Genomic DNA, 72,089 nt, shown 5'->3' with positions numbered 1-72,089 from the left:
TTGGCAACTGCCAAGCTTGGGGGAGGTGCCCTGGTATCGTATCACCATCACAACTCCTATCTTTACCGTTTTTCTTAGTTCAATCTATTTAGTAGTATCTTGATTTAGTAGAATAAAGTCATGGCATGATCTAGTTTTGAGTTTTGCTTTATGATTCTTCTTTGTAATCGAGTCCATGAGCTATATAATAAAGATTAGTGTTGAGTCAAGGTCTTGATTATTTTGCCATGATCTTGGGTGAATAGAAGAAAAGAATAAAAAGAATCAAAGAGTTCATATTGATCTTATTGAAAGTAATGACTTCACATAGAAAGAGTATGATGATTAAAGGTTGTTGGGAGTTGGCAAATATAGCTTTGGTCATCGTTGCAATTAATAGGAAGTAATAAGGAAAGAGAGGTTTCACATATAGATATATTGTCATTGACATCTTTTATGATTGGGAGCACTCATTAAAATATGACATGCTAAAGAGTTGAGGTTGGACAAGGAAGACAACATAATGAGTTATGTTTTCTTATATCTGAGATAAAGTATGTTGTCATGGATCCTCTAATGTGTTGAGCTTGCCTTTCACCCTCATGCTAGCCAAATTCTCAGCACTAAGTAGAAATACTACTTGTGCTTCCAAATACCCTTAAACCAGTTTTGCCATGAGAGTCCACCATATCTACCTATGGATTGAGTAAGATCCTTCATGTAAGTTGTCATCGGTGCAAACAATAAAAATTGCTCTCTAAATATGCATGACTTATTGGTGCAGAGAAATAAACTTTGTATGAACTTGTTGTGGATGTAATAAAAGCGACGGACTGCATAATAAAGGTTCACATACAAGGGGCAATATAAAGTGACATTCTTTTGCATTAAGATTTTGTGCATCAACCCTAAATGCGCATGACAACCTCTGCTTCCCTCTGCGAAGAGCCTATCTTTTATTATTATCCTCTACCTTATGCAAGAGTCACGGTGATCTTCACCTTTCCTTTTTCATTTTATCCTTTGGCAAGCTCAGCATGTTGGAAAGAACATGATATATATATATATATATATATATATATATATATATATATATATATATATAATTGGATGTAGGGGAGCATGAATTATTATTGTTGACATTACCCTTGAGGTAAAAGGTTGTGGGACAAAACTATAAGCCCCTATCTTTCTCTGTGTCCAATTAAAACTCCGTAACCACAAGTATCGCATGAGTGTTAGCAGTTATGAAGGACTAAGTGATAGTTGAGTATGTGAACTTGCTTTTAAGCTCTGACATAGACTCTTTCCGATGTTATGATAAATTGCAATTGCTTCAATGACTGAGGTTATAATTTGTTGGTGCTCAATAAGGTTTCTGATTCATGCTTTTGGCTTTGTGAAAAGATCATCACTTGAACATAAGTAAGCATATGACAAAATCTTTATATGTTGCTGTTATGAAAATAATCATGATGCCTTCATGCCCGTATTTTATTTTTATCGACACCTCTACCTCTAAACATGAGGACATATTTATTGTTATCGGCTTTTCGCTTGAGGACAAGCAAGGTCTAAGCTTGGGGGAGTTGATACGTCCATTTTGCATCATGCTTTTACATCAATATTTATTGCATTATGGACTGTTATTTCATGTTATGCCACATTACTTATGGCTATTCTCTCTTATTTTACAAGGTTTACATGAAGAGGGAGAATGCCGGCAGCTGGAATTCTGGGCTGAAAAAGGAGCAAATATTGGAGGCCTATTCTGCGCAACTCCAAAAGTCCTGAAACTCCACAGAATATCTTAAAATAAATAAAGAAAAATCGTCGCCAAAGATGAAGGCCAGGGGGCCCAGACCCTGCTCACGAGGGTGGGGGGCGCCCCCCCCCCCTGGGACGCGCCCCCCTACCTTGTGGGCCACCTGGTGGCTCTCCGACGCCCATCTTCTCCTATATGAAGTCTTTCGATGAGCAAAAAAATAGAAGGAAACCTTTCGGGACGAAACTCTGCCGCCACGAGGCGAAACCTTGGCGGAACCAATCTAGGGCTCTGGCAGAGCTGTTCTGCTGGGGACACTTCCCTCCGGGAGGGGGAAATCATCACCATCGTCATCACCAACGCTCCTATCATCGGGAGAGGGCAATCTCCATCAACATCTTCACCAGCACCATCTCATCTCCAAACCCTAGTTCATCTCTTGTATCCAATTCTTGTCTCCAAGTCCAGGATTGGTACTAGTAGGTTGCTAGTAGTGTTGATTACTCCTTGTAGTTGATGCTAGTTGGTTTATTTGGTGGAAGATCATATGTTCAGATCCTTTATGCACATTATCACCCCTCTGATTATGAACATGAATATGCTTTGCGAGTAGTTACGTTTGTTCCTGAGGACAAGGGAGAAGTCTTGCTATTAGTAGTCATGTGAATTTGGTTTTCATTCGATATTTTGATAAGATGTATGTTGTCTAACCTCTAGTGGTGTTATGTGAACGTCAACTACATAACACTTCACCATTATTTGGGCCTAGAGGAAGGCATTGGGAAGCAATAAGTAGATGATGGGTTGCTAGAGTGACAGAAGATTAAACCCTAGTTTACGCGTTGCTTCGTGAGGGGCTGATTTGGATCCATATGTTTCATGCTATGGTTAGGTTTACCTTAATACTTTTGTTGTAGTTGCGGATGCTTGCAATAGATGTTAATCATAAGGGGGATGCTTGTTCAAGTAAGAACAGCACCCAAGCACCGGTCCACCCACATATCAAATTATCAAAGTACCGAACACGAATCATATGAGCGTGATGAAAACTAGCTTGACGATATTCCCATGTGTCCTCAGGAGCGCGTTTCCTATTATAAGAGTTTGTCCAGGCTTTTCCTTTGCTAACAAAAGGATTGGGCCACCTTGCTACACTTTATTTACTTTTGTTACTTGTTGCTCGTTACAATTTATCTTATCACAAAACTATCTGTTACCACTTATTTCAGTACTTGCAGAGAATACCTTGCTGAAAACTGCTTATCATTTCCTTCTTCTCCTCGTTGGGTTCGACACTCTTACTTATTGAAAGGACTACGATAGATCCCCTATACTTGTGGGTCATCACTCCTCCTCGCCGACCGCCCCCTTCCCCTTGATCCTTTATATACAGGGGCAGGGGGCACCTCTAGGAACAACAACAATTGATCCCTTGGATCTCTTAGCCGTGTGCGGTGCCCCCCTCCACCATAGTCCTCCTCGATAATATTGTAGCGGTGCTTAGGCGAAGCCCTGCCACGGTAGAACATCAAGATCGTCACCGCACCGTCGTGCTGACAGAACTCTCCCTCGACACTCGGCTGGATTGGAGTTCGAGGGACGTCATCGATCTGAAGGTGTGCTAGAACTCGGAGGTGCCGTAGTTTCGGTGCTTGATCAGTCGGGCCGTGAAGACGTACGACTACATCAACCGTGTTGTTCTAACGCTTCCGCTTTCGGTCTACGAGGGTACGTGGACAACACTCTCCCCTCTCGTTGCTATGCATCACCATGATCTTGCGTCTACATAGGAATTTTTTTGAAATTACTACGTTCCCCAACAGTGGCATCCGAGCCAGGTTGTATGCATAGATGTCATATGCACGAGTAGAACATAAGTGAGTTGTGGGCGATATAAGTCATACTACTTACCAGCATGTCATACTTTGGTTCAGCGGCATTGTGAGATGAAGCGGCCCGAACCGACATTACGCGTACGCTTACGCGAGACTGGTTTCACCGCTACGAGCACTTGTTGCTTAAAGGTGACCGGCGGGTGTCTGTCTCTCTCACTTTAGTTGAACCGAGTGTGGCTACGCCCGGTCCTTGCGAAGATTAAAACAACATCAACTTGACAAACTATCTCTGTGGTTTTGATGCGTAGGTAAGAACGGTTCTTTCTAAGCCCGTAGCAGCCACGTAAAATTTGCAACAACAAAGTAGAGGACATCTAACTTGTTTTTGCAGGGCATGTTGTGATGTGATATGGTCAAGACGTGATGCTATATTTTATTGTATGAGATGATCATGTTTTGTAACCGAGTTATCGACAACTGGCAGGAGCCATATTGTCAGGACCCCGACTCAATGTCACATCGATCTAGCCTGTAACACCTCATATCACTTTGCGGCCTCACGCACGGTATCCCCACGGGTGTCGTCTTACCTTTGCCCAGGACCGTTTGCGCCTTTTGGCTCACGTATATGATAGTGTCGCTAGCATCCATATGATAAGGAGCCCGGGCTGACATGGCTAGTCGTAAACCCAAAGTGGCACAGACTTATAGGGACAGGCATACATGACCCAGCATCGAACGTGTCGGTCATCAGCAGGTGAGCCCGGGGCCGTAGCACTGGGCTAGCAGGACTCCGGTAAACCGGGCTGTAGCGGGCTAACAGGACTCCAGTACTCAATGCGTGACATTTCCCCGAAGGGACAGACACAGGAACGAAGAAGGACACATGCCGGCCAGCCTAAGTGTTCCGGAAGTGGAAACACTAGGAGACATTTCCCGGTAAGAGAGGCTACTAAAGATAAACAACTAGATAGTCAGATCCCACACATACCAAGCATTTCAATCATGCACACAATATGCTCGATATGTGCAAATACAACAAGGCATCACAACATGACTCTACAACACAAGTACTTATTTAAAGGCTCAGAGAGCCATACATAGCATACACACAAGTAAGGGTCACACGACCCACATTCAAGTCATACAAGCATACAAGCCAACAGCGGAAGTAACTTGTCTGAGTACAGACAACTAGTAAAATAAAAGAGGCTTGGGTAAGCCTAGCTATACTACAAGGTCCGTCACAAGCTCAGGATCACCACCTGGGCCTCAGTCTACTCATCGATGTCAACGTCTACGAAGAACCCGTCAGAAGGGTTTGTAGCATCTTCTGAAAAATGTAAATTAAAGCAACATGAGTACAAAGGTACTCAGCAAGACTTACATCAGATCCTAAATACATGCATATTCTCAAGAAGGGATGGTGGGGTTATTGCAGCAAGCCAGCTTTGACTCTTGCCTAAGCTATCCTACGAGACTCCAACTTGAGATAGTTTTGCGCACACGAGTCCACTACTCACCACTTCAATACACTACCAAGGATCCACCTCCGTCTTCCTACGGAAGAGCCATCCTCGGCACTCACGCTTATCTTGAGGCTTTTAGTAGTTTCCAGTTTACTTGTCTATGAACTGTATAGGCAACCAAGTAGTCCTTTACCGTGGACGCGGCTATTCGAATAGATTATGTTAACCCTGCAGGGGTGTACTTCTTCATACATGTTTCCACCACTTAGCGTCTGCACACGACATGTGCTCGGCGGACTTCAAGCAAAAGCCGACGTGGGTGTAGACCACGACCTACCTAAACACTCAAGTCTCTAGTCCAGGTTTATCGCCTATTCGGGTTCCATCCGTGAGGAGATCCAGCCGGGGTGTCGCTCACAGCCCCAAACGATGTGAACAGGGTTCCCGAGACACCTAACGGGCATCCGGTACACCGTGCCACGTACCTACCGCATCACAGCCCACCCCTACGGTCAGCGATGTCCACGGCCTCCAGTAAGCTACAAACACCAGAAACTACTTGCAACTCCTGGACATAGGACTAGGGTGAATAAGAAGCCGAGAGGGTCCATTGGTTTCGGGCCCAATGCATGGTAGTAGCTGATTCTTAAATCACACATACAGATCTTAGTGCTTAAGGACGGCTTCAATGAAACAACCCACCATGTACTCCTACACGGCCTCTCATCGATACCTTTACCAAATCGTGTTCAACACATCACTCTCATATGGACACGATCATTTCACTCTAGCCCATCACCCAAATGAACCAGACCTGACACGACTCTAAGCATAGCAGGCATAGCAAGGTAGGAACAACACACACACATGGCTCAATCAACTCCTACACATGCTAGTGGGTTTCATCTAGTTACTGTGGCAATGACAGGTCATGCAGAGGAAATGGGTTCAACTACCGCAACACACAGCAGTTTGAAACGTGTTGTCTTAATGCAGTAAAAGAGAGCAGGAGCGAGAACATGGGTTTGTACCGATATGATCAAATGGTTGGTTGCTTGCCTGATGGGTCGGAACACTGGTATTGTTCTTCGTTGGGGTAATAACGATACTCCTCAGGGGCAGGACCTGCCGCAGAGAGCACCGATACACAATCATCACCAAACAATATGCAACAATATGATGCATGCATGAAACATGGCAATATGAGTGTGTTGGGCTAATGCAACTAAGACCAGATGGGTTTGAATCATTTTGAACAAAAGATTCAAATTTCAAACTCATAAATGGCCCTTTTAAGTGCTTTATCTATTTCTGCACAAAACAGCAGCTTAACTTGCTTAAACATGCATGAAACCAGTACAGATGGATAGATTGGATTTTTCTGATCATTTTTCATATATAACACTTTGCATTTGGAGCTACATATTAATTTCTATGATTTTTTTTAATGTTTGGGTTATTTTCTGGAATTTCCTGTGTAATAATAATTCCAGTAAATAATTTACTACATCAGCAATACGTCAGGATGACGTCAGTGGTCAACGGAGCTGGTCCAGGTCAAACTGACCAGTGGGTCCCGCATGTCAGTAGTTAATTAAACTAACTAAATTTAGTTAAAACTAATCTGGTTGATTAGCAGAGGGGGGCCCCACTTGTCATAGACTTAGGGGAGTCAACCTGGACCCACCCTAGTCAAAGTCAAGGTCAAACACGCCGGCGTTTAGCCGCCGGCGAGGCCAGACGCGGCGGAGAGAGTGCACTTGTGCTTTCCGGCGACCAAATGGGCGGCGGAGAGCATCTACATGTAGCTGGGATCGAGCCGCAGCTCTTGGTGGTGGTGGTTGGGCTTGGGGTGGCCGGAAACGTCGCCGGCAACTACTTTGGCGGTCGCCGGAGTCGGGTGAAGACGAATCCGAGGCTACGGGGCAAGGCGAGGCTCGTGGTGAGGTGCTACGGGTTACTACGAGTGCGGTGAGTGCATTGGACACGGTGGTTGGCCGGAGACACGTCGGCGACGAGCTCCGCGGAGGCGCGTGCGGGTGAGCTACGTGCACTCGCTGTGGTGCACGAGAGCGAGAGAGGAAAGGGGAAGGAGGTAGCTAGGCTCACGGAGGACTCGAAGAAGCAGATGGCGCGGTCGGGGACGAGCTGGTGCGGTGGTGACGGCGAAGGGGATCTCCGGCGATGGCGGACCGGACGAGGTCGGTGCAGTGGCTTCGGGGCGCGCGAGCGCTCGGGGCTCGGCTAGCTCGAAGGAGAGGAGGGTGCGGAGCTCCTGGACACGGTGGCGCGGCGCAGGGACGATGGAGAGCGCGACTACGGCGAGGGTGTGGCTGTGGTGGCGTCGGCCATGGTGCGGGAGAGCGAGGGAGAGGAGCTGGGGCCGAATGGGCGTGTCTACGGGGTTCGGGGCATGACGTGGAGCTCGTCCAGGCCAGCAGAGAGGCGAGGGGAGGAAGCAGGGCGACTGCCAGCTGCGTGGCGCGCGCTGGTGCCGCCGTCGAGCACCTGCCTGCCTGCCTGGTGAAGGCAAGCAGCTCGCTGGAGCGGCTGCTGGGCTGGGCCGGCAGATGGGCTTGCCAGGTGGGCGCCAGGTAAGCCTCTGCTCCTTTTTGATTTTCCTTTTCTATTTTTCTGCAAGTTTGTGGACTTTCTAAAAATACCTAGCCAACTCCAAAAATCACCAAACTGCTTATGGCCACTAACTGAAATATATCCAGCTTGGAACATTTTGGTTTGGGAATATTTGAGCATTTGGAATATTTTATATAATTTAAATGCCAAAACTCAAATATTTATGATTTAATTCAAAGACCTTAGGATGACCTAGATAATTGTGCACCACTTTTGGCAGAGGTTCTGAACCAAGACAAAAATGATGGACATTTAGAAGGGCATTTCAGGTTCATTGAAAATATTTTTAGTAAACCCTAGTTGGTTTCAGAGGGGCTGGGGGTTCTGTCATCCCATTTCAGGTTTCTGTTGAAAGGAATAAACATGATGCAACACTCTAATGCATGAACTAGCTAGGGTGTGACAACTCACCCCCACTCAAAAGAATCTCGTCCCGAGATTTAGGTTCCTCCGGGAAGAAGGCGGGATACTCAAGTCGAAGGCGATCCTCCCTTTCCCAAGTTGCTTCTTTCTCAGAATGGTGCGACCATTGAACCTTGAGAAACTTGATATTATGTCGTCGAGTGGTACGCTCGGCTTGATCGAGGATACGAATGGGGTACTCTCGATACGTGAGATTATCTTGAAGATCAAGCGTTTCGTGGTCCACTCCACGGATAGGATCCGAGAAGCAACACCTGAGTTGAGAAACGTGGAAGACATCGTGGACTCTGGAGAGATGCGGAGGTAGTTCCAATTGGTAGGCAACTTCTCTTCGTTTAGCAAGAATGCGAAAGGGTCCGATGTAACGAGGAGCCAATTTGCCTTTGATACCGAAACGATGGGTTCCCTTCAGAGGAGTAACCCGAAGGTAAGCCTTCTCGTCAACCTCAAAAGTCATAGCCTTATGTTTTCGGTCATATTGACTCTTTTGACGAGATTGGGCTGTTTTCAACTTTTCACGAACGATGCGAACTTGCTCTTCTGCTTCTTGGATCATATCCGGGCCAAAGAATTGTCTTTCCCCGGTTTCTGACCAGTTAAGAGGCGTTCGACACCTTCGTCCATAGAGAACTTCAAAAGGGGCTTTACCCAAGCTAGACTGATAGTTGTTGTTATACGCAAATTCGGCAAATGGAAGGCATTTCTCCCAATCCATTCCGAATGAGATAACAGAAGCTCGAAGTATGTCTTCTAGAATCTGGTTGACGCGTTCTACTTGACCACTTGATTGAGGGTGAAAGGCAGTGCTAAAGGAAAGGCGGGTTCCCATAGCATTTTGGAAACATTCCCAAAATTGAGAGGTGAAGAGACTTCCTCGATCCGAGTTAATTTCCAGTGGAACACCATGGAGAGACACTATTCAGGAGATGTACAAGTCTGCTAACTGGCTAGCGGTTATACTCTCACGAACAGGTAAGAAATGGGCCACTTTGGAAAGACGGTCGATAACGATGAAGATAGCATTATTCCCTCTCTTGGTCCTGGGAAAACCGGTAATGAAGTCCATACCAATTTTGTCCCATTTCCATTCAGGAATAGCTAAGGGTTGAAGGGTGCCAGCAGGCCGTTGATGCTCTGCTTTTACACGATGACAGACGTCGCAACTAGCAATATACTGAGCAATTTCTCTCTTCATCCTAGTCCACCAGAACCTCTGGCGTAGGTCCTGATACATCTTAGTGCTACCGGGATGAATGGTGAGAGGAGATTCATGAGCTTCCTTCAGGATCAATCGCCTCAGGTTTCGCACTTTGGGAACCACTAGATGGTTCCCGAAGTGAACGACCCCTTGATCATCAATGGAGAAACAATTCGCAACTCCTTTCTTGATGTTTCTTTTGATGCGGGAAATCCCTAGATCTACCTTCTGCGCTTTGATGATCTGATCCATAAGGGTAGGTTTCGCCACCAAGGTGGAAAGGAATCCTTGAGGAACAATGTGAAGGTTAAGCTTCCGAAATTCCTCATGGAGAAGTGATTGACTTTGTTGCAACATCAGATTGTTGCAATAAGATTTACGACTTAGCGCATTAGCCATGACGTTGGCTTTTCCTAGGGTGTAAGTTATCCCTAAGTCGAAATCTGTGATCAACTCGACCCAACGTCTTTGCCTGAGATTCAAATCCGGTTGGGTGAATATGTACTTCAGACTCTGGTGATCAGTGAAGATTTCACGATTACCGAGGAGGTAATGTCGCCATGTTTTGAGTGCATGGACTACAGCTGCAAGCTCTAGATCATGAGTAGGGTAGTTTTCCTCATGTGGGTGCAATTGCCGTGAAGCATAAGCAATTACGTGTTGATCTTGCATGAGAATGCAACCTAGTCCTTGTCGCGAGGCATTGCAATAGATAACAAAGTCCTTGGAGAAATCTGGTGGTACCAGTACGGGAGCAGAGGTCAGGCGTCTTTTCAGTTCCTGAAAATTGTGGAGTCCACTCGAACTTTTTATCTTTCTTGAGGAGTTCAGCTAGAGGTTTAGCAACCTTGGAGAAATTCTCGACAAAGCGACGACAATAGCTCGCTAAGCCAAGGAAACTCCGAACTTGCTTGACCGATTCAGGTGGAGTCCAATTAAGGACGGCTTGAACTCGCTCGGGATTAATAGCAATACCTTTACCAGAAATTACATGTCCTAGATAGGTCACTTCTGGCAACCAAAATTCGCATTTAGAAAATTTGGCATAAAGGCGATGCTCTCAAAGTTTCTTCAACACTAGCCTTAGATGTTCGGCATGTTCTTCCTCGTTCTTGGAGTAGATGAGTATATCATCTAGGTAAACCACAACGAATTTATCCAGATACTCCATGAAGATTGAGTTCATTAACCGAGAGAAGGTGGCTGGAGCGTTGGTTAAACCGAAGGACATGACGGTGTACTCGTATTGGCCGTAACGAGTAACAAAGGCCGTTTTAGGAATGTCCCCGTTCCTGATTTTGATTTGATGGTAACCCAACCTCAAATCCATTTTAGAGAAGACTACGGATCCAGCGAGCTGATCATACAGGTCGTTGATCCTGGGGAGCGAATACTTGTTCTTAATTGTGACCAAGTTGACGGGTCGATAATCTACAACCATCCGGTCCGTACCATCCTTCTTCTTAACGAAGAGGACGGGGCAAGCCCATGGCGACGAACTAGGTCGGATGAAACCCTTTTTCAAGGACTCATCGAGTTGTTTCTTAAGTTTGGCTAGTTAAAAAGGTGCCCTCTTATAGGGTCTTCTAGAAATTGGAACAGTTCCTGGAATGAGATCTATCACGAACTCGACATCTCGGTCAGGTGGGACACCTGGCAATTCTTCTGGGAAGACATCCGGGAAGTCACGGACTACCGGAACGTCTTCGAGGTCTGGCAAAGGACTGGCTTTAAGAGAATATAGTTGTCGTTTAGCTACTCGGGTCAAGACATTGACTATCTTTCCCGAAGGGTGTGTGAGTTGAACAGTCCTAGAGAAACAATCAATCTTGGCATGATGGGCTGACATCCAGTCCATACCCAAGATGATATTAATGTCCAAAGATTTGAGAGCTATCAATGATGCAAGGAAAACAAGTCTGTCAACTTGGATCTCATTCCCATGGCTTACTCTAGAGGTTTGCCATTTGGATCCCGGGGTTTGAATTACCATGGAGGTAGGCATCTCACAGAATGTGGTGTTATGCAGTCGAGCATAGCTCTCGGATATAAATGAATGAGATGCTCCAGTATCGAAAAGAACAGATGCCGGGTGGCAGTTAACAAGGAGCATACCGAGAACGACGTTGGGATCCTCCTGAGCCTCTTCCGCAGAGACACAATTCACATGGCCACGTGCAGTGGTGGCCGGCTTGGCGTAGAACACTTTCCCTGTCGGCTTGCCATGGCCAACAGCTTTTGCAGACTGGCTGGGGTTGGTCTGGGGACACTCGCGCATATAGTGGCCTGATTCCCCACACTTGAAGCACGTCACAGAACTGGTGCGTGGAGGAGCATTGTTGGTTGGACCACCATAGGGCTTGGCTGGTGCATACTGTTGAACTGGGCGAGGCGCCTGATAGGATGGCCTTGGTGTGAACCTGGGTGGCAGGGCAGTGTTAGGCACCCACACCCGGTGCTTCTGTGGTCCAGCACTGGATGAGGAACCCAAGTCACGGCCATGCTTGCGTGTTGCTTCGAAATCAGTCTGACTAGACTCAGCACTGATGGCTTTGTTCACAAGCTTCTGAAAAGAGGTGCACTCATGCAGACGGAGGTCATGGCGAAGCTCAGGACTAAGTCCCTTACGGAACCTTGCCTGCTTCTTGGCATCGGTAGAAACTTCCTCAGTTGCGTATCATGCAAGATTACCGAACTCCCTGCTGTAAGCGTCAACAGAGAGTCGACCTTGAGTGAAACTGCAGAACTCCTCACATTTACGGTCCATGAGACCCTCCGGAATGTGATGTTCATGGAAAGCCTCGCTGAATTCAGCCCAAGTAGTGACATGGCCCGCTGGGCGCATAGCTTCATAATTCTTCCACTAGAGACTGGCGGGGCCTTCGAGATGATATGCAGCGAAGGTGACCTTATCAGCCTCAGCCATGAGTGCAGAACGCAGTTTGTGAGTAATACTGCGAAGCCAGTCATCGGCGTCGAGAGGCTCGACGGAGTGGTGGAAAGTGGGTGGATGTAACTTGATAAAATCACTGAGTGACACCAAGTTATTCCTCTGATGGTGTGCTGCGTTCTGTACGATGCGCTCCAACAAACGGTTGGTCTCCCGCTTGTTTCTCTCGGCTTCCAGCATAACTTCGGCCAGAGAAGGAGGGTGAGGCAGGTTTGTTTCCCCAACTCTGCTGCGTTCGGCCTGCTCTGGGGGAGCAGGGTTGTTGCGGGTGTTGACCATCCTAGGAAAAACAAGACAATGGTTTAGTCCAGGATGATAAGATTCTGACATAGAAATGTAGAATGTAATGGACAACTCAGAATGCAAGATGATCATCCGTATGACATGGTAGATACAGAAACTGCCTCTTTTATTCCATCGTCATACACACCATACAGGGTTTAGTACAAGACCAAACAAAGTACTACTACAGTGAAAGGAAGATTACATATCATCGAAGGCATTCCAAGCTCCTATACATTATTTTCCTACACCTCCGGAATGATACACACCAAGTCATATTCCACAGGTCACACAGGACGGTGGAAATACAACTATTACAATACTAGTGAAACTACTACTAACTCAGACATCTCCGTAGTAGTTCTCATAGAAGTCTCCTCCATATCCTTGAAGTTCAATGTGGGCATCCGGGAACAGACGATCCTGAGGAGCCTGTGGACCATAGGGGCTAGGGTGTGGTCTTGGACCAACAAACGGTGGCCTGCGGGGACCACGAGGTGGGGTGATGCCTCCCACATCATGCCAATCCATCATGTCTGGCAGAGCAGATCTAACAGGATACAGATCTCTCATATCCATATATCCAGCTTGCATAGCCGGTGCAAACCGAGTCAAGGTGGCCCAATGATCGGCACGGGTGTTGAAAAGCTCCAGTCTCAAGGCCCGATTCTCTCGGTCCTTATCCTCGAGCATCTCGGCAGTGGTGCGAGTTAGTGAGTCCTCCTCAGTGGAGTCAGCATAGATAGCCCGGAGATACCCCTGCGCTCCAGGGAGTGAAGCTGGCATATACCGGAAGTCGGTGTTCCGAAGCAGGCCAGTCCTGACTCGCATGATGGTCATCATAGAGTAGGCAGCATCTCGCACGGCCATCTCAATAGTAACCCCGAGTCCATAGGAACAATGGAGGGGCTCGGTAGAACCAGGATAAGAGGGAAATATCCTGATAGTGCAGAGATACTGGCTTTGATTGAAGTCTCGAAACTGCTTTTCGACCGTGTATTCGGGATACCAACGGTAACCCGTCTCGATCATTACCCGGACTAACATAGTCATATGACCGGACACACTGATGCATCAGGTCAGGCGAACCAGTTGGTTTTGATCACGAGTGGCCATCTGAAAGCACAACCACAATGTAAAGGCATTAGAATTTCTAACAGAATTTGGACAGCATAACGGTTGTAAATGCTCAAAAAGGATTTTGAGACATTTAGCAAAGAATTGCATAGACATTCAACAAAATAATATCAAGGTTCTGGGTCCAACTTAACAGTATAACAGGGTAGTAGAACTGAACTAGGCTTGTAACCATCAAACCTATAAGGTACTACTGATTAGTAACACGTGAACCTGATAGAGAGAAAGATCCTAATCCCTAACCCCCGGTGGAAGAATGGACTGACTCAGATCAGAATGCCATGAGGTACAGGAGTAAAAAGAGCCTTACGTACCATGCCACAATCAATTCCCCTACATATAACTAAAGCATTACTAGACTCAACATCGACCAGTTTGGCTTGGAGAACCTACAGGCAGTCCGGCTCTGATGCCAACGCTGTCAGGACCCCGACTCAATGTCACATCGATCTAGCCTGTAACACCTCATATCACTTTGCAGCCTCACGCACGGTATCCCCACGGGTGTCGTCTTACCTTTGCCCGGGACCGTTTGCGCCTTTTGGCTCACGTATATGATAGTGTCGCTAGCATCCATATGATAAGGAGCCCGGGCTGACATGGCTAGTCGTAAACCCAAAGTGGCACAGACTTATAGGGACAGGCATCCATGACCCAGCATCGAACGTGTCGGTCATCAGCAGGTGAGCCCGGGGCCGTAGCACTGGGCTAGCAGGACTCCGGTAAACTGGGCTGTAGCGGGCTAACAGGACTCCGGTACTCAATGCGTGACATTTCCCCGAAGGGAAAGACACGGGAACGAAGAAGGACACATGCCGGCCAGCCTAAGTGTTCTGGAAGTGGAAACACTAGGAGACATTTCCCGGTAAGAGAGGCTACTAAAGATAAACAACTAGATAGTCAGATCCCACACATACCAAGCATTTCAATCATGCACACAATATGCTCGATATGTGCAAATACAACAAGGCATCACAACATGACTCTACAACACAAGTACTTATTTAAAGGCTCGGAGAGCCATACATAGCATACACACAAGTACGGGTCACACGACCCACATTCAAGTCATACAAGCATACCAGCCAACAGCGGAAGTAACTTGTCTGAGTACAGACAACTAGTAAAATAAAAGAGGCTCGGGTAAGCCTAGCTATACTACAAGGTCCGTCACAAGCTCAGGATCACCACCTGGGCCTCAGTCTACTCATCGATGTCAATGTCTACGAAGAACCCGTCAGAAGGGTTTGTAGCATCTTCTGAAAAATGTAAATTAAAGCAACATGAGTACAAAGGTACTCAGCAAGACTTACATCAGATCCTAAATACATGCATATTATCAAGAAGGGATGGTGGGGTTATTGCAGCAAGCCAGCTTTGACTCTTGGCTAAGCTATCCTACGAGACTCCAACTTGAAATAGTATTGCGCACACGAGTCCACTACTCACCACTTCAATACACTACCGAGGATCCACCTCCGTCTTCCTACGGAAGAGCCATCCTCGGCACTCACGCTTATCTTGAGGCTTTTAGTAGTTTCTAGTTTACTTGTCTATGAACTGTATAGGCAACCAAGTAGTCCTTTACCGCGGACGCGGCTATTCGAATAGATTATGTTAACCCTGCAGGGGTGTACTTCTTCATACATGTTTCCACCACTTAGCATCTGCACACGACATGTGCTCGGCAGACTTCAAGCGAAAGCCGACGTGGGTGTAGACCACGACCTACCTAAACACTCAAGTCTCTAGTCCAGGTTTATCGCCTATTCGGGTTCCATCCGTGAGGAGATCCGGCCGGGGTGTCGCTCACAGCCCCAAACGATGTGAACAGGGTTCCCGAGACACCTAACGGGCATCCGTTACACCGTGCCACGTACCTACTGCATCACAGCCCACCCCTATGGTCAGCGTTGTCCACGACCTCCAGTAAGCTACAAACACCAGAAACTACTTGCAACTCCTAGACAGAGGACTAAGGTGAATAAGAAGCCGAGAGGGTCCATTGGTTTCGGGCCCAATGCATGGTAGTAGATGATTCTTAAATCACACATACATATCTCAGTGCTTAAGGACGGCTTCAATGAAACAACCCATCATGTACTCCTACATGGCCTCTCATTGATACCTTTACCAAATCATGTGCAACACATCACTCTCATACGGACACGATCATTTCACTCTAGCCCATCACCCAGATGAACTAGACCTGACACGACTCTAAGCATAGCAAGCATAGCAAGGTAGGAACAACACACACGCATGGCTCAATCAACTCCTACACATGCTAGTGGGTTTCATCTAGTTACTGTGGCAATGATAGGTCATGCAGAGGAAATGGGTTCAACTACCGCAACACACAGCAGTTTGAAACGTGTTGTCTTAATGCAGTAAAAGAGAGCAGGAGCGAGAACATGCGTTTGTATCGATATGATCAAATGGTTGGTTGCTTGCCTGATGGGTCGGAGCACTGGTATTGTTCTTCGTTGGGGTAATCACGATACTCCTCAGGGGCAGGACCTGCCGCAGAGAGCACCGATACACAATCATCACCAAACAATATGCAACAATATGATGCATGCATGAAACATGGCAATATGAGTGTGTTGGGCTAATGGAACTAAGACCAGATGGGTTTGAATCATTTTGAACCAAAGATTCAAATTTCAAACTCATAAATGGCCCTTTTAAGTGCTTTATCTATTTCTGCACAAAACAGCAGCTTAACTTGCTTAAACATGCATGAAACCAGTACAGATGGATAGATTGGATTTTTCTGATCATTTTTCATATATAACACTTTGCATTTGGAGCTACGGATTAATTTCTATGATTTTTTTAAAGTTTTGGGTTATTTTCTGGAATTTCCTGTGTAATAATAATTCCAGTAAATAATTTACTGCGTCAGCAATACGTCAGGATGACGTCAGTGGTCAACGGAGCTGGTCCAGGTCAAACTGACCAGTGGGTCCCGCATGTCAGTAGTTAATTAAACTAACTAAATTTAGTTAAAACTAATCTGGTTAATTAGCAGAGGGGGGCCCCACTTGTCATAGACTCAAGGGAGTCAACCTGGACCCACCCTAGTCAAAGTCGAGGTCAAACACGCCGGCGTTTAGCCGCCGGCGAGGCCAGACGCGGCGGAGAGAGTGCACTTGTGCTTTCCGGCGACCATATGGGCGGCGAAGAGCATCTACGTGTAGCTGGGATCGAGCCGCAGCTCTTGGTGGTGGTGGTTGGGCCCGGGGTGGCCGGAAACATCACCGGCGACGACTTTGGCGATCGCCGGAGTCGGGTGAAGACGAATCCGAGGCTACGGGGCAAGGCGAGGCTCGTGCTGAGGTGCTGCGGGTTACTACGAGTGCGTTGAGTGCATTGGACACGGTGGTGTGGCCGGTGGTTGGCCGGAGACACGTCGGCGACGAGCTCTGCGGCGGCGCGTGCGGGTGAGCTACGTGCACGAGAGCGAGAGAGGAAAGGGGGAGAAGGTAGCTAGGCTCACGGAGGTCTCGAAGAAGCAGACGGCGCGGTCGGGGACGAGCTAGTGCGGCGGCGACGGCGAAGGGGATCTCCGGCGATGGTGGATCGGACGAGGTCGGTGCAGTGGCTTCGGGGCACGCGAGCGCTCAGGGCTCGGCTAGCTCGAAGGATAGGAGGGTGGCGGAGCTCCTGGACATGGTGGCGCGGTGCAGGGACGACGGAGAGCGCGACTATGGCGAGGGTGTGGTTGCAGTGGCGTCGGCCATGGTGCGGGAGAGCGAGGGAGAGGAGCTGGGGCCGAATGGGCGTGTCTACGGGGTTCGGGGCACGACGTGGAGCTCGTCCAGGCCAGCAAAGAGGCGAGGGGAGGAAGCAGGGCGACGGCCAGCTGCATGGCGCACGCTGGTGCCGCCGTCGAGCACCTGCCTGCCTGCCTGGCGAAGGCAAGCAGCTCGCTGGAGCGGCTGCTGGGCTGGGCCGGCAGGTGGGCTTGCCAGGTGGGCGCCAGGTAAGCCTCTGCTCCTTTTTGATTTTCCTTTTCTATTTTTTTGCAAGTTTGTGGACTTTCTAAAAATACCTAGCCAACTCCAAAAATCACTAAACTGCTTATGGCCACTAACTGAAATATATCCAGCTTGGAACATTTTGGTTTGGGAATATTTGAGCATTTGGAATATTTTATATAATTTAAATGCCCAAACTCAAATATTTATGATTTAATTCAAAGACCTTAGGATGACCTAGATAATTGTGCACCACTTTTGGCAGAGGTTCTGAACCAAGACAAAAATGATGGACATTTAGAAGGGCATTTCAGGTTCATTGAAAATATTTTTAGTAAACCCTAGTTGGTTTCAGAGGGGCTGGGGGTTCTGTCATCCCCATTTCAGGTTTCTGTTGAAACGAATAAACATGATGCAACACTCTAATGCATGAACTAGCTTGGGTGTGACACATATGGTTGTCGCTTTATTGTATGAAATGCAAACACCCTGTAATTGCTTTACTTTATCACTAAGCGGTAGCGATAGTCATAGAAGCAATAGATGGCGTAACGACAATGATGCTACGATGGAAATCAAGGTGTCGCGCCGGTGACGATGGTGATCACGACGGTGCTTCGGAGATGGAGATCACAAGCACAAAGATGATGATGGCCATATCATATCACTTATATTGATTGCATGTGATGTTTATCCTTTATGCATCTTATCTTGCTTTGATTGACGGTAGCATTTTAAGATGATCTCTCACTGAGTATGCACCGTTGCGAAAGTTCTTCGTGCTGAGACACCACGTGATGATCGGGTGTGATAGACTCTACGTTCAAATACAACGGGTGCAAAACAGTTGCACACACGGAATACTCAGGTTAAACTTAGTAGATATGATCAACATAGTGATGTTCACCATTGAAAACTACTCCATCTCACGTGATGATCGGACATGGTTTAGTTCATTTGGATCACGTGATCACTTAGATGACTAGAGAGATGTCTGTCTAAGTGGGAGTTCTTAAGTAGTATAATTAATTGAACTTTAATTTATCATGAACTTAGTCCTGGTAGTATTTTGCAAATTATGTTGTAGATCAATAGCTCGCGTTGTCGCTTCCCTATGTTTTATATGTGTTCCTAGAGAAAACTAAGTTGAAAGATGTTAGTAGCAATGATGCGGACTTGGTCCGTGATCTGAGGTTTATCCTCATTGCTGTACAGAAGAATTATGTCCTTTATGCACCGCTAGGCGACAGACCTATTGCAGGAGCAGATGCAGATGATATGAACGTTTGGCTAGCTCAATATGATGACTACTTGATAGTTTTGTACCATGCTTTATGGCTTAGAACTGGGATACAAAAACATTTTCGAAACGTCATGGAACATATAAGATGTTTCAAGAGATGAAATTGGTATTTCAAACTCATGCCCGTGTCAAGAGGTATGAGACCTTTGACAAATACTTCGCCTAAAAGATGGAGGAGAATTGCTCAACTAGTGAGCAAGTACTTAGATTGTCTGAGTACTACAATCGCTTGAATCAAGTGGGAGTTAATCTTCCAGACAAGATAGTGATTGGAAGAGTTCTCTAGTCACCATCACCAAGTTACTGGAACTTCGTGATGAACTATAATGCAAGGGATGACGAAAACGATTCCCGAGCTCTTCGTGATGCTGAAATCGACGAAGGTAGAAATCAAGAAAGAGCATCAAGTGTTGATGATTGACAAGACCACTAGTTTCAAGAAAAGGGCAAAGGGAAAGAAAGGGAGCTTCAAGTAGAATGAGAAGCAAGTTATCACTCCCGCGAAGAAGCCCAAAGCTTGAAACTGAGTGCTTACACTGCAAAGGAAATGGTCACTGGAAGCGGAAATGCCCTGAATATTTGGTGGATAAGAAGGATGGAAAAGTGAACAAGGGTATATTTGGTACACATGTTATTGATGTGTACCTTACTAGTGTTTATAGTAGCCCCTGAGTATTTGATACTTGTTCGGTTGCTAAAAATTAGTAACTCGAAACAAGAGTTACAGAATAAACAGAAACTAGTTGAGGGTGAAGTGACGATGAGTGTTGGAAGTGGTTCCAAGATTGATATGATCATCATCGCACACTCCCTATACTTTCGGGATTAGTGTTGAAACTAAATAAACGTTATTTGGCGTTTGCATTGAGCATGAATATGATTTGATCATGTTTATTGCAATACGGTTATTCATTTAAAATCAGAGAATAATTGTTGTTCTGTTTACATGAATAAAACCTTCGATGGTCATACACCCAATGAAAATAGTTTGTTGGATCTCGATCGTAGTGATACACATATTCATAATATTGATGCCAAAAGATGCAATGTTGATAATGATAGTGCAACTTATTTGTGGCACTGTCGTTTGGGTCATATCGGTATAAAGCGCATGAAGAAACTCCATTAAGATGGACTTTTGGAATCACTTGGTTATGAATCATTTGATGCTTGCGAACCGTGCCTTTTGGGAAAGATGACTAAAAACTCTGTTCTCTGGAACAATGGAACCAGCTACTGACTTGTTGGAAATAATACATACCGATGTATACGGTCCAATGAGTGTTGATGCTCGTGGCAAGTATCATTATTATCTGACCTTCACAAATGAAACACAAGTCTGAAACATTTGAAAAGTTCAAAGAATTTCAGAGTGAAGTGGAGAATCATCGTAACAAATAAAGTTTCTATGATCTGATCATGGAGGAGAATATTTGAGTTAGGAGTTTGGCCTTCATATAAAACAATGTGGAATAGTTTCACAGTTCACACCACCTATAACACTATAGCATTATGGTGTGTCCGAAAGTCATAACCACACTTTATTGGATATTTTGCAATCTATGATATCTCTTATCGGTTTACCAATATCGTTTTGGGGTTATGCATTAGAGACAGTTACATTCACTTTAAATAGGGCACCATCAAAGTCCGTTGAGATGACGCCTTATGAACTGTGGTTTGGCAAGAAACCAAAGTTGTCATTTCTTAAAGATTGGGGTTGCGATGCTTAAGTGAAAAAGTTTCAACCTGATAAGCTCGAACTCAAATCGGAGAAGTGTGTCTTCATAGAATACCCAAAGGTAACTATTGGGTACACCTTCTATCACAGATCCGAAGGCAAGTTATTCGTTGCTAAGATGGATCCTTTCTAGAGAAGGAGTTTCTCTCGAAAGAAGTGAGTGGGAGGAAAGTAGAGCTTGATAAGGTAATTGTACCTTCTCCCGAATTGGAAAGTAGTTCATCACAGAAATTAGTTCCAGTGATTCCTGCACCAATTAGTGAGGAAGCTAATGATGATGATCATGAAACTTCAGATCAAGTTACTACCAAAATTTGTAGATCTTCCAAATTAAGATCCGCACCAGAGTGGTGCGGTAATCCTATTCTGAAGTCATGTTACTAGACCATGATGAACCTACGAACTATGAGGAAACGATGATGAGCCCAGATTTCGCGAAATGGCTTGAGGCCATGAAATATGAGATGGGATCCATGTATGAGAACAAAGTATGGACTTTGGTGGACTTGCCCGATGATCGGCAAGCCATAGAAAATAAATGGATCTTCAAGAGGAAGACGGACACTGATAGTAGTGTTACTATCTACAAAGCTCGACTTGTTGTGAAAGGTTTTTCGACAAGTTCAAGGTGTTGAATACGATGAGATTTTCTCACTCGTATCGATGCTTGAGTCTGTCCAAATCATGTTAGCAATTGCCACATTTTATGAAATCTGGAAAAAGGATGTCAAAACTGCATTTCTTAATGGATTTATTAAAGAAGAGTTGTATATGATGCAACCAGAAGGTTTTGTCAATCCTAAAGGTGCTAACAAACTGTGCAAGCTCCAGCGATCCATTTATGGACTGGTGCAAGCCTCTCGGAGTTGGAATATACGGTTTGATGAGTTGATCAAAGCATATGGTTTTATATAGACTTTTTGAGAAGCCTGTATTTACAAGAAAGTGAGTGGGAGCTCTATAGTATTTCTAATATTATATGTGGATGACATATTGTTGATTGGAAATGATATAGAAATTTTGGATAGCATGAAAGAATACTTGAATAAGAGTTTTTCAAAGCAAGACCTCAGTGAAGCTGCTTACACTTTGAGCATCAAGATCTATATAGATAGATCAAGACGCTTGATAAGATTTTTCAATGAGTACATACCTTGATAATTTTTTTGAAATAGTTCAAAATGCAATAGTCAAAGAAGGAGTTCTTGCCTGTGTTGCAAGGTGTGAAGTTGAGTAAGACTCAAGACCCGACCATGGCAGAAAATAGAAAGAGAATGAAAAGTCATTCCATATGCCTCAGTCATAGGTTCTATAAAGTATGCTATGCTATGAACTAGACCTATTGTATAGCTTGCTCTGAGTTTGGCAAAGGAATACAATTTTGATCTAATAGTAGATCACTGGACAGCGGTAAAGAATATCCTTAGTGAGGACTAAGGAGATGTTTCTCGATTATGGAGGTGATAAAAGAGTTCGTTGTAAAAGTTACATCGGTGCAAACTTTTACACTGATCCACATGACTCTAAGTCTCAATCTGGATACATATTGAAAGTGGGAGCAATTAGCTAGAGTAGATCCATGCAGAGCATTCAAGACATAGAATATTTGCAAAATACAGGCTCTGTATGTGACAGACCCGTTGACTAAATTTCTCTCATGAACAAAACATGATCATACCTTTGTACTCTTTGGGTGTCAATCACATAGCGATGTGAACTAGATTATTGACTCTAGTAAACCCTTCGGGTGTTGGTCACATGACGATGTGAACTATGGGTGTTCACCACATACAGATCTGGATATTGGTGTTAAATCACATGGTGATGTGAACTAGATTATTGACTCTAGTGCAAGTGGGAGACTGAAGGAAATATGCCCTAGAGGCAATAATAAAGTTATTATTTATTTCCTTATTTCATGATAAATGTTTATTATTCATGCTAGAATTGTATTAACCGGAAACATAATACATGTGTGAATACATAGACAAACATAGTGTCACTAGTATGCCTCTACTTGACTAGCTCGTGAATCAAAGATGGTTAAGTTTCCTAACCATAGACATGAGTTGTCATTTGATTAACGGGATCACATCATTAGGAGAATGATGTGATTGACTTGACCCATTCCGTTAGCTTAGTACTTGATCGTTTAGTATGTTGCTATTGCTTTCTTCATGACTTATACATGTTCCTATAACTATGAGATTATGCAACTCCCATTTACCGGAGGAACACTTTGTGTGCTACCAAACGTCCACAACGTAACTGGGTGATTATAAAGGAGCTCTACAGGTGTCTCCGAAGGTACATGTTGGGTTGGCGTATTTTGAGATTAGGATTTGCGATGTCTACTACACAACCTTCTTCTTGTAGATGTTGTTGGGCCTACAAGTGCACAGGTTTGTAGGACAGTAGCAAATTTCCCTCAAGTGGATGACCTAAGGTTTATCAATCCGTAGGAGGCGTAGGATGAAGATGGTCTCTCTCAAACAACCCTGCAACCAAATAACAAAGAGTCTCTTGTGTCCCCAACACACCCAATACAATGGTAAATTGTATAGGTGCACTAGTTCGGCGAAGAGATGGTGATACAAGTGCAAAATAGATAGTAGATAAAGGTTTTTGTAATCTGAAATAATAAAAACAGCAAGGTAACAAGTGGTAAAAGTGAGCGTAAACGGTATTGCAATGATAGGAAACAAGGCCTAGGGTTCATACTTTCACTAGTGCAAGTTCTCTCAACAATAATAACATAGATAGATCATATAACAAGCCCTCAAAATGCAACAAAGAGTCACTCCAAAGCCACTAATAGCGGAGAACAAACATAGAGATTATGGTAGGGTACAAAACCACCTCAAAGTTATTCTTTCGGATCGATCTATAAAAGAGTTCGTACTAGAATAACACCTTAAGACACAAACCAACCAAAACCCTAATTTCACGTGGATACTCCATTGTCACCTCAAGTATCCGTGGGCATGATTATACGATATGCATCACACAATCTCAGATTCATCCAACCAACATAAAAGTACTTCAAAGAGTACCCCAAAGCTACTACCGGAGAGTCAAGAACGTGTGCCAACCCCTATGCATAGGTTCCCAATGTCACGAAACCCGCAAGTTGATCACCAAAATATACATCAAGTGGCACATGATATCCCATTGTCGCCACAGATAATCACGGCAATACATACATCAAGTGTTCTCATAAAAGACTCAATCCGATAAGATAACTTCAAAGGGGAAACTCAATTCATCACAAGAGAGTAGAGGGGGGAGAAACATCATAAGATCCAACTACAATAGCAAAGCTCGGGATACATCAAGATCGTGCCATAGAGGAAACACGAGAGAGAACACGAGAGAGAGATCATACACACAGCTACTAGTACATACCCTCTGCCCCGAGGGTGAACTACTCACTCCTCGTCATGGATAGCGCCGGGATGATGAAGATGGCCACCGGTGATGGGATCCCCCTCCGGCAGGGTGCCGGAACAGGGTCCCGATTGGTTTTTGGTGGCTACAGAGGCTTGCGGCGGCGGAACTCCCAATCTATCTTCTGTTCTGGAAGTTTTAGGGTACGTAGGTATATATGGGTGCAGGGGGTACGTCGGTGGACCTCCGGGGTGCTCACGGGGTAGGGGGCGCGCCCTAGGGGGGGGGGCGCTCCCACCCTTGTGGGCAGCCCGGGACTCCCCTGACATGCACTCCAAGTCCATCAGGTTGCTTTCCTTCCAAAACTAACTTCTCCAGTTGATTTCGTTCCATTTTGACTCCGTTTGATATTCCTTTTCCTCGAAACACTAAAATAGGCATAAAACAACAAATCTGGGCTGGGCCTCCGGTTAATAGGTTAGTCCCAAAAATAATATAAAAGTGGATAATAAAGCCCAATATTGCCTAAAACAGTAGATAAAGTAGCATGGAGCAATAAAAAATTATAGATACGTTGGAGACGTATCAAGCATCCCCAAGCTTAATTCCTGCTCGTCCTCGAGTAGGTAAATGATAAAAAAGAATTTTTGATGCGGAGTGATACTTTGGCATAATTTCAATGTAAATCTTCTTAATTGTGGCATGAATATTCAGATCCATAAGATTCAAGACAAAAGTTCATATTGACATAAAAATAATAATACTTCAAGCATACTAACAAAGCAATCATGTCTTCTCAAAATAGCATGGCAAAAGAAAGTTCATCCCTACAAAATCATATAGTTAGGCTATGCTTCATTTTCGTCACACAAAGATGTTCCCAACTTCTATACCCCCGATGACAAGCCAAGCAATTGTTTCATACTTAAATAATCTCAAACTTTTTCAACCTTCACGCAATACATGAGCGTGAGCCATGGATATAGCACTATGGGTGGAATAGAATATGATGATGGGGATTGTGTGGAGAAGACAAAACAGGAGGAAGTCTCACATTGACGAGGATAATCAATGGGCTATGGAGATGCCCATTAATTGATGTCAACATGAGTAGTAGGGATTGCCATGCAACGGATGCACTAGAGCTATGAATGCTTAACAAAAGAAAACTAGTGGGTGTGCATCCAGCTCGCTTGCTCATGAAGACCTAGGGCATTTGAGGAAGCCCATCGTAGGAATATACAAGCCAAGTTCTATAATGAAAGATTCCCACTAGTATAAAAAGACAACTTATGAGACTCACTACATGAAGAACAAGGTGCTACTTTGAAGCACAATATATGAGACTCACTACATGAAGAACAAGGTGCTACTTTGAAGCACAAGTGTGGGAAAGAGATAGTAGCATTGCCCTTTTTATTTATTTTCTTTTTTTTGGGCCTTTCTTTTTTTTTGCCTTTCTATTTTTTTGATTGGGCAATGCTCTAATAATGATGATCATCACACTTCTATTGATTACAACCATAAGGATTACAACTCGAAACTAGAACAAGATATGACTCTATATGAATGCCTCCGGCGGTGTACCAGGATGGTGCAATGAATCAAGAGTGACATGTATGAAAAATAATGCATGGTGGCTTTGCCACAAATACGATGTCAACTACATGATCATGCAATGGCAATATGACAAAAGTAATGTATGTCATGAATATGATGGTGGAAGTTGCATGGCAATATATCTCGAAATGGCTATGGAAATGCCATAAATAGGTAGGTATGGTGGCTGTTTTGAGGAAGATATAAGGAGGTTTATGTGTGATAGAGAGTATCATATCACGGGGTTTGGATGCACTAGCGAAGTTTGCACCAACTCTCAAGGTGAGAAAGGGCAATGCACGGTACCGAAGAGGCTAGCAAAGGCGGAAAGGTGAGAGTGCGTATAATCCATGGACTCAACATTAGTCAAAAGAACTCATATACTTATTGCAAAAATCTAGAAGTCATCAAAAATCAAGTACTACGCGCATGCTCCTAGGGGGATAGATTGGTAGGAAAAGACCATCGCTCGTCCTCGACCGCCACTCATAAGGATGCACAAGCCAGGTACACTTCATGTTTCAAATTTGTTACACAACTTTAACCATACGTGCATGCCACGGGACTTGCAAACTTTAACACAAGCATTTATCAAATTCACAATTACTCAACTAGCATGACTTTGATATTATCACCTCCATATCTCAAAACAATTATCAAGCATCAAACTTATCTTAGTATTCAAAGCACTCAAAAGAAAGTTTCACATATCTTGAATACCAAGTATATTAATATTAAGCAAATTACCATGCTATTAAAGACTCTCAAAATAATCTAAGTGAAGCATGAGAGATCATATATTTCTTCAAAATAAAACCACCATTGTGCTCTAAAAGATATAAGTGAAGCACTAGAGCAAACAACAAACTACTCCAAAAGATATAAGTGAAGATCAATGAGTAGTCGAATAATTATGCAACTACGTGAAGACTCTCCCATTTAATAATTTCAGATCTTGATACTTTATTCAAACAACAAGCAAAAAGTAACAAAAGAAAATTGACGCTCCAAGCAAAACACATATCATGTGGTGAATAAAAATATAGCTCCAAGTAAAGTTACCGATGAACGAAGACGAAAGAGGGGATGCCATCCGGGGCATCCCCAAGCTTAGTTGCTTGGTTGTCCTTGAATATTACCTTGGGGTGCCTTGGGAATCCCCAAGCTTAGGCTCTTGTCACTCCTTATTCCATAGTCCATCGAATCTTTACCCAAAACTTGAAAACTTCAACCACATAAAACTCAAAACAAAACTCGTAAGATCCGTTAGTATAAGAAAATAAAACCACCACTTAGGTACTGTAATGAAATCATTCTAAATTCATATTGGTGTAATATCTACTGTACTCCAACTTATCTATGGTTCATACCCTCCGATACTACTCATAGATGCATCAAAATAAGCAAACAACACATAGAAAACAGAATCTGTCAAAAACAGAACAGTCTGTAGTAATCTGTATCAAACGTATACTTTTCGAACCCCAAAAATTATGAAATAAATTGCTGGAACTGAGAAATTTGTCTATTAATCATCTGAAAAAATAATTAACCTAAAATCATTTTCCAGTAAAAAATGGCAGCTAATCTCGTGAGCGCTAAAGTTTCTGTTTTTCACAGCAAGATCACATAAACTTCACCCAAGCCTTCCCAAAGGTTCTACTTGGCACTTTTTGAAACAAGAGCTATAAAACATGATTACTACAGTAGCATAATCATGTGGACACACAAAAACAGTAAGGATAAATATTGGTTTGTCTCCCAACAAGCGCTTTTCTTTAATGCCTTTTAGCTAGGCATGATGATGACAATGATGCTCACATACAAGATAAGAATTGAAACATAACGGGAGCATCATGAAGAATATGACTAGCACATTTAAGTCTAACCCACTTCCTATGCATAGGGATTTTGTGAGCAAACAACTTATGGGAACAATAATCAACTAGCATAGGAAGATAACACAAGCATAGCTTCAAGAATTTAAGCACATAGGGAGGAAACTTGATATTATTGCAATTCCTACAAGCATATATTCCTCCCTCATAATAATTTTCAGTAGCATCATGAATGAATTCAACAATATAACCAGCACCTAAAGAATTCTTTTCATGATCTACAAGCATAGAATTTTTAATACTCTCCACATAAGCAAAATTCTTCTCATTCGGAATAGTAGGAGTATCATAAGAGACTTGAACACTAAAAATTGTTTCGACATTAAAAGAGTAATGTTCAGAAAAAGGGTAATCATAATCATGACAAGATTTGTTAATATAATCATCACTACTTTTTATAGCATAAGTTTCATCACAATAATCATCATAAGTAGCAACTTCGTTCTCATCATAATCGATTGAAACCTCTCCCAAGATAGTGGAATCACTAAATAAAGTTGACACTCTTCCAAATCCACTTTCATATTCATCACAATAAAATTCAACATCCTCCAAAATAGTGGGATCACTACTTCCTAAAGTTGACACTCTTCCGAACCCACTTTCATCAATATAATCATCATAGGTAGGAGGCATGCTATCATCATAACAACTTTGCATATCAAAACTTGGGTTGCTAAAAATATCATCTTCATTAAACATAGCATCCCCAAGCTTGGGACAAACATTAATCTAAGCAAATATATTCTCAAATATGTCATTCTCATCAAACATAGCTTCCCCAAGCTTGGGCCTTTTCATATCATAAGCATAATCACTCTCATCATTAAAAATATTGATAGCACCAATAGTATAGCAATTATCATCATCACAATGAGTAGTAGGAGCAACATCATTTGAGAGGGATACCTTTCTACCTTTGTTGCTCCTTCTTTTCTTTTTCTTCTTCACATTATGTGTGGGTTCAATCTTCCTCTTTGAGCTCCTTATTGACGAGATTGGTTGAATAGAAAGCTCCTCCTCACTACCTGATTCATCATAAGAAATAATAGGAGGATATTGGGAAGTCTTTTCCCTTTCATTAGTATTCTCATCCTCTTCTATTTGCTTTCTTTTCCTTAGGTAATTCGCAATATAAGGATTTTCAATACAATTCACCGCACAGTACACATAAATCTTCTCTAGATCAAAATCAAGAAATCTATCAAGATTAAATTTTGGAATACCCTCAGTTATACGTTTCATTTCTTCATACCCCAAAAGAAGGCTAGGCTCTTTATAATGCTCAAGAGTAATCAAATTATCACAATATTTAGACACGACTTGATCATGAAACAAATAGCATTGGAGCTTTAAATGACCATGTTCATTGCAAAGTTCACAAGGGGCACGAAAAATATTGAATCTTTCAGCACATTCATCTAGCCCTTCTTGCAACAATTTGGTTTGTAAGTACTTATGCCTCTTGCAATATCTATCTTCCCTATTAGGTGTGTACTTACAAACCCAATGCACTCCACAAAAATTGACACGTTTATAGGAGACATTTTCATCATAACTAGTACAATCATCATTAGCATCATGGATATTCAAAGAATTCGTACTAACAACATTGCAATCATGCTCATCATTCAAATATTTAGTGCCAAACAATTTAGAGATTTCTTCTTCTAGCACTTGAGCACAATTATCCTTTCTGTCATACTCACGAAAGATATTAAAAAGATGAAGCGTATGAGACAAACTCAATTCCATTTTTTTGTAGTTTTCTTTTATAAAATAAACTAGTGCTAAAGCAAGAAAAAAATATTCGATTGCAAGATCTAAAGATATACCTTCAAGCACTAACCTCCCCGGCAACGGCGCCAGAAACTGCATGATGTCTACTACACAACCTTCTTCTTGTAGACGTTGTTGGGCCTGCAAGTGCACAGGTTTGTAGGATAGTAGCAAATTTCCCTCAAGTGGATGACCTAAGGTTTATCAATCCGTAGGAGGCGTAGGATGAAGATGATCTCTCTCAAACAACCTTGCAACCAAATAACAAAGAGTCTCTTGTGTCCCCAACACACCCAATACAATGGTAAATTGTATAGGTGCACTAGTTCGGCGAAGAGATGGTGATACAAGTGCAAAATAGATAGTAGATAAAGGTTTTTGTAATCTGAAATAATAAAAACAGCAAGGTAACAAGTGGTAAAAGTGAGCGTAAACGGTATTGCAATGATAGGAAACAAGGCCTAGGGTTCATACTTTCACTAGTGCATGTTCTCTCAATAATAATAACATAGATAGATCATATAACAAGCCCTCAAAATGCAACAAAGAGTCACTCCAAAGCCACTAATAGCGGAGAACAAACGTAGAGATTATGGTAGGGTACGAAACCACCTCAAAGTTATTCTTTCGGATCGATCTATAAAAGAGTTTGTACTAGAATAACACCTTAAGACACAAATCAACCAAAACCCTAATGTCACCTAGATACTCCATTGTCACCTCAAGTATCTGTGGGCATGATTATACGATATGCATCACACAATCTCAGATTCATCCAACCAACATAAAAGTACTTCAAAGAGTGCCCCAAAGCTACTACCGGAGAGTCAAGAACGTGTGCCAACCCCTATACATAGGTTCCCAATGTCACAAAACCCGCAAGTTGATCACCAAAACATACATCAAGTGGCACATGATATCCCATTGTCACCACAGATAATCACGGCAAGACATACATCAAGTGTTCTCATAAAAGACTCAATCCGATAAGATAACTTCAAAGGGGAAACTCAATTCATCACAAGAGAGTAGAGGGGGGAGAAACATCATAATATCCAACTACAATAGCAAAGCTCGGGATACATCAAGATCATGCCATAGAGGGAACACGAGAGAGAACACGAGAGAGAGATCAAACAAATAGCTACTGGTACATACCCTCAGCTCAGCCCCGAGGGTGAACTACTCCCTCCTCGTCATGGATAGCGCCAGGATGATGAAGATGGCCACTGGTGATGGGATCCCCCTCCGGCAGGTTGCCGGAATAGGGTCCCGATTGGTTTTTGGTGGCTACAGAGGCTTGCGGCGGCGGAACTCCCGATCTATCTTCTGTTCTGGAAGTTTTAGGGTACGTAGGTATATATGGGTGTAGGGGGTATGTCGGTGGACCTCCGGGGTGCTCACGAGGTAGGGGGCTCGCCCTAGGGGGGCGCGCCCCCCACCCTCGTGGGCAGCCCGGGACTCCCCTGACGTGCACTCCAGGTCCATCAGGTTGGTTTCCTTCCAAAACTAACTTCTCCAGTTGATTTCGTTCCGTTTTGACTCCGTCTGATATTCCTTTTCCTCGAAACTCTAAAATAGGCATAAAACAACAAATCTGGGCTGGGCCTCCGGTTAATAGGTTAGTCCCAAAAATAATATAAAAGTGGATAATAAAGCCCAATATTGCCTAAAACAGTAGATAAAGTAGCATGCAGCAATCAAAAATTATAGATACGTTGGAGACGTATCAATTTGTCACTCCGATTGTCGGAGAGGTATCTCTGGGCCCTCTCGGTAATGCACATCACTATAAGCCTTGCAAGCAATGTGACTAATGAGTTAGTTGCGGGATGATGAATTACATAACGAGTAAAGAGACTTGCCGGTAACGAGATTGAACTAGGTATTGAGAAACCGACGATCGAATCTCGGGCAAGTAACATACCGATGACAAAGGGAACAATGTATGTTGTTATGCGGTTTGACCGATAAAGATCTTCATAGAATATGTAGGAGCCAATATGAGCATCCAGGTTCCGCTATTGGTTATTGATCGTAAACGTGTCTCGTTCATGTCTACATAGTTCTCGAACCCGTAGGGTCCGCACGCCTAAGGTTTCGATGACAGTTATATTATGAGTTTATAAGTTTTGATATACCAAAGGAGTTCGGAGTCCCGGATGAGATCGGGGACATGACAAGGAGTCTCGAAATGGTCGAGACATAAAGATCGATATATTGGACGACTATATTCGGACTTCGGAAAGGTTCCGAGTGATTCGGATATTTTTCGGGGTACCGGGGAGTTACGGGAATACGAGGAAGAAGTAATGGGCTTCATGGGCCAAGTGGTGGAAGAGAGGAGGCAGGGCGCGCTGCCCCTAGCCCAAACCGAATTTGAACTAGGGGGCCGGCCTCCCTTTCCTCCTTTTCCTCCCTCTCCTTCCTTCTCCTTCTCCTCCCCTTCCTTCCCCTCTCCTACTTGGACTAGGAAAGGAGGGAGTCCTACTCCCGGTGGGAGTAGGACTCCTGCCTGGCGCGCCTCCTCCTGGACGGCCGCCCCCTCCCCCTTGATCCTTTATATACGCGAGCAGGGGGCACCTCTAGGAACAACAACAATTGATCCATTCGATCTCTTAGCCGTGTGCGGTGCCCCCTCCACCATAGTCATCCTCGATAATATTGTAGCGGTGCTTAGGCGAAGCCCTGCGACGGTAGAACATCAAGATCGTCACCACGCCGTCGTGCTGACAGAACTCTCCCTCGACACTCAGCTGGATCGTAGTTCAAGGGACGTCACCGAGTTGAACGTGTGCTAGACTCAGAGTTGCCGTAGTTTCGGTGCTTGATCGGTCGGGCCGTGAAGACGTACGACTACATCAACCGCGTTGTTCTAACGCTTCCGCTTTCGGTCTACGAGGGTACGTGGACAACACTCTCCCCTCTCATTGCTATGCATCACCATGATCTTGCGTGTACATAGGAAATTTGAAATTACTATGTTCCCCAACAGGAATTACTTATTCAGGGCATCCTGTTGTGCTAGAAGGATATAGTGATTCAAATTGGATCTCCGATGTTGATGTACTCTACGCAACAAGTGGGTATATATTTACTCATGGAGGTGGCGCAGTGTCAAGGAGGTCTTGCAAGCAAACCATATTGACGAGGTCAACTATGGAAGCAGAACTAACTGCTTTGGACACAGCTACTGTTGAGGCAGAGTGGCTGCGTGAGCTCTTGATGGACTTGCCTGTGGTTGAAAAACCCGTACCGGCTATTCTTATGAATTGCGACAACCAAACAGTTACGCTAAAGTGAACAATTCTAAAGATAATGCGAAGTCATCAAGACACATGAAGAGACGTTTAAAGTCTGTCAGGAAGTTGAGAAACTCTGGAGTAATAACTACGTATATTGAAACAGACAAAAACCTGGCAGATTCCTTTACAAAGGGACTATCACGAAATGTGATAGATATTGCATCGAGGGAGATGGGTATGAGACCCATAGATGTTACACCATAGTAGTAGCCCAACCTTTATGATCGGAGATCCCGTGAATTAGGATCTGGGAAGAACAAGCTATTGGTTAACTGAGGAGACCAATAATTAATGGTCGTCTCCAAGTGAAGATGCAAAACTCTCAATAGTTGTAAGGCTCGGATCTATAAGGCAGGTTGGCAACATGCCTTTATGTGGTTCTATTGGCTATAATTAGCAAGGATGTTGTCCTACAGAGCAGTCTTGAAAGAGCACACCTATGTGAGCTCTGACTGTAAACGTCGCAGTCTATGAGATTTGGGTGATCTCTAGTAAGCTCACGAAGAGACCAGGGAGTATGACGTATAAGCTCCAAACCACGGGGTAGTCTACTGGCGGTCAAGTACTGGTTACGACTTTGAGTGAAACCTGTTCACACAAAACTAGCAATTCAAGGCATAGTCCATTGCCAAGTTGTGAATGGATGCAGCTTAAAGTTCTAGGCAGAAGTACAACTTAACAGTCTCTGCTGAAACACTGGTGTATTAAACAAGTGGTGAGAGAAGGCAAATCTCTAAATGGGTATTTGAGATCTGGTGGGGGATTGTTAGAATTAATGGACTAGGACCATAGCAATTTCTGAAATCTCAAATAGTGGCCCATGTGTAAAATGCCAAGTGGTGGTGCTAAAGTTTAGTCCCACCCTGGAAGTTGAACAAGAGTTGGACCTCTTTATATAGTGGGTTATCTCCACCACTCTAAGTGGTGTATGAGAAGATAAAGGGAAGACCACACGCGCGCTCGCTCGCCTGGCCGGGCCGGGCCGGGCCGTGGTGAGGCAAGGCGGCGCGTACGTGCGACATGCGCGTGATTCCACCGAAATCCGGTCCGTCTCCTTGCAGGGGCGCAACTTCCTTTTGTTGTTTTACTTTTATGTCTTGGCAGACAAGTTAATGATTTCTTGTCTGGTAATTATACGAATTAGAAACCAAGTCGGTTTCGGATTGTGATCGCGACACAATGTCGCCTCTGGTCCTAATATATATACAGCTACCGGTTGCGGCCAAAGACACACTGAAAACACCAAGGGTTTTGCCTCATCTTGCAACTTGCGCGGCCTTCGTAGTCTACTCCATGCCAAACTCCGGCGTGCATCGACGCGTGGGACAGCAGGTCTCCGGAACCATTCGTCCTTGTGATCCTGCACTGGGAGAGGACAAATTAGGTTTTTGGGAAGCGCTCTGCATGACTGCTCAGATTCGTCATCACGAGTCATCTTCCATGCAAGTCGGGCGGTGCTACTCATCGTCGTCTTCATCACCGTCAGCAATAGATCATTGCCAACATCGTCATCAACACAGTCGCACCCACAATAGCTAACGAACAGTACGTCCAACATCATCTGTTCATGTTTATCTCTGCAGCTGTTTTTTCATGTGTGCTGCTGTTGATGTTTTGCTGTTCTTCTAGTTTGCTAGATTCTTGCATGCTAGTACCTGTTCTAGTCATGAATTATTTAATGGAATTAATCATGAACTTGCCTATTTTTCCAACAATCCAAAAACCTAATTGTAGGCAATTTCCTGAGTTAACTATGGCTGGATTCGCTGATGCACTGAGGCCGGATAAGTTTACCAGTGTGTAGTTTAAGAGGTGGCAGGTGAAGACCACGCTCTGGCTTACTGCTCTGAAAGTTTTCCACGCTAGTGTTGGTGCTCCAGAGGGAATGACTGATGAAGATCAGAGAAAATTCCAGGAAGCCAATACTATGTTTGTGGGATGCATTCTGAGTGTTCTTGCTGGTCGTCTGTGTGATGTGTACATGCACATAGATGACGGAAAGACTCTGTGCGATGCACTGAATGCAAAATTCAGTGCAACAGATGCAGGCAGTGAACTATATATCATGGAGAGATTTCATGACTACAAGATGGTGATTAACCGTTCTGTGGTTGAACAAGCTCATGAGATACAGTGCATTGTGAAGGAACTTGAACTCCTTAAGTGTATTCTACCCGACAAATTCGTGGCTGGGTGCATGATTGCAAAGTTGCCTCCTTCATGGAGGAATTTCGCCACAACTCTGAAGCATAAAAGATAGGAGATATCAGTTAAAATCTGATTGCATCTTTTAATGTTGAAGAAAAAGCTCGGGCTAAAGACATTACTGAGAAAGGAGGCGAGGTTCAGCCTACCACTAACATGATGTAGAGGTACCCACAGAACAAGAACAAAGGGAAGACCAAACATGTTTTCAACAAGCCTACAAAGACTACTACCTTCAAGAGAAGAAGTTCAATAAGGCTGAGCTAGAGTGCTACGCCTGTGGGAAGCCCGGACACTTTTCCAAGGTATGCCCTGAACATGCAGACTGCAGAGGGAAAACGAGCTCCAAGACTGTCAACATGGTGACCGCTAGCAATACTCATGGGTATGGTAATTTACCTATTGTGCTTTCAGTATTTCAATCATCTTCGTGGTGGATTGATTCGGGTGCTAACGTTCATGTGTGTGCTGACGTCTCCCTGTTTACTTCTTATCAGGTCGCATGGGATTCTTCCGTCCTAACGGGGAATAGGTCACATGCTTTTGTTCGTGGCATTGGCACGGCGGATCTGAAGTTTACTTCGGGAAAGATCATGCAACTAAGGAACGTGCAGCATGTCCCTACTATGAACAAGAATCTAGTTAGCGGCTCCCTTCTATGTCGAGATGGGTTTAAGGTAGTTTTAGAGTCGAATAAAGTAATCGTGTCAAGATTTGAACAATTTATAGGAAAAGGCTATGAGTGTGGAGGCTTGTTCCGCTTTTCCCTTTCAGATTTTAGCAATAAGTCAATAAACCAAATTTGTGCTAGTGTTAATGATGATGCAAGTATTTGGCACTCTCGTTTGGGTCATATTAATTTTGGTTTAATGTCTCGTCTATCCAGTATGAGTTTAATTCCGAACTTCACCGTTGCTGAAGGTTCTAAGTGCCATAGTTGTGTGCAATCGAAGCAACCTCGAAAGCCTCATAAGGCTGCCGAGGAGAGAAACTTGGCACGTCTAGAACTCATCCATTCTGATCTTTGTGAGATGAATGGTGTGTTGACAAAAGGTGGAAAGAGATATTTCATGACTTTGATTGATGATGCGACTAGATTTTGCTATGTTTATTTGTTGCAAACTAAAGATGAAGCATTAGACTACTTTAAAATCTATAAAGCTAAAGTTGAAAATCAACTAGAGAGAAAGATCAAGCATCTTAGGTCCGATCATGGTGGAGAGCATTTTCCCAAAGTTTTTGATGAATATTGTGAGGAACATGGTATTATTCATGAGAGGACGCCTCCCTATTCACCCCAATCAAATGGAGTTGTCGAGAGGAAAAACCACACATTGACTGACTTGGTGAATGCCATGTTAGACACTGCTGGTTTATCTAAGGCGTGGTGGGGGGAGGCTCTATTGACTTCATGTCATGTCCTGAATAGAGTTCCCAACAATAATGAGAAAACCCCTTATGAGGAGTGGGTTGGGAGAAAACCATCACTTTCTTATTTGCGCACTTGGGGATGTTTGGCAAAGGTTAACATTCCTATTCCTAAGAAACGCAAACTTGGACCAAAGACAGTGGATTGTGTCTTTCTAGGGTATGCTCAACGAAGCATTGCTTATAGGTTTTTAGTGGTAAAATCTGAAGTACCTGATATGCATGTTGATACTATAATGGAATCTCATGATGCAACATTTTTTGAGAACATATTTCCTATGAAAGATATACACAGCATTGCTAGATTTTCTTCTGAGATAATTCCTGAATCTAGTACAACTGATGAATATTTCGAACAATCACATGAGGAAGTCCTTGAGAAGGATAACAATGAAGTTCCTATAATAAACAAGAGACAAAGGATTGCAAAATCATTTGGTGATGATTTCATTGTATACCTTGTGGACGACACACCCAAGACGATTGCAGAGGCATATGCATCTCCGGATGTAGATGATTGGAGAAAAGTTGTTCATAATGAGATGGACTCAATTCTTTCTAATGGAACTTGGGAACTAACTAATAGACCATATGGTTGTAAACCTATGGGCTTTAAGTGGGTGTTCAAAAAGAAGCTAAAGCCTGATGGTACTATTGATAAGTACAAGACGCGTCTAGTGGCCAAGGGCTACACTCAGGAAGAAGGTGAAGATTACTTTGACACCTATTCACCCGTTGCTAGAATGACCACCATTCGAGTGTTACTTTCCTTGCCTGCCTCTGATGGTCTTATCATTCATCAAATGGATGTAAAGACAGCTTTCCTCAATGGAGAGTTGAAAGAGGAAATAAATATGGATTAGCCTGACGGGTTTGTGGTAAAGGGTGAAGAGAGAAAGGTGTGCAAGTTGTTAGAATCTTTGTATGGTCTAAAACAGGCACCTAAGCAATGGCATGAGAAGTTTGAAAGAACTCTGACTTCTGCAGGATTTGTCATTAACGACAATGGTGGGGGCAATAGTGTCATATTATGTTTGTATGTGGACGACATACTGACCTTTGGTACAAACATTAATGCAATTAATGAGGTCAAGTCTTTTCTATCAAAAAGTTTTGACATGAAAGATCTGGGAGAAGCCGATGTAATTCTAAACATCAAACTTATTAAGGATGAGAGTGGGATTACGTTAACGCAATCTCACTATGCTGAGAAGGTCTTCAACCGATTCGGTTTTATGGATAGCAAGCCTTCTCCAACACCTTATGATCCCAGTGTGACACTCAGAAAGAACAAGAAAGAAACGAGAGATCAATTAAGATACTCTCAAATTGTCGGTTCACTCATGTACTTAGCTAGCGCTACATGACCAGATATCTCTTTTGCTGTGAGCCAATTGAGTAGGTTCATGTCCAACCCGGGTGATGATCATTGGCATGCACTAGAAAGGTTCTTGCGCTATCTGAGAGGTACTATGAGTTATAGAATTACTTATTCAGGGCATCCTATTGTGCTAGAAGGATATAGTGATTCAAATTGGATCTCCGATGTTGATGTACTCTATGCAACAAGTGGGTATGTATTTACTCATGGAGGTGGCGTAGTGTCATGGAGGTCTTGCAAGCAAACCATATTGACGAGGTCAACTATGGAAGCAGAACTAACTGCTTTGGACACAGCTACTGTTGAGGCAGAGTGGCTGCATGAGCTCTTGATGGACTTGCCTGTGGTTGAACTATTCTTATGAATTGTGACAACCAAACGATTACGCTAAAGTGAACAATTCTAAAGATAATGCAAAGTCATCAAGACACGTGAAGAGACTTTTGAAGCCTGTCAGGAAGTTGAGAAACTCTGGAGTAATAACTGTTACGTATATTAAAACAAACAAAAACCTGGCAGATTCCTTTACAAAGGGACTATCACGAAATGTGATAGATATTGCATCGAGGGAGATGGGTATGAGACCCATAGATGTTACACCATAGTAGTAACCCAACCTTTGTGATCGGAGATCCCGTGAATTAGGATCTAGGAAGAACAAGTTATTGGTTAACTGAGGAGAGTAATAACTAATGACCGTCTCCAAGTGAAGATGCAAAACTCTCAATAGTTGTAAGGCTCAGATCTGTAAGGAAGGTTGGCAACATGCCTTTATGTGGTTCTATTGACTATAATTAGCAAGGATGCTGTCCTACAGAGCAGTCTTGAAAGAACACACCTATGTGAGCTTCGACTGTAAACGTCGCAGTCTATGAGATTTGGGTGATCTCTGTAAGCTCACGAAGAGACCAGGGAGTATGACATATAAGCTCCAAACCGCGGGGTAGCCTACTGGCGGTCAGGTACTGGTTAAGACTTTGAGTGAAACCTGTCACACAAAACTAGCAATTCAAGGCATAGTCCATTGTCAAGTTGTGAATGGATGTAGCTTAAAGTTCTAGGTAGAAGTACAACTTAATAGTCTCTATTGAAACACTGGTGTATTAAACAAGTGGTGAGAGAAGGCAAATCTCTAAATGGGTATTTGAGATCTGGTTGGGGATTGTTAGAATTAATGGGCTAGGACTATAGCAATTTCTGAAATCTCAAATAGTGGCCCATGTGTAAAATGGCAAGTGGTGGTGCTAAAGTTTAGTCCCACCCCGGAAGTTGAACAAGAGCTGAACCTCTTTATATAGTGGGTTCTCTCCACCACTCTAAGTGGTGTATGAGAAGAGAAAGGGAAGACCACACGCGCGCTCGCTCACCTGGCCTGGCTTGGCCGTGGCGTGGCGTGGCGAGGCGTAGTATGTGTGACATGCGTGTGAATGGTCTGCCGAAATCCGGTCCGTCTCCTCGCAGGGGCGCAACTTCCTTTTACCGTTCTATTTTTATGTCTTGGCAGACAAGTTAATGATTTCTTGTCCGGTACTTATACAAATTAGAAACCAAGTCGGTTTGGGATTGTGATCGCGACACAATACCGCCTCTGGTCCAAATATATATACAGCTACCGGCTGCGGCCAAAGACACATCGAAAACACCAAGGGTTTTGCCTCATGTCGCAACTTGCGCCGCCTTCGTAGTCTACTCCATCCCAAATGCCAGCGTGCATCGGCGCATGGGACAATAGGTCTCCGGAACTGTTCGTCCTTGTGATCCTGCACCAGGAGAGGACGAATTAGGTTTTTGGGAAGCGCTCTGCACGACTGCTCTGATTCTTCATCACGGGTCGTCTTCCGTCCAAGTCAGGCGGTGCTACTGATTGTCTTCTTCATCGCCGTCAGCAACAGATCATCGCCAACATCGTCATCAACACAGTCGCACCCACAATAGCTAACGAACAATACGTCCAACATCATCTGTTCATGTCTATCTCTACAGCTGTTGTTTCATGTGTGTTGCTGATACTGTTTTGCTGTTCTTCTAGTTTGCTAGATTGTTGCATGCTAGTGTCTGTTCTAGTCATGAATTATTTAATGGAATTAATCATGAACTTGCCTAATTTTCCAACACATACTACTAGACTTAGTAGTGGCTTGGTACAATACTAGCAGTGAGGCGTGGTGCTATGGGTGAAAGCCCTGTGCCGGTTCTGTCAGAACTGATGAGGATGCCGCCTTCTAGTGTCGTGTTCCTCCGAGGCATCATCGTAAAGCTTCGGCTCCTTGTTTTCCCGTTTCTCTCTGGGTGAAAGCCTTAGATCTAGCCTCTAGATCGGACGACGGGGCATCTTTTGCGTTGTAACCACTTTGAGACATCATCTTGAAGTCACTGACCATCATTGATTGTCTATTGTTTCGATGAGAGGGCAGTTTAGCCGGTATGAGGTCCATGGCTGCGAGCCATGGTGGCAGGATTGGTGGTGGCTGCTCTAGCTCCCTCTTTTGTGTTCAAAGTGTTGTTTCATGCCAAGGTGTGCACATTGTTCTTGTTGTTCGACCAAATTTTTGGAAGAGATCAATGCTCTCATTTAAAGCTAGGTTAGCATGTCTATGATTCACCTTGCCTAGTTCATGTCAGCATTCCTCCTCTTCGAGGGATGTTGACATGTTGTTGGGTGGCAACTAGACGGCCAAGCTCAAGCCACTTGCTTGCTTGGTTAGGCCTTATATAATGTTAGATGCTTAGGGAGGTGTTTAGAAAATAAACTCGGTTTTTCTGAAGCACGGGAATAAAGGAAGCGCTATATTTCTGAATGGAGGGAGTACTTCATTTTGCGACATGCCGTGCTAGGCACGGTCCAGGTGGCCAGGTCTGGATTGGACCAATAATCCTAGACGTACAGGTGTTTTACGCGTCTGTAACGGACCCCCTCTCGCTAATTCGCTCGCCCTGCTGCTAATCCTAAGCTAATCAGTTTGCTCCACATCAGCATGTATGATAAACCCTGTAAAACAAGCCTGTAGCTCTAGCATTACTGGGATTGGACCCACGCGTCAGTCCAAGCACCTCTGTCCTCAATCTCCGTCCCGGAGCTCTCTCCCCCGTCCAGCAGTCGATGCCCACCTCGCGCGACCACGCATCATCGCCGGCCGCCGTCCCTACCGCATCTCCCTGAGCTAGCAGCCTCCTTCCTCTGGCCCAAGTTGCTCACAGCCTCCTTCCTCTGGCACACGAACGCACGCACGCTGGCCCAAGCACCCAGGCTGTGCGTAGCCGGGAGGAAGCAGGACGCGGCCGGCCAAGGTCGGCGGCTGGAGCGTGCCGGCCCAGCCATGGCGTCCAGCGACCGAGATGGCCGCTGGCGGTCAGTGATCTGACCAGATCCGAGCTCTTCGGACTGGCGGCGGCGCGCTGAAGGCTGGGGCACACCAGGTGTTCGATCAAATGCGTGCCCTTGGAGATGCGCTAACCAATCTTGTTTTTAGCCATGGCTCCGTCAGCATCGAGTATGGTGACGGCGGCGCTTCCCAAGGAAAATCAGTGAGTACCCCGGAATCTCATTTGGTACACAGCTCGAGCAATCGTGCATCTTCTTCTGCTCTGAAGCTTCCGCAGAAATATATATGCTATGTTTCTTAGGTACCTGTATATATATATATATATATATATATATATATATGCAATTGTGCATCGGTGGCTTGCTGCACGGCGAAGAGATGGCAGATACAATAGCTGCTGTGGAGTACTTACTGAGGTAGCCTTTGGGGATCAGACGCCTCTCCGGGTCTGGCGGATGTGGCCGTTCAAGCACCCTACTGTATACCGGCCGGCTGCGCCGAACCAGCCGGTGGCTATTGCTCCGTCTCTGGGCTCTGGGTACCATTCCGGACTGGCCTGCCGGTCCAGTTGTCCCTGATCCGAACTGCTCTGGGGAGGCACCTCTCAGTGCATCCCGGGTGAGTGGAAGCGCAGGTACATGTCTTTCTTGATACTGAATTGCAGTATGAAGAATTCTGCAAATTACTGAACTGCTGCTCACTTGTTCGATGTTTTCTTATTGTTATCGGAGAACAAGCCCAGCTCGGTGTGTCCTGTAGTTTTTGCTCCAAAAGTGCACTCCGTGACACACGCAAAAAAAATCTTACCAGAAACACATCCAGCAATTTGTTTTCTGCGGTGACATTATCCATACCCCCTATTTTCAAAGACAGGAAAAAAATCCAACCATATAGCGAACACTTATTTCTGTCTCTCCAATTTAAACCCTACTGTTCTCACCGCGGATATGGTGTGTGGTTCTGATCAGCACTAAAAAAGTCGATAGTGATCCTTCTTAGTTGGTTTATGTGTCTTGGTGGCATTTTTCAGGCGGCGCCATCCAGTTTACCCAATGAAGTGTTGTCATTGCAAACCTTGTACCTCCACTCGAGGCGGCAATCAGGGGTTTTCCTCGAGGAGCAAATTCTGCAATCTGTACTCATGGGAGAATGTTTTCGGTATCAGGAAAGTGTCACCAAAACGTCCCAGGGATTGCTTGCAGTTGTGCAGTGAGTCCCTATTTTTTTCACTTTGTACTCGAAGGAAGTGCTTGCGGATTTATGTGCAGGAGTGTGAATTTAAATGGTGGTGTTTCTGCAGGGCAAGCCGGACAGCGAGAACAAGTTCATCCGCTAGAACAAAGTGCCCTGCGATGCTAAGCCTGTTAAGGACGGAAGATGGAGGCTGGTATGGTATTTATGTGCGCACAGGGTGTTGCATAACCATGAACTCCTCGGAACTTGTGCGGAGAAGTTACATTAGCCCCACTGATATACGTTGGAAAATAATCCCGAATATGGTGCTTATAGTCTCTCTGTCTTAATTATATGCCAGGTAGTCCACGTGGGGTTCCTAATCTTGAAGTCAGAAGTGCCTTCACGACCGGAGCAAGCGCCACCCGGACCAGACTGGTATTTCACTTGAGATGGTGTTGTGATGACCTCCTGAAGTATGGTGAGTATTGAATATCCTTTCTCCATCTTTTTTTTCTTGTAGAATAGAAGATATGTATATTGAACTTTTTTTTCCCTTTTTGTAAACACACAAAAGCTTTGCGCGTCATACAACAGAAAATTAAACACAGTTAGATAGAACAAGTTCCACTAGAAAAACTAGTCAAGAACAACATCGGACAGGTCAGATACATCCCAACTCAAATGCAATACAATACCAATTTAAAATCTGATGCGATATAATGTCTTATTCAAACTCAACACAGATGCGACTTGTATCCGCCTTCCATTTACACAACTCTTTTTAGAGAGTAGGCTCGGAAGCCCGACTTGGCCTAGGCTAAGGCCTTCAACACTCGTTGGACCTCTCTGAACAAATTACATATGTATGTAACTAAAAGATAATGGCTAGGCAGAAACTAACATATACAACACCACACTTGGAATGCAAAACATAACCACTACAAAGCAAATTAAGCATGCCGCCACTTCAGGGGGGCTGACCTGGATGTTTCAGGTGCTGATCTTGTTTCAGCAAAATGCTTTGTGTTATGTGCAGTTGCAACAACTTCCTCAGTTTGTCTTATTTTTAACATAGCTATCCGTTATCCTGCGAATCGCAGCAGCAGCATCTCTCATGCACATTCTCTCTGTTGGTGCATGATTGCTGCATGATAGCGCAACCTTCATGACAGACAATATGGCATTGCTGCCATGTTCCATCGTGTTGCTTCCATCCTGCAGACTAGTCAGATTGGCTTCTTCAATGGACAGTAGCACTGGATCAACAATCTGCATTAGCATCCCTGTAAATGCATTCTCGGCATGCTTATGCAATGTTAACCCGTCTCTGAGCATATCATGAGTTGGTGCCATGCCTGTAAACAACTCGAGGATGACAGTTCCGAAGCTATATACATCTCCACATGAAGAAACTTGACCGCCTTCGCCATACTCTACATATCGTACACAAATATAGTCATTTTGCATGCAAAAATGTGTGTTGCAGAGTGTAATGTTAGAAAATTTGAGCTACCTGGAGCTACATATCCAATCGTTCCTCTTATTCCAATGGAGCTCTTCGAATTAATCAGCTGCTCCGCTGCTGGTTCAGAAAGAATCTTTGCAAGGCCGAAGTCCCCAATGTGAGCAACTAAATCCTCGTTAAGAAGAATGTTGCTTGGCTTCAAGTCGCAGTGAATTATTGGTGGTTCACAGTTGTTGTGCAAATAATCTAATGCGTCAGCGATATCAACTGCAATATTTAATCTCTGCATCAATGTCAAACCTTGCAGTTGCTGTGATGAATGTACATCCATGTGTAACCACCTATCTAGGCTCCCATTAGGCATGAACTCCAACACGAGGGCCTTGAAGTCGTTTTGGTTTGAGTCAGAGCTTGAGCAGCAAGTTATGACACTAATCAAATTACGATGGCGGATCCTACCAAGTGTCTCACATTCAGCTAGAAAGCTTTTGGAAGACCCAGACTGTTGAAGATCGAACACCTTCACAGCTACAGTGGTCATCATGGTGTTTAGCAGAAAATCACACTTATACACTGATCCATATCTTCCTCTACCTATCAAATTGTCTGTGGCAAAGCCACTTGTTCCTTGGACCAATTCAGCATAAGTAACTCTAGGATAATTGTCATCCATAAATTGAAATCCTCCCATGGTTGTAGATCGAGCTTTTGATTTCTTTCTTATCACGAAGAAAACAAGCACCACACACAAGCATATAATTATGCCAGCAGTTGGGGTAGCTATTGTGATAATCAAATTGCGTTTTCTCATTGTGTGTTCCATTGATTCTGGCGGGCATGGGGGCAAATGTAATTCTGAAATACCACCACAAAGTCCTGAATTCCCTTCAAACAAAAATCCAGTCATATTACTAAACACGCCCTCCGATGGAACTTTGCCATCCAGATTATTGAAGGACAGGTCTAATTGGTACAATGATGCCATGTTTTCCAAGCTTTCAGCAATATGACCAGACAAGTTGTTGTGTGCAAGATACAATTCTTGAATGCCGGCCATGAGTCCCAACCCTTGAGGAATCTCACCAGAGAGTGTGTTCCTGGTAAGATTTAGAAATGCCAACCCTCGCATTTTGCTGATAGATGAGGGAATAGTACTACTAAGGGAGTTATGGTCCAACATGAGTTTTACCAAGCTTTGACAATTGCTGAGTTCATTGGGCAGGGTCCCAGATAAGTTGTTCTGAGAGAGATACAAGTTTGCAAGCACTGTCAGACTGCCAATTTCATGTGGAAGAGGACCAACAAAGTAATTGCCTCGCAAATCTAGGGTGTCCGACAGAGACGATAGGCTAAAGATCTCTTTAGGCAATTGACCTGTGAACTTATTGTATGCCAAATCGATTGCAGTTATCTCCTGGAGGCTCCCTAAGCTTGCTGGAAGTGGCCCCTCAAACTTGTTCCTCCATGCGGAAAGGGTTAGTAGGCGTGTCATATTCCCAATGGAGGATGGAATGAACCCTGTCAACAGATTATTATGCATATACAACCTTTGTAGCAAATTTAGCCTTCCCATGCTTTCAGGCAAGACACCAGTAAATTGGTTATAAGAGAGTGTTAAATAATTTAGCCCAACAAGATTGCTTATGCCAAATGGTATTGTTCCAGAAATCATATTATATCCAACATAAAGCACTTGAAGTTGTGCTGATAAGTTGCCAACAGAGCTTGGCAACACGCCACCTAGCATGTTTCCAGAGAGCCTTAATACACGAAGGCGTGTGCAGTTTGTCAACAACGTCATGAACTCCCAGTCCTGCGGGGTACTTGCCACGATCTGGTTTTCTGAAACACTGAGGTGTTTTGGGCAGAGCATTCCAATCTCCGGAGGCAATCTACCGGTCAAGCCGTTGAACGACATGTCTAGTCTATAAATCTTTGTTGCATTCACAAGAGAAGCTGGAATGTATCCTGTAAACCTATTGGTGCCGAGGAGTAGGTCCTTGAGATTTGGGAGGTGAGCCCCCAAGTCTGAGGGCAGTTTACCATGCAACTTATTTGCTGCCACAGCGAAGGCGGTCAGAGAGGAAAGGTTAAAGAAAGCTGCAGGGATAGTCCCTGCGAGGTGGTTTTCACTCAGTCGAATGGAGGAGAGACTGGTCATCTTGCCAAGGCCCTCCGGGATGACACCTTCCAGTTGGTTTGCTGCGAAATCGATTGCTTCCAGTGCTGAGAGGTTGGCAATCGACGGCGGGATTATCCCAGTGAACCTGTTCCTATACATTCTCATGGTCTTCAGATTTGACAAGCCTCCAAGCCAGGCAGGGATTTCTCCTGTGAGCAAATTTCGGTCAAGATCGATGCTCTCAAGACTTGTGCAGTTCTTCAGGTCAGAGTTTACATCACTGTCAAGTGAATTGCCGGATAAGTTGAGATGTTGTAGCCGAAATAAACGACCGATTGATGAAGGTATTTCACCATGGAAATTGTTCTGGCTGAGGTCTAGTATTTTCAGAAACGTGAGGTTTCCAATTGACGGGGTGATTGTGCCGGCGAGGCCCTTCGAAGTGAGGTTAAGCACCGTAACTCTGTGCTTATGCTCGAGGCTGCAACTGACACCTGGCCACGAGCAGAAATCAGTAGTTGTGTTCCACGCAGCTAGGGCACCTTGCTGGTTGCTTAGACCTGCCCTGAGTGCCAGCAAGGTATCCACATCAGTCATGTTGCTGAATGTTCTCGCTGATGCTGATTGGAGTACATATGGCAACAGAAGCAGCAGCAGAACAGGGAACATCGTTGACACTGGGAATCAGGAAAGAAATGTAAGCTTTAATTAACTCCCACACACCCAAAACCAGTGAACATATTCTAAGCTCGTTAATCTACATTGCCAAAGCTTTACTGCTTTCATTGTTGAGACTTACTGAGTTTTTTTGGTTTCTATAAAGGGTCTAATTTGTCCATATGAAGCAGCGTCCAGTATGCTAAACAAATGCATCTAACATCTGGCAAATAAGATTTTGTGAGCCTTTTCTGCTATCATATACTCCTCCCTCTGTTCCTAAATATAAGTCTTTTTAGATATTTCAATATGGACTACATATGGAGCAAAATGTCTATATACATCCGTATGTAGTCTATATTGAAATCTCTAAAAAGACTTGTATTTAGAAACGGAGGGAGTAATATATACACTGTGAAATCCCTTTCCCTGGGTTTCCTTCATTGTTTTTGTTCCGGAATTCATCTTCTTTAGAACCTCAATTCAGTGCTATTCTCCTTTCTGTGAGATTTTTTGAACACTTGTTTCCCTCGATTCATAATTGTTTGTATATACTCCCTCCGTTCCAAATTACTCGTCGCTGAAATGGATGTATCTAAAATTAAAATACATCTAGATACATCCATACGTGCGACAAGTAATTCGGAACGGAGGGAGTATGTATTAGAGTCGATCCTTGTGCTTCTTTGGGATCCTTTCCTAATAAAGAAAACTTGATATGTTCTAACTTGCCGTTTCCCTGTTCTAACTATATACTGAACCTGTGTATCCTCGATAATCTGCTTTCCACCTTATGCAGGATCCGCCCGCTTCTGTATTTCGATGGCAATGGTTATGCGGATTGCGGAACATGTGTTTTCCGTAACTGTGCACACGCTACAATATTTTCGAAGTATTGGTTTGCACAAATACTACAAGATTGCACATCCCTTCACCCAGAAGAAAGTTCCCCTACAGAAAAATGCGAAAGGGAAACTCGACGAGGCATGAATCACATACCTTGTTTGTTGTATCCTTGCTGCCGGTTCCTGAAGAGAAGATGGCGTCCTTTCCCTGGGGCTGCACCAGCGTCCAGTCTGTGAGCTACAAATGAGGCACCGCGTTTGTATCCTCCATGAAATTGCCATGGGATCACAACTTGGCCACTTGTGAGGGAACTTGCTACAACTTGGGGCCAGTCGGTGTCGCTGCAGGAGCCGGATGTGTGCACGGGAACGGCAAGAGCAGGGGTGGGTGGGGTCAAAGATGAAAATAAAGAAGCACGTGGGTTTATAATCTTTGACTTTGTGTAGACTGTTTGTTTTAGCAGCTGATCCTATCATACGGCGGCATATTTAAATACTTTGAATACTGATACAAAGGAGTTGCTATCCTTCGGAGAGAGACGTATTGGAGGCCGAGCTCCATGGAGGCCTTTATTTTTGAAAAATTGAAATTCAAACTTTTATGCCTCAAAAAATTCTGAAAAAAATATTCGTGTATGTAAGGATGTAACCCACATGTGTGTAAAAGTTCATAATGAAATACCTTGAGTTGTGACTGGTAAAAAAAGACAAATTCATGGCCTGGATGGATGAATAGTATCATGTGTTAAACAACCCTAGATTTGTCTTGTTTGCACAACCCTCATTTCAATGTATTTTGAACTGAAAATTTACGCACATATGTGTTATACCTTCATTTATATCTGTATTTTTTTCAGAATTTTTTGAAATGTAAAAATATGAATTTCGATGAAATTCCAAATTTGAATTTGGAGGCCTCACTGGAGGCCAAGCTCCAAAAGGGATTTCCGTATCCTTTGCTCCTTTGTAATTCCTATATGATTATATGAACTTTCTAGCAACTCTACATTTAGGAAAAAATAAAATTAGAGCCCTTCAGTTTACAGGAATAGATCCTCTTGTACATGATTGATTTTTATTATCAATATTTCAGAAGTAAAAAAACATTAGCTCAGGCTCATTGGGGAAAACAGTCCCTATCATTTCTATTTATATAGCTTATATAGTATACGAGTATCAACTTATATAGACCGTTGGATATCTGTAATCGGACAGCTCACACTCGATTGCTTTAGATAGAGGACCACGTGGCCAAATGCAGACCATTGAATAAGGGATCTGACGGCCCATGATGCTACCTGAAATCTCTAGCCGACTCCCGTGACCGTGAGAGCGATGCCCAACAGTAGCACCACTAGCGCCACGTACAAGGCAAATACTACTACGCAACATGGTGAGAGAAAGAAAATGCACTAGTGCACCCTCAGACGGTCACATTCAATTGTTTTAGATTGAAAAAAGATTAATACAAGCTCTAACGAAACAACTATATTACATTCTTTTATAAACATGTGTCACAAACATTATAATTGAATGGTTTGGAGGATGATTGTATCCCGAACCCATTAGAGATTAAACTCTAGGTTTTACATATGTGTGTCTCATTAAAGCGGATTTCTTTCCAGTTGGAGTTGACGGTTCCATCGATAGTTAGGCACCTTGATGACTTCGTCAATTTCAAGACGCACTGGCTCACCTATCTTTTCCTTAGTTTTCACCAATACTTTTTGCGTAAACTTCTAATTGATCAGACTAATTAGTGTAGGACACGCGTGTATGGAATTTACTTGATTTTTTTAATAAATATTGTAAATATGATTATGTGCTAAAGAAAAATGCATTCAATCACTCCCAACATAGAACATTTCATAATAATCCTTAAATCTACGCGTGCATGGCACGTGCCATGTACTAGTAAGTCAAATGACATATCTTTCCAATTATTATTCATAGGATTTGTATTACGTTTCATCACACTTTCTATAGTTTTCCTATCCCCATGATATTCCTATCCAATGAACCAAAGGAGGCCCTTTTTTTTTGAAATTAAGGAGGCCTAATTTTGGAGGAAAACGAACATGGGGTTCTACCTTATATGTTCCTCTTTGCATCAAAATTCCTGTGTTTTTCCCATGTGATGCTCTTTTTTTTAGGGATTCCCATGTGACGTTCAAACGATATTTTTGGCGTTTTCACGTGCTTTTAGCTCATGCAGCATGAGCAGTTCCAGTGTGGAGGACTGTAAAGAAAATTTCAAAATATTAACTTATATTGCATGAAAAATTCCCAATGTTTTTGTACTTGTTTATGTAGCACTAGTGCAGAATCGGGCAATAGCACCGGTTCGTAAGGCCCTTTAGTGCCGGTTACATAACCAGCACTAAATTGTGGTCACTAAAGGCCCCCCCCCCCTTTAGTACCGGTTCAGCACGAACCGGTGCTAAAGGACAACCATGTGGCACGAGCCAGCTCCGGGGGCCTGGAGCCCTTTAGTACCGGTTGGTAAGACCAACCGGTACTATAAGGTTTGGGTTTTTTTTAGTTTTATGATTTCTTTTTCATTTAATTTTGTGTTTCCATTTTAATTCTTTTTCGTTTGCTGGTATTTTACGATACTACACATTGTACACGTTATGCATATATATATATATATATATATATATATATATATATATATATATATATATATATATATATATATATATAGAATTTCTAGTAGAACCAATCATCGAGTTCAACATGATTGTCATGATATTATAAGCGTTCATATATAACACCAAAAAAGCAAATCACTTAAGTTCAGAACGAAGAACACGAACATGAAAGGACAAGTACTAATTAAGAGCAGCATGAAGAACTAGCTGAATCACTCCTGCTAGCTACTCTCTCTGGTAGAATAGCATAGAACATGTATAGCTCTCCTGATTGATCATACTGGAGCATGCCGATGAACCTGTCTCCTAATCGTGGGCTGCGCTTCTCATTGCTGCCCCCTAGTACTTCTCTGCGATCATTAACAATTTTCCTCCAATCTTTCACTATTAAGCATTCATCACTTCTAGAAATCCTGAAGGCATTCATGTGCAATGCAGGATATCTTGGCCGTAAGCTAACAATTGACATCTGACCTTTAGTCTTGATCCCCTGAGGCACAACTGTCATCGGGAGTCCCTGTTGAAGAACATCGTATAGTACTTAATTAATATACTTAGCAATGAAAGTTTAGCAAAAAAAAATATGTATGCAAAATATGCACTGAGGACAAATAGTAAATATCTTACCATCATTCCTAAATAGATGTGACCGTAGTTCAATACCATCACTATTGGTCGCACGTTTTGAGTACTAACATTTCTAAGTGCAGAAAGAAAATTTGTCTTGACAGTATGAAGATCCTCAAGCCATGAAACATAATAACTTATCTCCTCACAGTTTAGTTCAGCTCCGGGACAGTAGTAGGTCCTGTCTACCAAGCGTCGGACATGTTTGGTTGAATGGAGATAAGCTGTCAATAGAAATTAGTTGTCAGTTATTTTTGAAATAAGCAATATCAAAGACAAAAATATAGTTGAGAAGAACTGACATAATGGTAGAACTGGAGGCGTCTGCACATCGACCCATATGTCTCTATTACCTTCAATATCATCTTTCGGACGAATATCAAAGGTGATAACCATACCAGGCTCAAATGCATAAGCCTTGCATAGTGCTTGCCAAGTTTTGCATTCAAAATAGGTGTACGTGTGTGTATTGTATACTTTGACGTTGAAAGTATAACCATCATGCTCAGTTTTCAGGTAAGCTCTCTTTACCTCCATAGTTTCCATATCTTTGAAACCTATCTTATCCAAGACAAAAATTCTTGCGTGGTAGGGGATGCGCTAGTAGAATAGTGAAAATTAAAAATTATAAGTCAGGCAAATGAAGCATATATAAGTCATGCTTAATTACGAAAACAGACTTGTCATTGTGACTTACTGTATCGAATTCGAAAGTCTCATCCAGCTTGATGCTGAATCGCCTACCATCAACAAGGAAATTTCTGTCGCACTGGCCGCGCTGGTCTTCACAGTATTGGCACATAATGAAATTTTTTCCGTCGTCAGATGACATTTCCTATGTTCATGTTAGGCAAAACATTTTCAATTAATTCAACTACTTCTATTAATTCAACTAAGCATTTACTAAAAATAAACTAGTTATATTAATTCAATTAGTTCAACTAAGCAGTTACTAAAAATAAACTAGTTCTATATATTAATTCAACTAGTTCAACTAAACATTTACTAAAAATAAACTAGTTATATTAATTCAACTAGTTCAAAGTAAGCATTTACTAAAAATAAACTAGTTCTATATATTAATTCAAGTAGTTCAACTAAGCATTTACTAAAAATAAACTTCTTCTTCTTCTTCTTCTTCTTCTTCTTCTGCTTCTTCTTCTTCTTCTTCCTCTTCTTCTTCCTCCTCTTCTTCTTCTTCCTCTTCTTCTTCCTCTTCTTCTTCTTCTTCTTCTTCTTCTTCACAAGTCCACCATTGACCGTTTGGCCTTTGGAAAAATAATCTGAAAATATCGAAAAAATACACAAAAATTGAAAAATGGTCATAGATTTGTAAATGCTAAAGAAACATGAATTCCAAAATTTGCAAACAACATTTCACGTATTTGAGAGTAAAGAGTTTACAAATTTTGAATAATAAAGAGAAACGTACAAAAAATCATTTTTTATGGATTACAAATTTTTTTAGAAAAAGTAATTCACAAATCTGAAGAATTTTTTTGAATTGCACGCATTTAAAAAATGAAAAATAAAATAAGAAGAAAAAGGTAAAAAGAAACGGGGAAAGAAAATAAAAAACCGAATAAAAACAGTCAAGAAAACATGGAAAGAAAAAAATGGACAGAAGTTTTCCGAAACCGGCCGAAAGCTTCTGGAAGCTTAAGAAACCCGTTGGGTTCCTTCCGGAAAACAAACAGTGTCGCTAGCTCATTGCACGTACGAAGTGTCTGCGATCGAGAAAAAAATAAAGAAATGGGCCTCGCACAGAGGGACGGGGGTGTGCGCCGGCCGGTCGGTGAATGAGCTAGCAGCACATAAACCGCGGCAACACGTGATGACTACAGTAGCTAAAGGTTTACCGTACCATGTGGTTCAAAAAATTGTAGCTAATTTTGAGATTGTGAATAGTTTATGAAAACAGGAACATATTTTGGAGTTTGAAACAATTTTAAGAAAATTTTGAAAACAATTTCAAAGCGGGAACATACTTTAAATTTGTGAACAATTTTTAAAAAATTTGAACATTTTTATAATTTCAATTTCTTTTGAAAACCATGAATATTTTTTGAAATTTCCAGATAACTTTTTTGAGTTTGGCAACAAATTTTTCAAATGGGAAATTTTCGGAGACCGCAATTTTTTTGGGAACATTTTGGGATTTTCCTTCAAAAAATGAACATTTAATGAAATTTCGGTTTTTTTGAATTATGACCAAACTTTTGAAATTCTGACGGTTTTTTTGGAATTATGACCAATTTGAATTATGAAATTTATTTATATATGTGATTTTTTTTCCTAAAAAGTGTAATAATTTTGAAATTACGAACACAATTTCAAATCCTGCATCATTTTTTGAATTCCTGAATAAAATTGGGAAAAAGGCACATTTTTTAAAGTACCAACATTTATTGAAAACACGACCATGTTTTAATTTGTGAACTAATCCTGAAAACATGATTTTCAAAGAATGCAGACAATATTTTAAATATCTGAATGTTTTTTGAAAGAGTAAAGTAAACTTGAAAAAGGAAAAAGGAAATATGAAAACGAAGAAGCAAGAGAAATAGATATATAAAATGTAAAGAAGAAAAACAAAAAGGGGAAAACCCAGTAAAAAAATTGGTTTAGGAACCTTGAACCTTCTAGAAGGTTCCTATAACATTGTCAGGAACTAACATTGTTAGGAACCTTCCAGAAGGTTTACAAACCAGAGCCCTAGGGTCCTATGGCACGTTCTAGCTGCTGAATGGGTTCAAAGAAGTCGTGCAAGGAGTTCATAAGCATGGGGTGACACAAGGTCAAGTAAGACTTCACTAAAACTATTTGTATTGTACCTTTTCTATTAAATTCTGAACTGATGTGTCAGAACTATGATGACACAAGGCTTCATTAACAATTTTGTCTTGTGTTTCGACAAAAGGTTTGCTACCTATTGAAATGTTGCCCCTCAATCCAAGATACATTACATCTTAATTACTGCACTTCTCCCATTTCTATTTCTTGAGTTCCTGTGTCCAAACAGGAGACTAACCTTGTAACACAAATAAAAAGGGGCACCCTCGAGCTTAATTTGCAGATAACTGGAAGCATGTCGACCGCCTCCCACACGACGTATGTCCCATGGGATTCCTCGCCCACTACTAACCGCTTCAAGCCTTATCTCCTAGCGAAGCAACATCAACTAGTTCTCCCAACCTTCTTCCTCCGAAAAATCTCCCATCAACCCCCATTGTCGACCGAGCATTGTTGCGCACCGACACGACCGCTAAATCCATCGCCGACCAACGAGAGATAAGGCTTCGCCACCACCGCTGTTGCGGGTTGGACACAAAGACCTTACAAAAAGGTACATCAATAAGTCTGAAGCCACCATCTTCACAACATCTGTCGCTACTCCGATCTAACCGATGAACGGGGTGCCGAGAGTCTGGGACAAATACTAAACAGACCTCGCATCATTGCCTAACATCTAAAACCTGAGGCCCCAACTAAGCCACCTACTGTGGGGCACTCATAGGTTCGGCACCCTCTTAGAGGCTGCCGCCGCCATCTTCCACCGATCCATCTTCAGAGCATGTACTGGCACATCAATTGTCAGGCCTGCAGTCGACACCACCACGACTTCAGACAACACCACCTCCCTACGCACGTCCATCATCATACATCGTTGCCGAGACCCTACTGCGCCACGCCGCCGAGACTCCACATCGCTGATGCGAACAAGAAACGCCAGTAAAACAGTAAAACTGTCCACTGGTCCCTCGATCCAATGCACACCTCTAAGAATGGCGCCCCCAAGGAGGGAATGACACGAGAGCGCCGCCATCATCCGATCAATTGATCAAGGGTTTCCCTCGGAGGTATCGGGAGGAGCTGGTAGCTTCACCATGATGATGCCTTCAAGAAGGAAACGATGAAAGGGCGTCGCCATCACCAGCTCCGGCTACTGGCCGAAGACTAGGTTTTCACCCGGATCTGTCCCAAGTAATCTAGCCGACAACATGTCCACCGTCTCGACCGCCTTCAAAGCCTCGGATCTAGCCGCCTAGATTTGGCGATCATTCGCAACAGCACTTCCACCGTGGGAGCCCTTGGCACACCGGCCACTGTCTGTGGGTGCCACCACTGGAGCCTGGGAGGAGGGCTGCCACCCCACCTCTCCAAACCGTGAGAGCCGTCGAGAGGGATTCCACACGCTCATCATCGTCTATGATCCAAACCAATCCGAAGACCAAGCCACTAGATCGCCGGTGCAGATTCGCCTTGGACAGGGACATCACCACGTTATGCCGTCGCGGGCAGCCCGAGCTTCACCTGCCGCCACGTTCCAGGGCCGCCGCCTGGGATCCAGGCCGAACGTCGCCGCCGCCACCGGCCACGTTCCGCCGCCGCCAGAACTCTCGACGCTAGGGAATGATTGCGAGGCAAGGTGACACTATTGCAACAAGTACGACAGGATGATGATCGGCAGTCGGGACTCGCCTTGAGAATCTAGTATGTTGTGGTTGACGCCGAAGATGGCAACATGGATGATGTACCGCGGGTCTCACCAGAGGTGATTTGGGGCTTGTGTTGCAAAGGTACTCGCCATAGGTGCTTGCAACAAGGGTCATGCCGCAAGGGAGTACTCGCTGCTGGGGACTCATCATATGTGCATTTTGCAACATGGGTTGTGTTGCAATAGGGTTTGCAACATGAGTCGCGTTGCAAAAAGGTTTGAAACAAGGATCATGTTGCAACAAGGGATGTGCAAAGAGGGACGATGACACGGTGGGAAGCGCACTGGACGGCTCGCGACCTAGCTGATCTTTGCCCCAGTCCGATGCGTAAGGTGAGCAAATTAAAATCGATGAAAGTCAATTGTATTTTTTTGTTATTTGCAAAGGATGTTTGAATCTGAAAGGTTCATGTGCTACACATTTAATGTGCTATAGTGGATCAGATATATGGTCTAATTGTTGGAAATAATACTAATAATGAATGCCAAAGTATTCCAATGAGGCTGGTCATTGTGGTGAGGAATTTAGACGAGTAGCGTGCATATGTTACTGATCTAAATTACTCCTTTGTAGAATCGCTTTTCATTGGGAAGTGCTATATAACATACTCCCACCCACCCTTCCAGGGCATAATTCAAAAGTCTTACCAACCAAGATAGATGGTGAATGATATAATTTTTCTAGTTTGCAAAAGTACTCAATTAATGCGCTCGTTTTTCTGAAATAATTATGTTTACCTGCATTAATTGCAATGCATACATGTGTGACGAATAAATGACCAAAAACATTTACATGCATTGGTGATTTTTCTCTTAATCCTTACATGGATCATTTAATGCACATTAAAATCTGAACACGTGATGGGAGCAATAAAAATGAGACTGTAAAACGAAAGTAATTTTTTTGAGGTAAACCCTATAAATGAAAGGAAAGGAGTATTATGTTGCTCTATTTCTCCCTCTCCTCTTTAGTTACATGGGACATCAACTGTTTTTCCTATATGCCAGACATGTTACTAACTATTATACTCCCCCTATGAGTAGTCTCAGTTGGCCGATCCTTCAATCAAATGGCAGCATCGCCAGCATGCCATGCAACTTGGCTGGCCCTGTGTACCACAATATCTCCCCCAACTTATGTTGGTCGGAACGGTTCGCAGCCGTTTGTTTTTTCCTCAGCCTCCTCTCTTCTATCTTTCTCTATCGCCCAAACTGCCGCCATGGCCTGTGCCTCCCCGAGTGCCCCTCCTCTTTTCTCTTTCTCTCATGTACCTAGCTCATGGGCCTCTCCTTCCGGTAAGACCCCATGGAATGCACATGTCCCATGCTCGGGGGCTACCGTTTGACCTTGACCACCACTGCCACACTATCGATCAAAGGAGGGCGGCTACCGCCAGCAGCAGGTACGCTGTCGAGCTTGGCCTTTTTCATCATTCAAGTAGGGCATCGGATGACGATGATGTGAGGTGTTTCCGTGTTGCCGCGGGACGCTGTCGAGCGTGGCCTTTTTCATCATTCAAGTAGTTGTGGGAGGCGCCAGTGATGCGAGCTCGCCGGAGATGTTTATGTGGGCACCGGTATTTCCTGGTGGCGGCAACTGGGCGCAATGTGGGTCATGTTGTGAGCACATCATAGATTATGTTGCAAAGCACTCATCGTGCAAATCTCTTAGCGCAACATGGCCCATAGTGCAACCTGTGAGTGCAACATGATCCATGTTCAAACCTCATGGATCGGATGGTTAGTGCATGATGGATCCGATGGCTCGCGACCTGGCTGATCCTTTTAAAGATCAGCGCTAGAGAATACATGAACTGTACATGTGACAAACGGTCTGGTTTGGCATGGCTAAGAAAAGCAAGCGAGGCCTTCGGAGTTGAGCGAGGGTATCCCAAGTTTGATAGACTAAAAGTAGAAATACCTCTTATGATCATGAGACATTTCTATTTAGCTGGAACCAATGAAGAAATTTCTCTATACACAAGAGTGGTGCTGAGGGCATTTACTACTTCTTTAGGGCTTGAATCATCGAAAGCCACAGAAAAAAGGCAAACGAATCTGCACAAAGGGAAGAAAAATGAACGAAGAAACACTCAACGCAAGCTGGTTCTTTGTCCTCCACCCTCAACGCGATGGCGGCAATTGGAGGATTGAGCTCAGAGCTGCTTGAAGCCGAAGCGCATGAGGAAGAAGCAGAGCCTCCCAACCAACACCACAGACTCCACCACCCACATCAGGTGGTACACCACCTGCTCGCATAGCACGGCCATCACGTTCACGCGCGGCCGCCACCTCATAAGCATCGACAGGAAGGAGCTCACCCGAGACTTCGAATGCGCCGGTAGCGCACCGGCACCATTTCTGCTCCCGCTCACGGCCGCATTCCTAGACGTCGGTGCCGGTGCCCCGCCAGAGGCACTGCTGCAGCTCTCACATGCCGCCTTGCTCGACAGTATCGGTTCCGACGCCCCGCTGGTCTTGCTCTCTCGCTTGGCCGCCAGCTTCCTCGGCATCTTACGCTTCCGTATCCACTCGCCCACCTTCCCGCGCGCCATCAAATCTTATCAATCCAAGTTGATCGAGTCAGATGCTTCTTCTTCTTTGTTGCTTGTTTGCTACAGCTCTGTACGTCTGACTCCTCCTCCTTCTGGCCGAGCTTTATAGGTTGGCACCTAAATGAAAAAGATTCGAAGTCAGACGTACGCCTAGTCAATGAACGAATGCCTCTGCTGAACCCCACGGCTGCGGGGTTTCCTGGGAACATTCCAATCTGAAGCGAAAGCTCAAAATGCTGACGTTGTGATGTATGGTTTGAAAAGTGGATCGGAGCAGTTTGCATTAACTAATTATTAAGATGTATCGTTAGTTAGTTAGGAGTAGTTAGTTAAGCTCATCATCGTTGTTTGATAGTGGAGTATGCCGCCGTGGTGCTCAAGCCAAATTTATTCGTTGATCGCTTCATCGTCTCTCATGTCTGCAAAACATTGTTTGACTCTGATGATAGGAGCGATGACGCTAACATGCAGGTGGTGGCTAACTGTATAATTGTTTTTGTTTGTTCTACAATAATGCAATGTTACGAGTTTTATATTTCAAAAAAGGACACTCTATTGAATCACTACTGGGAAATCCGTAGCAAATCACTTTGCTTAGTACAACCCTCGGAAAAGACCGGGACTCCGCGATTGTCACCCTTTACCAAAGCTCTCAAAAAACTCGGCAAACAAAAATACTCGGCTTACACACCTGTTACCGAGAGCTCACGGGCGGCCCTGAAGAAAGAAGACGCCACGTGCACTTGCCGCCCGCGATTGATGGCTCCGTGACCGTTCCGTTTTGCCGAATGTCCCGTGCCGAACATTCGGCATATACTTTTTATAACAAAAATATAAAAATACATGAGTCATTTACCGAGTTTTTTTTACAAGGCTCTCAACAAAGGCCTTATGATCATCCTAGGTATTGTCACATGGCTTGTTTTGCCGAGAGGGATGATATGATCCTCTTGAAGAATAGCTATTGCCAAGAGCGATGATATGATCCCAGAATATAGCTATGTTAGTTTATTTTACTTTACGGAAATTTGCCAAGTGTCCTACACCTAGAGCTCGGGAAATGACCAGAATATACGAGCTACTCCCTCCGTCCAGAAATACTTGCCAAAGGAATGAATGTATTTAGACATATTATAGTTCTAGATAAATCAATTTTTATCCATTTCCGCGACAAGTAATTCCGGACGGAGGGAGTAGATGATGCCATGTGGCCATGTTTCCTGAGTGCTACACTCGGCAATGATCAATGGATATAGTAGATGCTGCTCCGTGTCCTCTATGCCGAGTGCGGCACACGCCAAAGGTGCGGTCACCATTTTGTTAGAAAAGGTTTTGCAGCCAGTCCTGCAATAACACATATTGTAAACAGATGCACATATCACCATTCATATAGCATTTCACAAATATTCACATCATATGGCAATTGACACATAAGTATCATCAAACATATATCACAAGTTCATATTCTCAAAGACATATATCACAAGTTCATTGGCACATACACATTACAAAGTGCAATTTCTCACATACCATTAGAAATTCAGACACATTAATCACAAGTTCAGGGTTATCCAGAATGACATATAAAAAATACTTTGAATACCAATACAAAGGAATTACTATCCTACATTCTTTTGTAATTTCTATGATTAGAGGAATTTTGTAACAATTCTACATGATAGATTACTTTAACAAATTTTACTTTAGAGCCCTTAGAGCATGTGTACAACAGAACCCCTTAAACCCTTGATAAACATATGGGCGGATTGCCCGGTCACAAAATGGCTGCCCAACTACTCCCCCATGCCAAGCCCAAATGTCCGGGTTGTCCGACCCAAACCTAGCCCATATGTGGCAGATATGGGCTGTCTGGACATGCCTGGACGCGGCCGCCACGTCAGACCGGCCGAGGCCAGCCCCATCCGACTCCACTCCGCACCACCCGAGACGAAACCCTAGACCAGCGTTGACCGCTCCGCTCACAATCCAGTCTGCTTCGATCCCCAATGTTCCTCTCACCACGCCATGATGGTCCGCTCTGGCAACGGATCCGACAACGAGTTTGACACCATCGACTGGACGTGCTTCTCTAGGAGGAATCCAGCCTTACCTAGGAGGTGAGGAGCTCGCCGTTCGAATTGATTTCCACCAGTCACGGATGGATAGGGGCTGGAGCTTGTGTTCCGCGCCTCCCCGGTGGTCCGGCGGCTTAGCCCAGGCTCTTCACGCCTATTGCAGTCCCTGCCAACACGCTGCATTCCATGCACCTCACCTCCGGACCGGCCCCTGCTCGGACCGGCTGCACTGGGAGCTCGTGCCTGCACCGCCAAGCCGCGATGGTGGCTCTCGAATGTGAGCAAAGGGCAGCTCGCCGTGCGACGCAACATGACGCGTGGATGGCGCACGATGGAGGCCAGATCTAGCCAGTCCGGCTGGAGGTCCTGGCGGTCCATGCGTGTCACACTGCCCTTTGTCTCAGAGGACAGCCTCCTCCGGCGATGCCATCCGCCGTTCCTTGACTATGGCGGACACAGATGCCCTCTGCCGCTGCAAAAATGGTAAGGCATTGCGGCTCGGCATCGAGAAATCCGTTCTCTCAAGGGTGCCGCAATACTGGCGGCAGAGCCCCCCCCCCCCCGCCTGCCCCCACAAGCCGCACCATGAGGGGATCTTGGGGGAGTGGCGCGCACTGCCTAGACGATGATGCGGGAGCTGGCAGAGGAAGGCCTCCTGACGACCAGGGGCGGAGCCAGGCCCCGGGCACCTAGGGCCCAGGCCCGGGGCGTGGCCTTTTTTCCTAGCTATTAGATTTTCGTATAGGCCCGGGGTACAACCCAGCACAGACGAAGGCCCAGGTCTGCTGGCTCACACCGATGACCGATCCACGCAGCTCTCCGCCACTGCATGCACGGGCACGATACACGACCTAGCTCACAACCTCCAACGCTCGTGCAGGCGCGCGCGCCGCCGCCTCCCTGCTTAGCTGTTCCCGTTCCGCCCTCCCCAGTTCTGAGCAGCCCTGGTTGATTGGTTCCCTGTCTAGTCCCGTCGACCTGTGTGAGTGTGCAGCCCCAGCCCACGGCTGCTGGCTGGAGTCTCCGTCCATGGTATGTCGGCGGCCGCCCTCCTTGGGCCTCCTCAATCCCCAGCACGACAGCACCCCTCGACCGACTATGAAGCTCTTACCATGACACGGGTATTTGAAGGAGAGCTCCTTTCGTTTGTGTTCAATTTTGGGTCATGTGTCGTCTGGTATGTCCTCTGATGTGAGAATTCTAGCGTGCTTTTGCGTGTGTGATTCAGGTAACAGGAGGTGAAATGAGCAACGACATGAAGCAGTCAACCTTTCTCCCACTTACCAGATTGTAAATCAGGTATGTATCCTTTTTCTTTAAGAGATCGGATGTTTATTTTGGGGGAATGCTTGCGGAGCTTATGATTTTGCGGTGGAAATTTCTTGTTACTGTCTATGTTCTGCAATGTGGTGTTGTACTGAATATGTTGTTTGTGTGGGTAATGAAACATATGATATATAGAAACAAAAGGGAAAGCTGTTTCAGTTACATTAGTGGGCACAGTTCACCTTTCGTTGTAATAGTTTGGTGTCTTGGGTGTATCAGTGTATGCATGTGTGTGTTAGTATGTCAGTATGGATGATTTAATCTTAATGAGGGTGTAGGAAAGTTTTCCCCTCAGCTGGAAAAAAATTTAGGCCCGGATCTTGCTTCAATCCTGACTCCGCCACTGCTGACGGCCAAGGTTCTCCGGTGCTGCCCATGGAGGACGACGCGGTGGTCGTGTGTTCTATGCTGATCGAATAAGATCCGATCAGAAGAAGAAAAAGAAATACTTGAACATCTTATGATCATGAGACATATACATTTAGCTGAAACCAATGAAGAAATATCTTTATACACAGGAGTGGGGCTGAAGGGCATTCACAACTTTAGGGATCGAACGCCTCGGAAAAACAACTTTAGGCACAAAAGAAAGAAAAATGAAGGGAAAAACAGTCAACGCAACCTGCTCCTCCACCCTCAACGCCATGGCGGAAAGGGGAGAAATGGACTCAGAGCTGCTTGAAGCCGAAGCGCATGAGGAAGAAGCAGAGCCTTCCCACCACCACCACGGACTCCACCAGCCACATCACGTGGTACACCACCTGAACGCGCTGGCCGCCACCGCAAAAGGGCCAACAAGAAGGCGCTGGTCCGGGACTTCGAGTGCGTACTGGTATCGTTCCCACTCCCGCTAGGCGCCCCGCTGGAGCTGCTCCAGCTCTTAGGCGCCGCCTCGCTCGGCAGTATGGGCTCGGACGCCCCGATCTCCTTGCTCCGGCGCCTGGCCGCCCCGCTCTCCTTGCTCCGGCACCTGGCCGCCGACTTCCTCGGCGTCGTACGCTTCCGTATCCACTCGGCCACCTTCCCGCGAGCCATGAAATCAATCCAAGCTGATTGAACGAACGATCTCGACAGGATCGAGTGAGTCTCGGTTGCTTCTTGTTGCTTGTCTAATACAGCTCTGCACCGCATGTCTGAAGTCCTCGTCTGGTCTCGCCTGAGCTGTATATGCGGGGACGCCAACGCGGTGGGCGAGCTGATGATGCACGGCATTTTGTCGCCTATTGGTAACCAGATCATCAAGCATAGAGCTTCCATTTACGCTGATGATGTTGTCATTTTCTCCAAGCCTGACAACCAAGACATTTCTTCTATTGCTAGTGTTCTGGACTTATTTGGTAGAGCCTCTGGTTTGGGCACCAACATGGCCAAAAGTAAAATTTTGCCTATTAGGTGCGAAGGTATTGACCTTACCATCATTCAAAACTCCCTTGGATGCCAAATTGATTCTTTACCCTGCACCTACTTGGGTATGCCACTTTCGGACAAGAGGCTCAAGAGAATTTTCTTCCAAGGTTTGCTTGACAAGATTGCCAAGAAGTTAGCCGCATGGAAAGCTCGATGGATTACTTTGGCTGGTCGTACTGTTCTGGTCAGATTCGTGCTCTCTGCAATGCCTATTTTTCAACTTATTGCCGTTAAGCAGCCAAAATGGTTTATTAAACAAATCGACAAGATGAGAAGGGCCTTTCTTTGGGCCGGGTCAGATTCAGTTAGTGGTGGAAAATGCTTGATCAAATGGTCTCAAGTTTGCTCTCCTCTTGAGCTTGGTGGGCTACGTATACCTGATCTGATTTGTCAAGGAAGGGCACTGAGAGTTAGGTGGCTCTGGCAGAACGCCACTGATGGTGATAAATCTTGGCATGGGTTAACACTGCCAGTGGACAAGGAGGTTAAGGCCATTTTTGTGGCTAGTACTTCAATCAAGATTGGGAATGGAAAATCCTTCAGTTTTTGGCATGACCATTGGCTGCATGGTGAGATCCCCTCGGTTTCCTTCCCGTTATTTTACAAGCATTGTAATAGGCGCCAGATCACTGTCTCTGAAGGTCTCACGGATAATCTCTGGATTTGGCTCATCAAGCGCAATCCTGATGAGGCTGTTCTAAGAGAATTTGTTGACTTATGGCACAGATTACAAAGCTTCAACATCTCTGAATTGGAAGATGAAAATTGTTGGAAATGGACTGCGAATGGAACTTATTGCACACAATCTACATACCACTTACAGTTTTATGGCAGAGTCAGCTCTCCTTTCTTGAACATCATTTGGCAGATCAAAATCCCCCCAAAAATAAAGATGTTTGCTTGGCTGGCTGTGCAAGGAAAGTGTCTTACGGCTGACAACCTTGCAAGGAGAAAATGGCCCCATGACCCGGTCTGCCCCCTCTGCAGAATTGGCCTCGAATCCGCTCACCACCTCTTTGCTGATTGCCCATTCACAGCTGGTGTTTGGGGTTTCTGCCTGACAAAATTTCAGTTTCCATTTGATGCTAGACCGAATGTCAGCGTTCCTTCCTTGCTTGACTGGTGTCTGTTGTCTCTGGAAAAATCCCTAAGCAGAGGAAGCAGGCCTTCTCCTCGCTGGTGATGGCTATTTGGTGGGGCATTTGGAAGGAACGAAATGATCGCATCTTCAACCATAAATTTTTCTCCTTTCTGAATATTTGTGATCAAATTGTACTCGAGCTGCGCACTTGGTGGACTGCCGGCCTCAAGGGTGCACAGTGGGTAGGAGATCACGGATAAGAGAGTTCTATTTCTGGCAATGTAATTTCCTTTTTTCCTTTTTCTCTTTCCTTTCTTTCACCTTGCACAGTAACTCTGTAACTAGCACCTTTTTGCCTTATCTTGAGGCACTCCCCTTAATGAATGAAAGCAGCGACCTGCCTGCATTTCGTCAAAAAAAAATGAAATCAATCCAAGCTGATTGAATGAACGATCTCGACAGGATCGAGTGAGTCTCGGTTGCTTCTTGTTGCTTGTCTAATACAGCTCTGCACCGCATGTCTGAAGTCCTCCTCGTCTGGTCTTGCCTGAGCTGTATATGCGGGGACGCCAACGCGGTGGGCGAGCTGATGATGCCGCCAGTCTGAGTGCGTAGACTGAGTAGTATCTACCGGTTCATAGATGGAAATGGATAGGAAGATGCGAAAACAAACAATAACACGAGCTAGACAGATGATTCCTGGTCAAACGGAGGCCTGGTCAGTAAACAAATGCCTGTTGAGGCTGACGGCTCTGGGGTTTGCTTGGAAGATTCTGATCTGGAAAACGGCTGACGTTCTGCTCAAATGTTGGATTAATTAATTAAGATGTCTCGTTAGTTAGTTATACTTAGTTTAGCTCCCCACGCATTTTTTTAGTTTAGCTCATTATTGCTGAGTATATGCCACCGTGGTGCTCAAATCTGAATTCTTAGGTTGGTCAATTGGTTAGTCATCTCACCCGTACTACACCATTGTTTGTTTGACTCTGATGATGACAGGAGGGATGACGTTAAACTTGCAAGTGGATAATCGTATGATTGTCCTTTTTTGCTTCTAGAAACTCAGCGTTGATGGGAATGAGATGATGCGACGCTACCGGTTACATGTGTGTGTCAACGGGGAACCACATCATGACAGCAAGGTGTTGATTGCGTCAATTTTGTGTGTGTATGTGAAAGAGAGAGCACCACAACTAACAACACTTCAAGGGAGAGGCGACGCGATTCGTTGGGGCCGAGGGTTGACCGGTCTCCTCTGAGTTCAACAAAGTTACACTGAAAGTGAAAACCAAGGCCTTCCTGGATGTGGGATGGGTGTCCAACTTCGTCGCCTTGCTCTTCAAAACGGTGATTTGATCTCGCATTCGCTACCACCGGCAAAAACTCTGCTTCTTTGCAGGTAATTCTTCGTTGTAATGCATCTCTATTTCTAATGAAGTAGTTGGTGAATAGTCTTTATGGTTTATTTTTACTGTTTTTTTCGTCTCTCCTCCCACCACCCCCTCCCATTCTGGTCCGTCGATTTATTTTTCTCTCCACTCTTTATTACAACCAGAATTTTCCTAACGTATAAAAAATCACGGATCTAACTTCCTTAAATTATTCATATCAATCGATTCCTTTTATTGGTTGAATTTTTCTTAAGAAACAAATAACAAATTTTTAAGAAACAAATAATAGATTTGAATCTAACTTTCCTAACTTATCTAAATCAATCGATTTCTCTCATTAGTAAAATTTGTTTTAGGAAACAAATAACAGACACGTCACAAACTTTCTCCCAATAAATAGTTTCTTAACATTTGCAAACTTTCCTAATCAGACACGTCACAAACGGGTTGGTACTGATATCATGTTACCAAACAATAAAACCCCATTTGCATAGAAATCAGTTCAAAATCCTAATCTCTACTCCTAATGGAGTAGTTGGTGAACAGTCTCCACGGTTTATTTTTGCTGGGTTTTTTTCGTCTCTCCTCCCACCCCCTCCCATCCTGGTCCATCGATTTATTTTTCTCTTCACTCTTTATTACAACCAGGACTTTCCTAACGTATAAAAAATCATGGATCTAACTTCCTTAAATTATTCATATCAATTGATTCCTTTTATTAATTCAATTTGTCTTAGGAAACAAATAATTTTTTTAAGAAACAAATAATAGATTTGAATCTAACTTTCCTAACTTATCTAAATCAATCGATTTCTCTCATTAGTGAAATTTGTTTTAGGAAACCAATAACAGACACGTCACAAACTTTCCTCCCAATAAATAGTTTCTTAACATTTGCAAACTTTTCTAATCAGACACGTCACAAACGGGTTGGTACTGATATCATGTTACCAAACAATAAAACCCAATTTGCATAGAAATCAGTTCAAAATCCTAATCTCTACTCCTAATGGAGTAGTTGGTGAATAGTCTCCACGGTTTATTTTTGCTGGGTTTTTTTCGTCTCTCCTCCCCCCCTCCCATCCTAGTCCATCGATTTATTTTTCTCTTCACTCTTTATTACAACCAGGACTTTCCTAACGTATAACAAATCACGGATCTAACTTCCTTAAATTATTCATATCAATCGATTCCTTTTATTAATTCAATTTGTCTTAGGAAACAAATATTTTTTTTAAGAAACAAATAATAGATTTGAATCTAACTTTCCTAACTTATCTAAATCAATCGATTTCTCTCATTAGTGAAATTTATTTTAGGAAACCAATAACAGACACGTCACAAACTTTCCTCCCAATAAATAATTTCTTAAAATTTGCAAACTTTCCTAATCGTACACGTCACAAACGGGCAGGTACTGATATCATGTTACCAAACAATAAAACCCCATTTGCGTAGAAATCAGTTCAAAATCCTAAAGTTCCTAAATTTTTACCTTTCCTTGATAACATCTAATATTTCCTATGTTTTCCACCTATTGAAGGAAATCACCCCTCCATCGATATTAGCATTTTTTTTGGAATGAGATCTCCGGGTTATGATTTTTTTGCGATTCTTTCCAATTGTGACCTCTCCTTCCGCTCCGGCTCCTTCTCGCATAATCACCTGCACCACAGCCAGCTGACGCCACCCTAGACCTCTTGCCTCTCCACACCTTCTCCGCCACCTCCTCCTCGTACTCCGTTGACAAACCCTCCGCCACGTTTGTCCACGACGATCTCGAGGGCATGGCGCAATAGCGTACCAGTGGTAGAGCAGCGTATAGCAGCAGGAAGAAGCACGCAGCAGGCGAGGTGAGCGGCCAACGGTGGAGGGCAGAGATGCGGCCGGCGTGGCTGAGGGGAAATTTTAGAAAAAATAGTTCACAAATTTGAAGAAATTTTTTGAATTTTATAAAATTTCACGCATTTAAAAAATGAAAAATAAAAAATATAGAAAAAGGTAAAAAGAAACTGGGAAAGAAAATAAAAAACCGAATAAAAACAGTCAAGAAAACAAGGAAAGAAAAAATGGACAGAAGTTTTCCAAAACCGACCGAAAGCTTCTGGAAGCTTAAGAAACCCGTTGGGTTCCTTCCGGAAAACAAATAGTGTCGCTGGCTCATTGCACGTACGAAGTGTCTGCGATCGAGAAAAAAATAAAGAAATGGGGCTTGCACAGATGGGAGGGGGGTGTGCGCCGGCCGGTCGGTGAATGAGCTAGCAGCACATAAACCGCGGCAACACGTGATGACTACAGTAGCTAAAGGTTTACCATACCATGTGGTTCAAAAAGTTGTAGCTAATTTTGAGGTTGTGAATAATTTATGAAAACAGGAACATATTTTGCAATTTGAAACAATTTTAAGAAAATTTTGGAAACAATTTCAAAACAGGAACATACGTTAAATTTGTGAACAATTTTTAAAAAAATATGAACATTTTTATAATTTCTTTTTTTTTGAAAACCATGAATATTTTTTGAAATTTCCAGATAACTTTTTTGAGTTTGGCAACAAATTTTGAAAATTGGAAATTTTCGGAGATCGCAATTTTTTTGGGAACATTTTGGGATTTTCCTTAAAAATGAACATTTAAGGAAATTTCGGTTTTTTTTGAATTCTGACCAAACTTTTGAAATTCTGACAATTTTTTTGGAATTATGACCAATTGGAATTATGCAATTTATTTATATATGTGATTTTTTCCTAAAAAGTGTAATAATTTTGAAATTACGAACACAATTTCAAATTCTGGATCATTTTTTGAATTCCTGAATAAAATTGTGAAAAAGGAACATTTTTTAAAGTACCAACATTTATTGAAAACACGACCATGTTTTAATTTGTGAACTAATTCTGAAAACATGATTTTCGAAGAATGCAGACAATATTTTAAATATCTGAATGTCTTTTGAAAGAGTAAAGTAAACTTGAAAAAGGAAAAAGGAAATATGAAAACGAAGAAGCAAGAGAAATAGATATATAAAATGTAAAGAAGAAAAACAAAAAGGGGAAAACCCAGTAGAAAAATGGTTTAGGAACCTTGAACCTTCTAGAAGGTTCCTATAACATTGTCAGGAACTAACGTTGTTAGGAACCTTCCAGAAGGTTTACAAACCAGAGTCCTAGGGTCCTATGGCACGTTCTAGCTGCTGAATGGGTTCAAAGAAGTCGTGCATGGAGTTCATAAGCATGGGGTGACACAAGGTCAAGTAAGACTTCACTGAAACTATTTGTACTGTACCTTTTCTATTAAGTTCTGAACTGATGTGTCAGAACTATGATGACACAAGGCTTCATTAACAATTTTGTAATGTGTTTCGACAAAAGGATTGCTACCTATTGAAATGTTGCCCCTCATTGATCTAATCCAAGATACATTACATCTTAAACTGCACTTATCCCATTTCTATTTCTTGAGTTCCTGTGTCCAAATAGGAGACTAACCTTGTAACACAAATAAAAAGGGGCACCCTCGAGCTCAATTTGCAGATAACTGGAAGCATGTCGACCGCCTCTCCCACACGACGTATGTCCCATGGGATTCCCCGCCCACTACTAACCGCTTCAAGCCTTATCTCCTAGTGAAGCAACATCAACTCGTTCTCCCAACCTTCTTCCTCCGAAAAATCTCCCATCAACCCCCATTGTCGATCGAGCATTGTTGCGCATCGCCGACCAACAAGAGATAAGGCTTCGCCACGACCGCCATTGCGGGTGGGACACAAAGACCTTACAAAGAGATACATCAATAAGTCTGAAGCCACCATCTTCGCAACATCTGTCGCTACTCCGATCTAACCGATGAAGGGGGTGCCGAGAGTCTGGGCCAAATACTAAACAGACCTCGCATCATTGCCTAACATTTAAAACCTGAGGCCCCAACTAAGCCACCTACTGTGGGGCACTCACAGGTTCGGCGCCCTCTCAGAGGCTGCCGCTGCCATCTTCCACCGATCCATCTTCAGAGCATGTACCGGCACATCAATTGTCAGGCCTGCAGTCGACACCACCACGACTTCAGACAACGCTACCTCCCTACGCACATCCATCATCATACATCATTGCCGAGACCCTGCTGCGCCACGCCGCCGAGACTCCACATCACCGATACGAACAAGAAACGCCAGTAAAACAGTAAAAACGTCCACTGGTCCCTCGATCCAATGCACACCTCCAAGAATGGCACCCCAAGGAGGGAACGATACGAGAGTGCCGCCATCATCTGATCAATTGATCAAGGGTTTCCCCGGGAGGTATCGGGAGGAGCTGGGAGCTTCACCTTGATGATGCCTTCATGAAGGAAACGATGAAAGGGCGTCACCATCACCGGCTCCGGCTACTGGCCAAAGACTAGGTTTTCACTTGGATCTGTCCCAAGTAATCCATCCGACAACCTGTGCACCGTCTCGACCGCCTTCAAAGCCTCAGATCTAGCCGCCTAGATTTGGCGATCATTCGCAATAGCACTTCCACCGTGGGAGCCCTTGGCACACCGGCCACTGCCTGTGGGTGCCACCACTGGAGACTGGGAGGAGGGCTGCCACCCCACCTCTCCAAACCATGAGAGCCGTCAAGAGGGATCCTGCACGCTTGTCGTCGTCTCTGATCCAAACGAATCTGAAGATCAAGCCACTAGATCGCCGTTGCAGATTCGCCTTGGACAAGGACATCACCACGTTATGCCGTCGCGGGCAGCCCGAGCTTCACCTGCCGCCACCTTCCAGGGCCGCCACCCGGGATCCAGGCCGAACATCGCCGCCGCCACCGGCCACGTTCCGCCGCCGCCAGAACTCTCGATGCTAGGGAATGATTACGAGGCAAGGCGACACTATTGCAACAAGTACGACAGGATGATGATCGACAGTCGGGACTCGCCTTGAGAATCTATTATGTTGTGGTTGATGCTGAAGATGGCAACATGGATGATGTACCACGGGTCTCACCGGAGGTGCTTTGGGGCTTGTGTTGCAAAGGTACTTGCCATAGGTTCTTGCAACAAGGGTCATGCCGCAAGGGAGTACTCGCTGCTCGGGACTCATCAAATGTGCATTTTGCAACATGGGTTCTGTTGCAACAGGGTTTGCAACATGAGTCGCGTTGCAACAAGGTTTGAAACAAGGATCATGTTGCAACAAGGGATGCGCAGAGAGGGACGATGACACGGTGGGAGGCGCACTGGACGGCTCGCGACCTAGCTAATCTTTGCCCCAGTCCGATGCATAGCGTGAGCAACTTAAAATCGATGAAAGTCAATTGTATTTTTTTGTTATTTGCAAAGGATGTTTGAATCTGAAAGGTTCATGTGCTACACATTTAATGTGCTATAGTGCAGCAGATATATGGTCTAAGTGTTGGACATAATACTAATAATAAATGCCAAAGTATTCCCATGAGGCTGATCATTGTAGTGAGTAATTTAGACGAGTAGCGTGCATATGTTACTGATCTAAATTACTCCTTTGTAGAATCGCTTTTCATTGGGAAGTGCTATGTAACATACTCCCACCCACCCTTCGGGTTCAGAGGGCATAATTCAAAAGTCTTACCAACCAAGATAGATGGTGAATGCTATAATTTTTCTAGTTTGCAAAAGTACTCAATTAATGCGCTCGTTTTTCTGAAATAATTGTGTTTACCTACATTAATTGCAATGCATACATGTGTGACGAATAAATGACCAAAAACATTTACATGCATAGGTGATTTTTCTCTCAATCCTTACATGGATCATTTAATGCACATTAAAATCTGAACATGTGATGGGAGCAATAAAAATGAGACTGATAAAATGAAAGTATTTTTTTTGAGGTAAACCGTATAAATGAAAGGAAGGGAGTATTATGTTGCTCTATTTCTCCCACTCCTCTTTAGTTACTTGGGACATAAACTGTTTTTCCTATATGGCAGACATGTTACTAACTATTATACTCCCCCTATGAGTAGTCTCAGTTGGCCGATACTTCAATCAAATGGCAGCATCGCCAGCATGCCACGCAACTTGGCTGGCCCTGTGTACCACAATATCTCCCCCAACTTATGTTGGTCGGAATGGTTCGCAGCCGTTTGTTTTTTCCTCAGCCTCCTCTCTTCTATCTTTCTCTATCGCCCAAACTGCCGCCATGGCCTGTGCCTCCCCGAGTGCCCCTCCTCTTTTCTCTTTCTCTCATGTACCTAGCTCATGGGCCTCTCCTTCCGGTAAGACCCCATGGAATGCACATGTCCCATGCTCGGGGGCTACCGTTTGACCTTGACCACCACTGCCACACTATCGATCAAAGGAGGGCGGCTACCGCCAGCAGCAGGGGTGGTTACAAGAACAACACCACCGTCTGTTTCCGGTCACGACTTTGCTGCGAGCGGAGTAGCACATCAGATGACGATGATGTGAGGTGTTGCCGTGTTGCCGCGGGCGCTGTCGAGCGTGACCTTTTTCGTCATTCAAGTAGTTGTGGGAGGCGCCAGTGATGCGAGCTCGCCGGAGATGTTTATGTGGGCACCGGTATTTCCTGGTGGCGGCAACTGGGCGCAATGTGGGTCATGTTGTGAGCACAGCATTGACTATTTTGCAAAGCACTCATCGTGCAAATCTCTTAGCGCAACATGGCCCATAGTGCAACCTGTGAGTGCAACATGATCCATGTTCAAACCTCATGGATCGGATGGTTAGTGCATGATGGATCCGATGGCTCGCGACCTGGCTGATCCTTTTAAAGATTAGCGCTAGAGAATACATGAACCGTACATGTGACAAACGGTCTGGTTTGGCATGGCTAAGAAAAGCAAGCGAGGCCTTCGGAGTTGAGCGAGGGTATCCCAAGTTTGATAGACTAAAAGTAGAAATACCTCTTATGATCATGAGACATTTCTATTTAGCTGGAACCAATGAAGAAATTTCTCTATACACAAGAGTGGTGCTGAGGGCATTTACTACTTCTTTAGGGATTGAATCATCGAAAGCCACAGAAAAAAGGCAAACGAATCTGCACAAAGGGAAGAAAAATGAATGAAGAAACACTCAACGCAAGCTGCTTCTTTGTCCTCCACCCTCAACGCGATGGCGGCAATTGGAGGATTGAGCTCAGAGCTGCTTGAAGCCGAAGCGCATGAGGAAGAAGCAGAGCCTCCCAACCAACACCACAGACTCCACCACCCACATCAGGTGG

The 72,089-nt window shown here is 44.0% G+C and overlaps 2 protein-coding genes and 1 long non-coding RNA gene across 4 annotated transcripts; 1 reads left to right on the top strand and 2 right to left on the bottom strand.

The window, feature by feature from the left end:
* Nucleotides 1-40,686: 40,686 nt before the first annotated feature.
* Nucleotides 40,687-48,004, top strand: LOC123135580 (uncharacterized). Of its 2 annotated transcripts, XR_006466068.1 has the most exons (6): nucleotides 40,687-41,206; nucleotides 41,282-41,638; nucleotides 42,035-42,213; nucleotides 42,305-42,446; nucleotides 42,539-42,658; nucleotides 47,224-48,004. It is a non-coding gene; the product is annotated as an uncharacterized lncRNA (long non-coding RNA). The 2 variants fall into 2 exon arrangements; XR_006466069.1 differs by lacking the exon at nucleotides 41,282-41,638 and having other exon boundaries at nucleotides 40,688-41,206.
* On the bottom strand, nucleotides 42,840-47,552 carry LOC123135579 (probable LRR receptor-like serine/threonine-protein kinase At3g47570). The gene is made up of 3 exons (XM_044554701.1): nucleotides 47,424-47,552; nucleotides 43,694-46,444; nucleotides 42,840-43,613 (listed from the first exon to the last, which is right to left on the bottom strand). Exons 2-3 carry the CDS (start codon nucleotides 46,434-46,436, stop codon nucleotides 43,231-43,233), a joined length of 3,126 nt encoding a protein of 1,041 aa, XP_044410636.1. The 5' UTR covers nucleotides 46,437-46,444; nucleotides 47,424-47,552; the 3' UTR covers nucleotides 42,840-43,230.
* Nucleotides 48,005-57,204: 9,200 nt separating the features above from the next.
* LOC123135298 (uncharacterized) lies at nucleotides 57,205-57,603 on the bottom strand. Its single transcript, XM_044554348.1, has one exon. The coding sequence runs from the start codon at nucleotides 57,601-57,603 to the stop codon at nucleotides 57,205-57,207; it is 399 nt and encodes a 132-aa protein (XP_044410283.1).
* Between the last annotated feature and the right edge of the window lie 14,486 nt (nucleotides 57,604-72,089).

The sequence above is a fragment of the Triticum aestivum genome, chromosome 6B (genome assembly GCF_018294505.1).
Source record: "Triticum aestivum cultivar Chinese Spring chromosome 6B, IWGSC CS RefSeq v2.1, whole genome shotgun sequence".
Classification (NCBI taxonomy): Eukaryota; Viridiplantae; Streptophyta; class Magnoliopsida; order Poales; family Poaceae; genus Triticum; species Triticum aestivum.
This window is presented reverse-complemented; position numbering and strand designations above follow the sequence as displayed.

Bases quoted from the DNA above. Each gene is read 5' to 3' on its own strand.
- LOC123135579 (XM_044554701.1), bottom strand. From the start codon at position 46,436: ATGTTCCCTGTTCTGCTGCTGCTTCTGTTGCCATATGTACTCCAATCA. The intron at 43,614-43,693 runs GTAGCTCAAATT...TACGATATGTAG, and splicing joins GATTGGATATGTAGCTCCAG to AGTATGGCGAAGGCGGTCAA.
- LOC123135298 (XM_044554348.1), bottom strand. From the start codon at position 57,603: ATGGCGCGCGGGAAGGTGGGCGAGTGGATACGGAAGCGTAAGATGCCG.